The 72,089-nt window shown below is 47.9% G+C and overlaps 3 protein-coding genes across 5 annotated transcripts in view; 2 read left to right on the top strand and 1 right to left on the bottom strand.

The window, feature by feature from the left end:
* Positions 1-25,762: 25,762 nt before the first annotated feature.
* On the bottom strand, positions 25,763-30,989 carry TIPRL (TOR signaling pathway regulator). Its single transcript, XM_044270117.1, has 2 exons — positions 30,903-30,989; positions 25,763-27,067 (listed from the first exon to the last, which is right to left on the bottom strand). Exon 2 carries the CDS (start codon positions 27,046-27,048, stop codon positions 26,224-26,226), a length of 825 nt encoding a protein of 274 aa, XP_044126052.1. The 5' UTR covers positions 27,049-27,067; positions 30,903-30,989; the 3' UTR covers positions 25,763-26,223.
* A 185-nt stretch (positions 30,990-31,174) lies between these two features.
* CNEP1R1 (CTD nuclear envelope phosphatase 1 regulatory subunit 1) lies at positions 31,175-50,447 on the top strand. Of its 3 annotated transcripts, none has more exons than XM_044269750.1 (7): positions 31,175-31,252; positions 32,889-32,960; positions 33,192-33,265; positions 37,876-37,932; positions 44,850-44,959; positions 46,863-46,917; positions 48,696-50,447. In XM_044269750.1, the coding sequence occupies exons 1-7, from the start codon at positions 31,228-31,230 to the stop codon at positions 48,735-48,737; spliced, it is 435 nt and encodes a 144-aa protein (XP_044125685.1). In that variant the 5' UTR covers positions 31,175-31,227; the 3' UTR covers positions 48,738-50,447. The 3 variants fall into 3 exon arrangements, with proteins under 3 accessions (XP_044125685.1, XP_044125686.1, XP_044125687.1); XM_044269752.1 differs by having other exon boundaries at positions 31,223-31,252; positions 32,889-32,996; XM_044269751.1 differs by lacking the exon at positions 37,876-37,932.
* A 14,342-nt stretch (positions 50,448-64,789) lies between these two features.
* HEATR3 (HEAT repeat containing 3) overlaps positions 64,790-72,089 on the top strand; it is a 24,724-nt gene continuing 17,424 nt past the window's right edge. Inside the window, 7 exon segments of the mRNA XM_044269706.1 lie at positions 64,790-64,930; positions 67,225-67,397; positions 67,950-68,037; positions 70,289-70,369; positions 70,371-70,402; positions 71,525-71,634; positions 71,735-71,875. Of these exon segments, the coding sequence (XP_044125641.1) occupies positions 64,796-64,930; positions 67,225-67,397; positions 67,950-68,037; positions 70,289-70,369; positions 70,371-70,402; positions 71,525-71,634; positions 71,735-71,875 (760 nt within the window). The 5' untranslated portion in view covers positions 64,790-64,795.

Here is a 72,089-nt window from a genome sequence, read left to right on the forward strand (position 1 = left end):
CTATTACCGTATTTACTGACCATAAAAATCTGGCCTACCTGGAGTCAGCCAAGCGTCTGAACCCGAGACAGGCCAGATGGTCTTTGTTCCTTTCTAGGTTTAATTTTGTTGTCACGTTCCGCCCTGGAGTTAAGAATGTGAAGGCAGATGCCCTGTCACGTTGTTTTCCGGGAGGTGGGAATTTTGAAGACCCGGGTCCCATTTTGACTGAAGGTGTGGTGGTCTCTGCTCTTTTTCCTGAATTGGAGGCAGAGGTGCAGGCAGCCCAGTCAGAGGCTCCTGATCTTTGTCCTCCTGGGAGGTTGTTTGTGCCTCTCGCTTTAAGACACAAGATTTTTAAAGAACACCACGATACGGTCCTTGCTGGGCACCCGGGGGTAAGAGCCACACTGGATCTCATCGCTCGGAGATTCTGGTGGCCTGCGCTTCGTAAGTCGGTTGAGGGTTTTGTGGCAGCCTGCGAGACTTGCGCTCGTGCCAAAGTCCCTCATTCACGGCCATCAGGTCCTCTCCTTCCCTTACCCATTCCTTCCCGTCCTTGGACACATCTGTCCATGGACTTCATAACGGACCTGCCTCGTTCCTCGGGGAAGACTGTGATTCTGGTCGTGGTGGACCGTTTTAGCAAAATGGTGCATTTCATCCCTTTTCCTGGTTTGCCCAATGCTAAGACGCTGGCGCAGGCATTTATTGATCACATTGTCAAATTGCATGGTATTCCTTCAGACATAGTCTCTGATAGGGGCACGCAGTTTGTTTCCAGATTCTGGAAGGCTTTCTGTTCTCGCTTGGGGGTTCGGTTGTCATTTTCTTCTGCTTTCCACCCGCAGTCGAATGGCCAGACAGAGCGCGTCAATCAGAATCTGGAGACATATCTGCGCTGTTTTGTGGCGGAGAATCAAGAGGATTGGTGTTCTTTTTTGTCCCTTGCTGAGTTTGCTTTAAATAACCGTCGTCAGGAGTCCTCTGATAAGTCACCATTTTTTGGTGCATATGGGTTTCATCCGCAGTTTGGGACTTTCTCGGGAGAGGGGTCTTCTGGTTTACCTGATGAGGACAGATTCTCCTCGTCTTTGTCATCTATTTGGCAAAAGATTCAGGATAATCTAAAGAGCATGAGTGAGAGATATAAGCGTGTGGCAGATAAGAGACGTGTGCCTGGTCCGGACCTGAATGTTGGTGATCTGGTGTGGTTGTCTACCAAGAATATCAAATTGAAGGTTCCCTCCTGGAAGTTGGGTCCTAGGTTTATTGGGCCTTACAAAATCCTGTCTGTCATCAATCCTGTTGCATACCGTCTTGATCTTCCACAGACTTGGAAGATCCATAATGTTTTTCATAAGTCCTTATTGAAACCTTATGTTCAACCCATTGTACCCTCGCCTTTGCCTCCTCCTCCGATTATGGTTGATGGGAATCTTGAATTTCAGGTCTCTAGGATTGTGGATTCTCGTCTTGTCCGCGGTTCTCTTCAGTACCTTGTTCATTGGGAGGGGTATGGTCCTGAGGAGAGGATGTGGGTCCCAGTGACGGACATTAAGGCCTCTCGTCTCATCAAGGCTTTCCATAGGTCCCATCCTGAGAAGGTGGGTTCTGAGTGTCCGGAGTCCACTCGTAGAGGGAGGGGTACTGTCACAACCAGACAGCTAAGAAGCTCTGACAGAGGCCTTTCAGAACCTCCTCCTTGAGTTTCTTTGTTGTGGTATTCAGTTCCTCATCTCATTAGCCTCTCTCAGCTGTCATGTGTTGGACTAATTGCTTCCCTTTAAATTCCTCCCCAGAATGCTTTTCTGGGCGGCTTATACTTCTTCCTGGAGTGTGTGTGCATGCTGATCTTGTTCTCCTTTCTGCTACAAAGTTAAGTGTTGAACATTTATCTGTTATTTTCTGTTTGCTGGATCCCAGGTGACCCTGACTCCCTCTGTGTCTTGTGTAGGGGGCTGGTGGTCGTGTCCCCTCACTATTGTAGGGTGCTCAGGGGTTATATAGTCAAGGTACGTGGATATGCAAACCTCCACCATTCGGATCTTTGCATAGGCTGAGCAGCCAGGGAAAGTGTCAGGTCTTCTGCAGGGGTCTCCCTTTGGTTCCTTAGCTGTTGGATCCAGCGAGTCATTTATGCATGTTGCTTTGCCTTGTTTCCTGTACACCGTCCGTGACAATCACATGGCAGTTGCTTCAATGCATTTAGGGTTGTGGTCCTGGTCAAGACAATCTCCTGAACTCCAAACTGAATATCAGAATGGGAAAGAAAGGTGATTTAAGCAATTTTGAGCGTGGCATGGTTGTTGGTGCCAGACGGGCCGGTCTGAGTATTTCACAATCTGCTCAGTTACTGGGATTTTCACGCACAACCATTTCTAGAGTTTACAAAGAATGGTGTGAAAAGGGAAAAACATCCAGTATGCGGCAGTCCTGTGGGCGAAAATGCCTTGTTGATGCTAGAGGTCAGAGGAGAATGGGCTGACTGATTCAAGCTGATAGAAGAGCAACGTTGACTGAAATAACCACTCGTTACAACTGAGGTATGCAGCAAAGCATTTGTGAAGCCACAACACGCACAACCTTGAGGCGGGTGGGCTACAACAGCAGAAGACCCCACCGGGTACTACTCATCTCCACTACAAATAGGAAAATGAGGCTACAATTTGCACGAGCTCACCAAAATTGGACTGTTGAAGACTGGAAAAATGTTGCCTGGTCTTAAGAGTCTCGATTTCTGTTGAGACATTCAAATGGTAGAGTCAGAATTTGGCGTAAACAGAATGAGAACATGTATCCATCATGCCTTGTTACCACTGTGCAGGCTGGTGGTGGTGGTGTAATGGTGTGGGGGATGTTTTCTGGGCACACTTTAGGCCCCTTAGTGCCAATTGGCCATCGTTTAAATGCCACGGGCTACCTGAGCATTGTTTCTGACCATGTCCATCCCTTCATGACCACCATGTACCCATCCTCTGATGGCTACTTTCAGCAGGATAATGCACCATGTCACAAAGCTTGAATCATTTCAAATTGGTTTCTTGAACATGACAATGAGTTCACTGTACTAAAATGGCCCCCACAGTCACCAGATCTCAATCCAATAGAGCATCTTTGGGATGTGGTGAAATGGGAGCTTCGTGCCCTGGATGTGCATCCCTCAACTGCAAGATGCTATCCTATCAATATGGGCAAACATTTCTAAAGAATGCAATCAGCACCTTGTTGAATCAATGCCACGTAGAATTAAGGCAGTTCTGAAGGCAAAAGGGGGTCCAACACTGTATTAGTATGGTGTTCCTAATAATTCTTTAGGTGAGTGTACGTTAACCGAGAGTGCAGTTGATATGCAGAGTCTAAGGGGAGTCAGCTCTAAAGTCTGTTCTCATCATTGGGATTTTCTCCTATGGTGTGCTTTCTTTCTTTGTTTCTTTCTTTCCTGTTGCTGTTCTCTCCCTTCATGTGTGTGTGGTTTATGATCACAAACTTATCAGTTAGACACACCTTCCTCACTTGGAGTTTTCCAATCATTGTCAGCTAGGCGTGTACATATGATAATGACTGTGATGTCACTGTATTACCCAAAATGCATTTCTGCTGTTGGTGTAATGTTACTCATTTACCCCTAGGTGAAACTATTACTTAAGCTATTAGTATAATCCTGGTAAGGGTTAAATATCCAAGTATGACTTTATATCACATTCTATACACATAACCTATGGAACCTTAAATTAGAGCTGAGGGATTAATTTTGACACAAAACTAACTAAAACACAGACTTTTGTGGGGCGGAGCCTGACGGAGCATGGTGTAGGACGCACGTCTCGGAGCTCCTGCGAGTATCCTGCACATCCAGCCTGACTGCATCATTCTACAGCCGTCTGCTTACTTACATATCTGCCTCCAGACCTACAGAGGTAAGATACCAGCACCGCGGCCGCCAGCATGCCCAAAAAAATTAAAATTCCGCCGAAATCAGAGCGGGAGGCGCGAATCCAAGATGGAGGTCAGCGCGCCTGTATCAGCGCGCCACGAGATTGCAGCATGCCTAGGAAAATACGGTATGCACGTAAATCCCAGAGAAGCATGCAGGAAAGGTGGGGGGACGCAGAGGGGGCTCACTTTGCTTCAGGGGGCAATGAAAGCTCATCAGATAAGGAACAACATGTGCAAGAGCCACAAATACCCCACAGTCAACATGTCCGTGGCAAACATAAGGCACAAGATCAAGAGGAGGAGGTTGCAGAGCCTATATTAAAAGATATAATAGCAGCCATAGCAAGTTGTAATTCCACCCTCAAGAGCCTTAACATTCAATTTGGGAGCCTTAAAAGGGATATAATACGCCATGACCTCCATAAAGTTGCGGAACGTACTCTGAATTAGAGGAGGTTGCTACACCACTGCAAAAGACAGCCAAAGTTACCGCGAAAGATAATAGTGCATTATATGCTAAAACAGATGACCTAGAAAACGGGTCACGCCGGAACAATATTAGGCTGATTGGGGTGCCAGAAAAAGCAGAAGGCTTAGGCTACTTTCACACTAGCGTTTGGGGCTCCGCTTGTGAGTTCCGTTTAAAGGCTCTCACAAGCGGCCCCGAACGTCCAGCCCTAATGCATTCTGAGTGGATGCGGATCCGCTCAGAATGCATCAGTATGGCTCCGTCTGTCCTCCGCTCCGCTCAGCAGGCGGACACCTGAACGGTGCTTGCAGCGTTCGGGTGTCCGCCTGGCTGTGCGGAGGCAAACGGATCCGTCCAGACTTACAATGGAAGTCAATGGGGACGGATCCGTTTGAATTTGACACTATATGGCTCAATTTTCAAACGGATCCGTCCCCGTTTGCATTACCATGAAGAAGAAAAAAAAAAAAAAAATTTTTTTTGTTCATGGTAATGCAAACGGATCCGTTCTGAACGGATCTAAGCGTTTGCATTATAGGTGCGGATCCGTCTGTGCAGATACCAGACGGATCCGCTCTGAACGCAAGTGTGAAAGTAGCCTTAAATGCTACAGATTTAATTGAAAAATAGTTAGCCGACAAGTTTAAAGATAAAGGCCTTTCCTCTCTGTATGCAATTAGGAGAGCTCACCGTGTTCCCACAAGACCGTTACCACCTGGTCGCCCACCTCGTCCGATGCTTGCAAAAATATTACATTATAAGGACAGAGACACTATACTAAAGCAGTCCCGGGACCATCCGGAGCGTATAATCAACGGGACAAAGATCTCTCTTTTTCCGGATTATTCATCCGAAGTACAGAATAAAATCCGACTTCGTGGATTACAAGTACAATATTCTATGATGTTTCCACCAAGCTGCGGGTGGTAGCCTTAGGATATACAACGTTTTTTGAAGACCCGGATTCGGCACTGCAACGGCTAGACAAGAATGAACGGCAGCTTAGGAACCAGAGTTTGGACACTTGAAGCGGTCAACGGTGGTGAGGATCTTAAATAACCCTACAGTCGGGGACTAAAATCTCCTGAAGGGTACTAAATATGGACTACCCGAGCACGTTGTTGGGAACGTCCTAATACAGGAGCATGAGTAATAAAGGTTATCTGCACTGTGGGGCGAGTCCATTACTCGCCAATGTTCTGGACTGGAGTATATTGCAGAAAAAGTTGGGCTAGGTCTTTTTTGTTAGCCCTATGTTATGGAAGTAATACTGACTATTCTGATTATATTTTAGTTTCTTTAAGGGGGGGTGGTCACTTTCCAGTATTGACTTGCTAGTAAGGATGGTGATACGCTAGAGTAGGAGGCGGGTATGTTTGTGTGGCAGAGGTTTATATAAACTTAAAAGATGCAATGGCGCCAGTGACCAAGGTGATTAGTTGGAATGTGCGGGGAATGGCGGAGGTAACCAAAAGACATAGCATTTTTCAATATTTCATGCGATACCAGCCAGCTATTTGTTGTCTACAGGAGACACATATGACCAAATCGAGAGTGCAGATGCTTCAGAAATCTTGGATTGGTTACTCTGTGCACTCGGTCTTCTCTGCACATTCCAGGGGAGTTAGCATACTGATTAATAAAAATGTGTGCTTTGAATACCTGAGGGAATCAGTGGTCTCAGAGGGTCGGTTTGTATGTGTTTACTGTGTACTCAATGGACTGAGAATGGTGCTGGTGACAATATATATTCCTCCGCCATACACCTTGACACTTCGGAGACTGGTGCTGGAGTTTATGGCGGAATATTCGGATATCCCGTATTTGATTATTGGGAATTTTAATAACGTAGTGTATAAGTCCCTGGATAAATGTAGGGTGACGACGGGAGTGGAAACTGAAGTTGAAACCTCCTTCGGTAGACTGTTAAGGGAGGTGGGACTTATGGATGTATGGAGGGAAGCTCACCCCAGGGAGAAAAAATATTCCTGCTGTTCATCCACGTATATGTCTCTATCTAGGATAGATTTAGGGTTGGTAAACTCACACATGTACCCGCTAGTGAACAAGTCTGAGTATTTAGCTAGAACACTGTCAGATCATTCGCCACTATGTATTGAATTGGACATGTCTGGAAATGCCAGACCGGGGCCTAGAGTATGGCGTCTTAACGCATTTGGGCTGACACTAATGGGAGAGATGGAGGAGGTGAAAACTGCACTGACTGGATATTTTGAACTAAACCGAAATACGGCCTCTATCCATTCGGTATGGGAGGCCTCGAAAGCTTACTTGAGAGGGATTTTAATTAAATCCATTAGTAGGATTAAGGCCTCTTTCACACTACAGTTTTTTTTTCCGTTTTGCGGGCCGTTTTTTGCGTTCTGTATACGGTCTGTATACGAAACCATTAATTTTAATGGTTCCGCAAAAAAAACGGAATGTACTCCGTATGCATTCCGTTTCCGTATTTCCGTTGAAAGATAGAACATGTGCTATTATTGCCCGCAAATCACGTTCCGTGGCTCCATTCAAGTCAATGGGTCCGCAAAAAAAACGGAACACATACGAGAATGCATCCGTATATCTTCGTATCCGTTCTGTTTTTTGCAGAACCATCTATTGAAAATGTTATGCCCAGCCCAATTCTTTCTATGTAATTACTGTATACTGTATATGCCATACTGAAAAACGGAACAGAAAAACGGTACGGAAATGGAAACAAAAAAACGGAACAACGGATCCATGAAAAACAGACCCCAAAACACTGAAATAGCCATATGGTAGTGTGAAAGAGGCCTAAATCTAAGGCTCCATTCACACGTCCGCAACCTGTTTTGCGGATACACGGAGCCACGGATCCGCAAAACACGGAAAGCAGCAATGTGCGTTCCGCATTTTGCGGACCGCACATTGCCGACACTAGAATATGCCTGTTCTTGTCCGCAATTGCCCATAAAAGGTAGGAACTAGTGTTAGGGACCACTCATAGAGGCGACCTTGACGTGGTGAGTGGCTTATTACGCTTTGGCCAAAATGTACACCAATGCCTTATTCAACATCCAGCATAAAGGCAGGGCAGAGTGCTGGTTGCAGTGTGCGATTGCATTTTGTGTTTTTGCGTTTGTATCTGTATTTCGCCATAGCAATCTGCACCTGCTAGGGGTTGTGCGGGCTGAATCCCCCATATTTTTTCTTTGAAGAATAGGACATGTTCTATTTTTTGGCGGAAACGGAAGCACGGATGCGGAAGTGCGGATCCGCAAATGTGGATGCGGACAGCACATTCCGGCCCCATTGAAAATGAATGGGTCTGCACCCGTTCCGCAAATTTGCGGAACGGATGCGGATCCATTTTGCGGACGTGTGAATGGACCCTAAGTCTAGGGAAATGGACGCCCTAGTGCATGCTGAAATGCAAATAGCGGAAGCAGCTTTTACTCAAACTCCAACCGTAGAAAATGGCGCTAGAATGCGTGGTGCTCAGGAAGCGCTGCAATGTTATTTATTGTAGGTAGCAGAGAGGAAACGTCTCTTTTATAAACAGAAATTCTTTGACGAGGGGGAGAAAGTGGGGCATATGCTCTCTGTGTTATCTAAGGCGCAACAAGGTACGACATGTATTACAGGGTTAACAGACTCGGGGGGGCAAATTAGACAGGACACCGGTAGCATATTGGGAATGTTGGGAAATTTTTATTCGTCGCAAACGTCATGCTCCGAATCAGATATTGTAGAATTTTTGCGAGAGACTGATATCCCGCGATTGTCATCTCAGGCATGTTCTCTTTTAGATGCCCCATTAAAATTGGAAGAGCTAGCGGGTTAGATGGATTACCTGGTGAAACATACAAGAAATGCTCGGAAATGTTATTGCCGGAATTGTTGAAGGTTTTTAACTATTCCTTGGAAATGGGCTGTCCACTGTCCACTGTAGCCGTTGCTATTCGCATTAGCGATAGAACCATTAGCAGCTGCGGTACGTAGATCCTCCGAGATTCGGGGGTTATGCTATGGCACAGTACAAAATAAAGTAGCGATGTATGCAGACGACACTGTTGTTTCTGGGTGATACATCTATGTCCTTGCCTGAGGTGATGTCTCTTATTGGCAGATTTGGTCAATTGTCTGGTCTGACAATTAATTGGCATAAATCGTCACTAATGCTTATAGATGGTCAACCAAAATCACAAGTGATATGTGACAGAAATATCCCATGTGTAGAGGAGTTTAAATATTTGGGTATTAATATTTCCCCCAGAATCAAAGACTTTGAGGAATTAAATCTTACCCCACTTTTAGCTAAATTTCGCAACAAATGTAAAGCCTGGTGTAAGCTATATCTATCAGTGGTGGGCAGGACAAACCTTCTCAAAATGATATTAATGCCACAACTTCTATATATTCTCCATAATGCCCCGATCTTACTCCCGATGGACAGTCTTGACAAAATCAATCCAATATTTAGAGAGTTAATATGGCGTAAGGGGCAGGCCAGAATAAAACTTGAGACGCTGCAGCACTATAAAACTTAAGGAGGTCTTGCAGTTCCTAACCCTTGGGTATATTACCTTGCGGCTCAAAGTCAACATTTCAAGGGATGGCTCTAGACCTGGGGTCCTCAGATATGACTAGTCAGATTTTTCAGTCATACCTGAAAGGAAGGGACTTAATGATGTTATTGGAGGGGTTGGATGTGAAATCAGTGAGATCGGAAATTCTCTTAAGGCGTACAATGTACTTGGTATGGGAAAAAATAGAACGATTGAGAGGGGTCACTGAGATCACTGAGTATACCATGGGGATGGATCATGTGATGAGCGCAGTGACGTCACCACAGGTCCTTTTCCTGTGCACAGCAAAGATGAAGACAGGAGAGATGCCGGCTGCGCAAACAAGTGGATTAAGGTGAGTTACATTATTATTTATTTATTTTTTAACCCCCTCCAGCCCTATTGTACTATGCATTCTGTATTAAGAATTGTCATGGTCTTACCTTCTCACTGTTCTCCTTCGTTTGACATGTGCTGGCGGCCATCTTGGTTTCTGGGTTTCTTGTAGCCTCCCACCCTGCGGCTTCTCCTTCCCACTGGGAGGAGCTGGATGCCTAGCTCATATATATAGGAGGTCTGTGGCTTCAGTTCCTTGCTTGGTCCTCCTGTGTTCACATGCTTCTAAGACTGCTGCTGCTTCTGGTTCCTGATCCTGGCCTCGTCTGACTACCCCGTTGGTTCCTGATCCTGGCTTCGTCTGACTACCCTGCTGGTTCCTGATCCAGGCTTCGTCTGACTACCCTTCTGGTTCCTGACCTCTGTCTACGCAAGACCCTGCTTCGGTTTAGCCATCCGTTTGGACTTTTGCTTACAGCTTGATTTTCAATAAAGCCTTCTTATTTCCACTTATCTCTTGTTGTACGTCTGGTTCATGGTTCCATGACATTAGGACCAAGCCATGAATTTTGACGGTACAGGGCCATCCTCGCTACCTACGCTGGTTGCCAGACTTGATCAGCAGGATCACCTGTTGGGTCGGTTCGCTGTGGCGTTGCAAACCCTGCTTGAACGCACGGCTCATTTCGCTTCCGTTGCCGATGGGTCGGTTGTCGCTCCTGGGCCCGCTCCTACTGCCGCTCCGGTTGTTGCGCCAGAGTCTACCCCGACACCTGTTGCTGCGCCTGCGGTGTCTCGGCGCTTTGGGGGAGAGCCAACTCAGTGCCGAGGTTTCCTTAACCAGGTGGGCATTTATTTCGAGTTGCTGCCACATGCCTTTCCTACTGAGAGATCAAAGGTGGGCTTCTTGATCTCGCTGCTCTCGGACAAGGCCTTGGCCTGGGCCAGCCCTTTATGGGAGAACAACAATCCGGTGGTTGCCGAGTTTTCCGGTTTTGTTGCTTCTCTTCGGAAGGTATTCGATGTGCCGGCTCGTGCTGCCTCTGCTGCGAAGCTCCTTATGTCCATCAGACAGGGTTCACGATCCGTAGCTGAATACGCCATTGAGTTTCGTACCCTGGCAGCAGAGGTGGGCTGGAATAATGAGGCTCTGGTCGCTGCTTTCTCTCATGGTCTCTCGGATGCCTTGAAGGATGAGGTTGCAGCTAAGGACCTACCAGTGGAGCTCGAGTCTCTTATTTCTTTCCTGATTTTGATTGACACCAGACTCAGGGAGAGACCTTCCTTTAAGGAGAGCCTGCGGAGGTCTTCTAACAGATTGGCGCCTACGTTTGCTGTCCCACCCGTGCCTCCCTCTCCTCCCACGCCTCCTGGGGATGACTTGTCTGGGGGTGAACCCATGCAGCTGGGGTTTGCTCGCCTGTCCGAGGGGGAGAGGGTACTCCGGAGACGCGAGGGCCGATGCATGTACTGTGGTCTCGGTGGGCATTTTCGGTTGGCATGTCCGAACCGTCCGGGAAACGCTCGCACCTGAGATCCTGTCGGGGGCAGATCTTGGGTGGAGTCTCCTCGTCCCCGGTTTCCCGTGTTGACAAACCACTGATCACTGTTGTCCTCTCCTGGGTCGGGGGCTCGGTGACGACCCAGGCGTTGGTGGACTCTGGTGCTGGTGGTTTGTTCATTGATAGTGTGTTCGCTGCCGCCAATTCCATTCCTCTGCAGCCTCGAGGTTCCCCACTGGCTCTTGAGGCGATAGACGGCAGACCCCTTCTGCTGCCACACATGACTCATGAGACCCTTCCAGTGGGGATAGCCATTGGTGCCGTTCACAGAGAGTCGGTCTGTCTCCAGGTGATTTCGTCTCCACACTACTCGGTGGTCTTGGGGTACCCCTGGCTCCAGAAGCATAATCCGACTTTCGATTGGAGATCGGCCGAGATCCTCTCGTGGTCACCGCAGTGTGGGGATAGTTGCATCCATGGGCCTGTCAAGTTGCTGTGTACTTCCTCGGACTCTCTGTTGCCTCCTGAATACGAAGAGTACCGGGATGTATTCGATAAGGTGCGCGCGGTTGCCCTACCTCCGCACCGCCCATACGATTGTGCCATAGAGTTACAATCTGGTGCCGTTCCTCCTCGTGGCAAAGTCTATCCACTGTCGGTAGCGGAGAATGAGGCCATGGAGGAGTACGTGAGGGAGGCGCTTTCACGCGGACACATTCGCAAATCCTCGTCCCCGGCAGGGGCTGGATTTTTCTTTGTGAAAAAGAAGGGCGGTGAGTTGAGGCCTTGCATCGATTACAGGGGTCTCAATCGCATCACGATCAAGAACGCTTACCCGATACCCTTGATTTCCGAGCTGTTCGATCGCCTCAAAGGGGCCACGGTCTTTACCAAACTCGACCTGAGGGCGGCATATAACCTGGTAAGGATCAAGGCGGGCGATGAGTGGAAGACCGCGTTTAACACCAGGACCGGTCATTATGAATCCTTGGTTATGCCCTTTGGGTTGTGCAATGCGCCCGCAGTCTTCCAGGAATTCATCAACGATGTTTTCCGTGACCTGTTGCAGCAGTGTGTGGTGGTCTATTTGGATGACATCTTGGTATATTCTGAATCCATGGAGGCCCACATTATGGATGTCAGACGAGTGTTGCAACGGTTACGAGAGAACAGGCTGTTCGGTAAGCTTGAGAAATGCGAATTTCACCGATCCCAGGTAACCTTCTTAGGTTACATCATTTCCGCTGAGGGGTTCTCCATGGACCCTGAGAAGGTTTCGGCTGTCTTACAGTGGCCCCAGCCCAGTGGTCTCCGTGCCCTGCAGCGCTTTTTGGGCTTCGCCAATTATTATCGGAAGTTCATCAGGGACTTTTCTATGCTAGCCAAGCCTCTCACGGATCTGACCAGGAAGGGCAGTAATTTCCAGGTCTGGCCGCTCGAGGCCATCCGAGCTTTTGAGGCTCTAAAGTCCGCCTTTGTGTCGGCTCCGATTCTGTCGCATCCCAACCCTGGGTTGCCCTTTGTCCTCGAGGTGGACGCGTCTGAGACGGGAGTAGGCGCCCTTCTGTCTCAGCGTAGAACACCAGAGGGTCCTCTGCTTCCTTGTGGGTTTTACTCCCGGAAACTGTCTTCCGCGGAGTGCAACTATCAGATTGGTGACAGGGAGTTATTGGCCATCGTGCAGGCCCTTAAAGAATGGAGGCACTTGCTCGAGGGTTCGGTGGTTCCGGTTCTCATCCTGACGGACCACAAGAATCTGACCTACCTTTCTGAGGCCAAGAGATTGACACCACGTCAGGCCAGATGGGCTCTGTTCTTGTCACGTTTTAATTACGTGGTCTCCTACCTACCCGGTTCCAAGAACATCAGAGCGGATGCCTTATCACGGCAGTACTCCGAGCTGTCCGGGGAGGAGTCGATTCCGACTTCGGTCATACCTCCGAATCAGATCCTGGCCGCCATTCGCACCAGCCTGACCTCTCCCCTGGGTGAGCAGATTTTGGCGGCTCAATCTGGTGCTCCCTCTGGGAGACCCAACGGCAGGTGTTTTGTGCCTGAGGAGTTGCGCACTCGGTTGTTGCGAACCTACCATAACTCCAAGGCCGCGGGGCATCCTGGAAAGAATCAGCTGTCCTGGGCTGTTTCACGTCTGTTCTGGTGGCCTTCTCTACGTTCCGACATCGCCGCATATGTAGCGGCATGCTCCGTTTGTGCCCAGAGTAAGTCCCCTCGGCACCTTCCGTTGGGCCTTTTGCAACCCATAGCCACCGGGGAGCGCCCATGGTCACACCTGGGGATGGATTTCATTGTGGACCTCCCTGCATCCCGAGGCCATACGGTCATTCTCATGATTGTGGATCGGTTTTCCAAAATGTGCCACTGTGTTCCTCTCAAGAAGTTACCCTCTGCACAAGAGTTGGCCACGATTTTCGCCAGGGAGGTCTTCCGGTTGCACGGTTTGCCCAAGGAGATTGTGTCGGATCGGGGGAGTCAGTTTGTGTCCAGGTTCTGGCGCGCCTTTTGCTCCCAGTTGGGGATTCATCTCTCTTTCTCCTCGGCCTACCACCCTCAGTCCAATGGGGCCGCAGAACGATCCAATCAGGCCTTGGAGCAATTCCTTCGTTGCTATGTCTCCGATCACCAAGACAATTGGGTTGACCTCCTGCCTTGGGCTGAGTTTGCCAGGAACACGGCGGTGAACTCTTCTCTGGGACGTCTCCCTTCATGGCCAATTATGGGTTCCAACCTGCCGTGTTACCGGAGGTATTCTCTCCCCAGGATATTCCGGCTGTGGAGGATCACCTTTCCGTCCTACGTGCTTCTTGGGTACAGATCCAGAGGTCCCTTGAGGTTTCTGCGCAGCGCCAGAGACTCCAGGCTGATCGCAGACGAGCGCCCGCTCCTTCCTACCAGGTCGGAGACCGTGTATGGTTGTCCACCCGCAACCTCAACCTTCGAGTGCCCACTCCCAAGCTGGCGCCTCGCTTTGTTGGTCCCTTCCGAGTGCTTCGCAGGGTAAACCCGGTAGCCTATGCCCTTGCGCTTCCTCCTGGCATGCGGATCTCCAACGTGTTTCATGTCTCCCTGTTGAAGCCATTGGTGTGTAATCGTTTCACTTCCTCGGTTCCTCGGCCCCGTCCGGTCCAAGTGGGCCATCGTGAGGAATATGAGGTGAGCAATATCCTGGACTCACGCCTGGTCCGCGGTCGGTTGCAGTTTTTGGTCCATTGGCGTGGTTATGGTCCAGAGGAGCGTTCCTGGGTTCCCTCCGCAGATGCTCCGAGCCTTCCACGCACGCTTCCCTCAGAAACCGTTCCTTACTCCGCGGAGGAGGGGCCCTTGAGGGGGAGGTACTGTCATGGTCTTACCTTCTCACTGTTCTCCTCCGTTTGACATGTGCTGGCGGCCATCTTGGTTTCTGGGTTTCTTGTAGCCTCCCACCCTGCGGCTTCTCCTTCCCACTGGGAGGAGCTGGATGCCTAGCTCATATATATAGGAGGTCTGTGGCTTCAGTTCCTTGCTTGGTCCTCCTGTGTTCACATGCTTCTAAGACTGCTGCTGCTTCTGGTTCCTGATCCTGGCCTCGTCTGACTACCCCGTTGGTTCCTGATCCTGGCTTCGTCTGACTACCCTGCTGGTTCCTGATCCAGGCTTTGTCTGACTACCCTTCTGGTTCCTGACCTCTGTCTACGCAAGACCCTGCTTCGGTTTAGCCATCCGTTTGGACTTTTGCTTACAGCTTGATTTTCAATAAAGCCTTCTTATTTCCACTTATCTCTTGTTGTACGTCTGGTTCATGGTTCCATGACAAGAATGCTATTGTTTTCCCTAATAACCATGTTATAAAGGAAAATAATAAAGATCGGGTCCCCATCCCGATCATCTTCTAGCAACCATGCGTGAAAATCGCACCGCATCCGCACTTGCTTGCGGATGCTTGAGATTTTCACGCAGCCCCATTCACTTCTATGGGCACTGCATTGCGTGAAAAACGCACAAAGTAGAGCATGCTGCGATTTTCACGCAATGCACAAGTGATGCGTGAAAATCACCGCTCATGTGCACAGCCCCATTGAAATGAATGGGTCTGGATTCAGTGCGGGTGCAATGCGTTCAACTCACACATTGGACCCGCGCGGAAAACTCGCTCGTGTGAAAGGGGCAATGTGCGGATTTGAATGCATACTGGGACGAGGTGATCGCTGCTGTACAGAAAGCTTATTCAGTGTGTGTACCACGGGATCCTAAAGTGTGCATTCTGGGATATGTGTCAGATTTGGGGACCGAACAATTGCTTACAGTGGCTATAGGTCACCTGCTATATGTAGCTAGGAAACTAATTGCTGAGCAGTGGATACAAGCTACACCTTCCACATTTGGAGAATTTAAATGTATGCTTGTCTATGAAAAGGCTGTTTTTCAAAAAAAGAGGATGTCCTCTCAAATATGAGAAGTTATGGGAGCCTTGGCAGACATATGTGCGTTCAAATAGTAATGTGGACAAGGGGCGGAGCCTGACTGAGCGCCAAGACGGATGCCTGAGCTGTAGCTCCCGTCACACAGACCGGCTCCCAGCTAGTTATTAAGCTTTAAAACCCATCAAAATGGTGAAGATCGGCAGAGACTGACCCAGAGACCACCCCAGATCCCAGTGGGGTTAAGAAGACCCAAGTAGAGATGCCTCTATGCCCCTAATAAAGGCCAAGCTAAGTGGATTGCGAACACCCTTAACAAACTTAAACAACTAGCAGAAGGTGTCGTTCTGGTGGGAGGCGACCTAAACATTGCCATCAATCCTCTCCTGGATTCGTCCACTGGTAGCTCAATTCATTTCCAGAAATCCCTGAGCAACATTCATAAGTCTCTTAGTGACATGCGCTTGTTAGACTCATGGAGACTCCTCCTCCTCAAAGGACTACTCATTCCAGTCACTGGCCCACTCCTCATTTCAAAGATTAGACTACATACTAATTCCGACCAATCTAGCATGTGCACTTAAGAGTGTAGATATAGGTGCTATAACAGTGTTGGATCATGCACCGATTTCTGCTACAATCTCCTTCAAGGAGTTACCCGAGCGGGAGTGGGTCTGAAGACTGAATGAAACATTGCTAGACAGACCAGCAGATCTTTCAGCTATTTCCCAAAAACTAACCAATTATTTTATAGAAAACCCTCCAGGGGATACATCGGTCTCAAACACTTGGGAGGCCCATAAGGCCTTCATACGAGGTGAACTTATTAGCCTTGGAGCTAGATTGAAAAGGGAGCGCCCAAAAATATTAGACTCACTCTTAGTGAAAATTTTCAATATTGAGAAGATCCAAAAAAGGTCCCAGTATAAACAGGCACATGCAGATCTGATGTCCCTGCGCCAACAACTTAAAGATCATTTAAATGTCCAATATGCCAAACAATACCAATACGACAAATACAAGTTTTATGCTTATGGGGATAGGGGCAACAAAATGATGTCTCACCTTATTAAAAAACAGAGAGATTCAAGGTATATTCACACCATTACAACCAGCTTGGGCCAAAAGACTGCGGAAACTAAAGAAATTGCACGTGAGTTTGTGTCCTTTTACAGCAAACTATATAACTTACCCGATAATACAGTAGCTGGGGGAGAATCACCTAAGTCGACCGCAATAGATAGATTTCTTTCCAAAATTAAACTACCTACTCTCTCCGAGGAAGCTAAAGCTCAATTAATGTCACCAATCTTGGAGGAAGAAATTTCGGGTACCCTGAAGTCTATGCCTTTGGGGGAGGCCCCAGACCCAGATGGCCTCCCTATAGGGTACTACAAAAAATTCTTCCCAATCATGATCCCCAGATTGACAGCCTGGTGTAACGCACTCCTTTTAGGCGAGACGCTTCCTAAACAGGCTCTAAATGCAACGATCACCATCTTACCTAAGGACGGGAAGACCCCAGCCTATGTGCCTCATACCGCCCTATATCCCTTATAAACGCGGACGTTAAGATATGGGCAAAAGTGTTAGCTAGTAGACTAAGCCCTCTAATCCCTGGCCTAGTTCATCCTGAACAGACTGGGTTTGTTAAAGGTAGAGAAGGTAATCACAACTCTATGCGACTTATACATGCTGTGCAGCACGCAGTGTCAAAAAAAGTTCCCCTGGTCTTACTCAGTACTGACGCTGAGAAGACCTTTGACAGAGTGTGCTGGGCCTATCTCCAGTCTGTCCTAAGTCAGTTTGGTATACCGAGCCAATTTACGCGAGCAATCATGTCCCTTTACAAACACCCCAGTGCCAGGATTAGGGTTAATGGTACACTGTCTGCCCCTTTTGAGATTTCGAATGGGACTAGGCAGGGGTGCCCCCTGTCCCCTACATTGTTTATAATAATTATGGAAACGTTACTCCAAGCCATAAGAGAGCACAAACAAATCCAAGGTTTACAAGTGGGAGGAGTTTGTCATCAAAATGCAGCATTTGCGGATGACCTGCTGATCCTGATCACCAACCCGGATACAGCATTCCCTCACGCATTAGAGTTATTCAGAGAATTTGGGTTTGCATCTAATTTTAAGGTGAACTACTCTAAATCAGAGGCCTTCAATATTTCAGTAAACTGAAAAGGACCAGGGACATTTCAGATCTGTATGGAGCTAACTATACCCCTTTGATTGGCGACATCAAGAAGATGCTGTCCTCCCTCTCCATCCTATGTGTCTCCTGGATGGGTAGGAAGAATCTGCTGAACTCTTATGTGATGCCCAAACTTCTGTACCTCATGCAAATGGTTCCTATTTTCCTAACTCAAAAGTTCTTCCGTATGGTGAGATCCATCTTCTCTTCTTTCCTATGGCAAGCAAAGAGACCTTGAATATCCTACACACATATGACCCTCCCTCGCTCTCTTAGAGGCTTTATGATGCCAGATGCCCAGATGTTCTACAAGGCGATTCAATTGAGGAGGTGGATCTGTGTATGGAGGGCCATCCACCGTTGGGTTATGACATTGAAAAGGTCTCGTTGAATGACCAGCAGTGGGCGGGATTGTGGGGAATTTCACCGTCACACTCAGCATTTACTGGTCTTACGAAAGGCATATACTCAGTAATGTGTTCCTTACAGGGAGGGACCCGGGTCCTGTCAGATCCCCCTATCTACTGACCAACTCACCTGATCGCTTATTATGTTTTACCATACAGGGTTAGTGTTCCCGACTTCTGGTCCAGTTTTAGGGGTAAATCCCTTAAAGACCTCCTCTTGGAGGTGGGTTTGTGGGGCAATATCCCGGTCTGATGCTCTGGGGCATTGCCCACAGGAAATTTCCTGGATGTTCATGAATTAACGCCAAAAATTGAAATTGGAAAACGTACAACTATGCCACTCACTTCCTGCCTACGCCGCCTCACCCTTGTGGGGCTGTGTGGATGGGGACTGGGTGGTCCTCCTGACCGGGTGGTAACCCTAGGGGTATCAGTCTTCCCTATCACATTGTTATGCAGCTGCGGGTTCTGGGTACGAGAAATGGACCTTATTCATTCTTTTATTGCAGTCCCCAGGACTGGTCTCTTACATCCATGTGAGAAATGCAGTCTGTTAAATTGATTGTGTATGTTGAGCTATATGTCTCTACCTTATTGTAATATCTGACTTGCTGAATAATTGACAGTAAATGAATGTCTGAAGATGTACCCTATGTTCATTCTGACAAAACTTTAAATAAAAAGATTAAAAAAATAAAAATAAAAATGCAATGCACTATAGCAGTGATGGCTAACCTTGGCACTCCAGCTGTGGTAAAACTACAACTCCCAAGATGCCCCCCTTGCTTGGCTGCTCTCAGAACTCTGTAGAAATAAATGTAGCATGCTGGGAGTCGTAGTTTCACCACAGCTGGAGTGCCAAGGTTAGCCATCACTGCACTATAGGGATAGTGCATTGTATTTTAATAGTGATCAAAATGTCTGTTATACTCCCCTTATGGGACTATTAAAGGGGTTGTCCGGAATTGGGGACATTGGTTTAATTGTTTAACAAGGACATAAAAATCTCCTACATGACTGTCAACATTTAAAAAAAAAAATTGTTATGTGGACTAGAGAAGAAGCTAATACCGGAAAGGGGGGAAGTTATGGGCATTGGGTTAAAGTATTTCATGCCAACACTTAGTAATACAACAATACTCATGTGAAACATCATTCATGTTGGGAATGTAAGTTTATTTTATGAAGTATAAATGATTTTTGTCATGTATATTTACATATTGAAATAACAATAAAAATAAAAAAATTATCAGATAAAAAAAACAGCAACACAGACTTTTGGGCACCATTTAGACTTTTCCCATACCCTCAGATTTATGTTACAGATAATAGTATAATGGACATTATACTCTCACAGATATCTGTGCCTCCTCTGCTACTCCAATGGGTGATAGATGGTCAGTTAAAATAACACATCTTACCCTAGACAGAGACTCATTAACAAAGTCCACACTTTAAATTTGTGCTTTAGGAGTATATGCGTTCCTAGTAAGAAATATATATATATACACGTATGATAACAGATACATATATGTCCTTAATAATACGTAACAATATAAAACAATACATAGGTCCTATTGATTTTCTTATACAAAACTAAGGTTGATTATATGTGTATATAGATATTACAGATATTCTGCTTCATTTATAGATACCAAACTGTAGAGGTAATTAGTACCAGCTGCGTCCAGAGAATATCCTTATCTAAGTCATAAATCCAAAAAGGAGACAAGAATGACTTTTCTCAGACTGGATAATGTACTGTGTGCTTTCCATGAAACTCTTTCGGCCTACTTTAAAATACATACACATAACAATATGGCCTCTTATAGGTCTAATCAAATCCACTATAATTATGATATTTAGATAAATGTTTCATACACTTATGAAAAAGTACAATACATGTGCCTCACATGGCCTCCATGAGGCCCTATGCACACTACCGTATCCGTTCGGAAGTACGCAAATTGCTAATCCACAAAATGCGGATGCAGTCCATGTTGCATCCACATTTTTTGGTCACCCATCGACTTCAGTGGATCCACATTTTGAGGACAAGGGTAGGAAATGTTCTCTATTTTTGCCGAACAGACATACGAATGCGGAAAGCACATGGATGATCTGTGTCCTTCTGCATCCCTATGTCCATTCTGCAAAAAGATAGAACATGTCCGCAAAAGGCAGACTACGAACCCATTGAAAACCATGGGTTCGCAATTAAAATGTGGATGCACAAGGAATGCATCCGTATTTTGCAGATCCGCGATTTGCGGACTGAAAAACTGATACGGTCGTGTACATCAGGCCTAAACGGCATGATTTAATTTTACACTATTGATTGCATGTTTATGTTTGTTCGGTTTTGTTCACAAATGCATTTCATTGCGAATTTTGGTGATGATTTTGAAGCAGATTTATCTTCGGAAAATTTACTTAAAGGGAACCTGTCACCTGGATTTTGGGTATAGAGCTGAGGACATGGGTTGCTAGATCACCACTAGCACATCCGCAAAACCCAGTCCCCATAGCTCCGTGTGTTTTTATTGTGTAAAAAAAACGATTTGATACATATGCAAATGAACATAAAAGAGTCATATCTTACTTGTTTGACCAAAGAAGAGTCATATTTTCAAGCTCTGACTCATCTCAGGTTAATTTGCATATGTATGAAATCTGTTTTTATACACAATAAAAGCCCACCGAGCTATGGGGACTGGGTATTGCGGATGTGCTAGCGGCCATCTAGCAACCCATGTCCTCAGCTCTGTACCCAAAATCCCGGTGACAGGTTCCCTTTAAGGAGTAATCTTACCCTTTGGCTTTCTTCACACGAGCGATACGGATTGTCAGGAAACGTTCAGGAAAAACTGATGGTTTTTCACACAAGTTGAATAAGTTTTCTCTGCAATTACGTTCAGTGTGTGTGTTTTCTGTGCGGATTGCATGCGTTTTTTACGAGCGTGAAATAAAACTGAAGAATAACGATGCATGAAAAACAGGTCAGGATTCAGTCTGGATGCTATGCGTTCACTACACGGATTACATCTGGATGGAAACTCGCTCATGTGAAAGAGCCCCCTATAGTTCTGAGATGACAAATTCTTCTGTCTTCAGAGCTGAAATCTCTCTGCATTCATTTCTAGCTAAGGTACATTTACATGGGGTGGGAGATATGCGATATAAATTTGTGCCACGATATGGATTTTGTGCATATCACCGGACCGCGATATGACCACGGAGCGGTAGTGAAGATCGGTTACCATGGCAGCCAGGAGTCACGCTACTGAAGTCCTGGCTGCTATGGTATGTTAGTGAGCAGCATTATACTCACGTGCGCCGTGCACTCCTTCTGTCTGTGCGGTGCATTGCTAATGCTTATAGCACAGACCTATAAGAAGAAGGAGCGCCCGGCGGCCACGGCGCACGTGAGTATAATGCTGCTCACTAACATACCATGGCAGCCAGGACTTCAGTAGCGTCCTGGCTGCCATGGTAACCGATCGGAGCCCCAGCATTACAATGATGGGGTGGGGGACCCTGTGGCCACTGCCACCAATGATTAATACTGGGGAGGGAGGGGGGGTGGGTTTGAGTTACCAGAGGGGGCTGATAAAACGGAGAGGCTGGGGGGCACATGAGAGGCTGGCTGCCATGGTCAGCTCCCTGCTGTTGTGTGCACAAAGCACAGGGCAGCAGGGACAGTGTAAAGTCCTATTCACCCTAATAGATCTCTATTAGGGTGAATATGACAAGGGTTCTAGCCCTTAAAGAGGCTAATAGTTATTAAATAAAAAGTAAAAAAAAAATGTTTAAACCCCCCCAAATATAGAAAACAATATATCGCGATATATATCGCACATGCTTAAAATTATATCACAATATAGATTTTAGGCCATATCGCCCACCCCTACATTTACGCAGCTGTTGCTGCAACTGAAAATCAGTTTTGGTCACGCGAATGGGGTTGTATTCCTTCAAGCCTCACTCAGATGAATGGGACAGTTAGAGGAATAGTCGCAACAAATCTGCCATGTGTTAATATACCCTTAGGCCACATTCACATTTCCGTGTCTGATTAACGTCTGTGAAAAAAAATCTGTACGTGTTTCAAGCGTGAAAATTACTGTGTGTCTGTTTTTTGCCCTCGGTGTGTTATCTGTATTGCACGAACACTGCTCAGCTGAAAGTTCATTTCCAGAGCATCTCCTATCAGTGGTCAGTGAAAAACGAACCAAAGATGGAGGCAACTCGGATGTCCTCTGTGTTGTGTCCGTGTTTTTTCACGGACCCCTAGACTATAATGGGTGTGTTTGGTCCACATCAAGAACCAAAGTAGTGCATGTTTCCATGAGTTTTTCCCACTGACGGTCTGACGAGTGTGGGGGCTCCCTGAAACAGCAGGACTTGGACCTCCGCCGATGTGATAATGATGACCTACCCTGAAGATAGGTAATCCATTAGCCATTCCTGGAAAACCCCTTTAACCACGGTTTTATTTTCCATAGTTTTACAGCTGTGGATTTTGCCGTTTTATTCCACCCTGGAATTTGTGCTGCAGGTTTAACCATCTGCATTGCAAAAGGTGAAATCCGCAGTAGACATCCACAGCATAAATTGACGTGCTGCAGATTTAAAATCCATACCGCAGGTCAAATTACACTCAGTTTTTTTTTTTTTTTGCGCAGGGTGTGGATGAGATTTCTTGAAGGGCATCTGTCAGTAGATTTGTACCTATGACACTGGCTGACCTGTTACATGCGCGCTTGGCAGCTGAAGACATTTGGTCCCATGTTCATATGTGTCCACATTGCTGAGAAAAGTGATGTTTTAATATATGCAAATGAGCCTCTAGGAGCAACGGGGGCGTTACCATTACACCTAGAGGCTCTGCTCTCTCTGCAACTGCAGCGCCCTCTGCACTTTGATTGACAGGGCCAGACAGTGTAAAGTTATCGCACCTGGCCCTGTCAAAGTGTAGGGGGTTGTGAATTTACAGAGAGAGCGCAGAGTCTCTAGGTGTAAGGCTACATTCACACGTCTGTGGAACACTGTCCGTGAGATACCGGACTGGCATCCTGCTTGGTGCAGGAGTGCACGCCGTCATTGGTTGCTATGACGCCGTGCGCTTTGTGCTGCCGCCACTGTACAGTAATACACTCGTATGATCTATACGAGTGTATTACTGTACTGCGGTGTTGGCACAAAGCGCATGGCATAATAGAAACCAATGACGCCGTGCGCTCCAGCACCAAGCAGGATGCCAGTCCAGTATCTCACGGACCGCGTTCCTAGGACGTGTGAATGAAGCCTAACGGCAACGCTCCTGTTGCTCCTAGAGGCTCATCTGCATACATTAAAGCCGTCACATCTGCTGACAGAAGCCCTTTAAAGAGGTTTTCCAGGCTTTTAATATTGATGACCTATTATATCAGATCGGTGGAGGTCTGACGCCCAGCACCCTCGCCAAGCAGCTGTATGAAGAGTAGGCACTCGCCACGCGTGCCGTCCTCTGTCTCTCTTCCTGCTATGTCTATGGCAGGAGACGGCGCGTGCCTTCTCATACAGCTGATTGGCGGGGTCCGAATATTGAGGACCTATCCTGAGGGAAGGTCATCATTGTTAAAAGCCCGGACAACCCCTTTAATATCTCATCCACTTTGTAGGTATTGTAGAACGCTGCGGATGTGCCGTACTGTAATCCGCAGAGTATCTGTCCCATGTGCGTTCACCTTTACTGTTCTTCAAACAGATGAGATATCTGGGAAACTTTAGGCCATTCACATGTGGCGTTTTATTTTCACATTTCACACCGAAATTCAGCAACAAAGTACACTACAATGCACGTCAGTGGGATTCATAAAAGCCAAGTCACAGGCAGCAGAAATAAATACATGTGGATTTCTCAAAATGGATTCTTCTACGCCAATGTTGAAATCAGAACGTAATACATTCTGTGTGAACGCGTTACAGTGTTCGAAAGTCATGGACAGCTTTACAGAGTTTTCTCATCTAAACATTCGTGGCATATTGCTAGGATATGCCACAAATGACAGGTAAGTGCGGGTTCCCCTTGAGACCCCAAAGTGAAGGGAGACCAACTGCCACCCTCCATTCACTACTATAGAAGTTTCAGAAAACAGCTGAGCGCTGGCTCGGCTATTTCCGGCAGTCCCATAGAGGTGAATACAGTGGTGGCTGCGCTTGCGCAGCATGCTCTTCATTCACTGCTATGGGACCTCTAAAAATACAGTAGCTGTCGATGCTCGATCAGCTATTTTCAGAAGTCCCATGGAAGTGAATAGACAGCATGTCGCACATTTGTGTTCTCACTCACTTTGGGGGCCTGTTCTGGAAACAGTTGCAGGTCCCGGATCCTATCTGATATTTGTGGCCTGTTCGAGCGATATTCCACTCGTTTTACTCATAATTTTTTCAATAGGTCTGTATTAAAAAAGAAATAAAAAAATATTTAAAAAAACGCATTTCAATCGTTTTGGTTCTGCAGCCTCACTTTCAATGTATCTGCAGACCACTTCCTTCTGCTTTACAGTGAATCCATCAGGGAGCTGCACTGACGGCTCGATCTTTAGCCCTCACCTATACTTTCCTAACAGCTCATCATCGCTAAATTACCATGAGCTTGATAAAGATTTAGCTTGAAGGGGTTTTCGGAGATGTTCATACTGATGACCTATCCTCTGGGGAAAAAAACATGAGCTGTCAGGAGTCACAGCGCTACAGATGGAGCCAACAGAGCAGCTCCCTGTAAAGCAGGAAGAAATGGTCTGCAGATACACTGACAATTTAATAAAGACTAATTGAAAAAATATATAATTTTAGGCCAAAATGAGCAAGGGCAAGTTCACATCACTGTTTGGCTTTCTGTTCTTCTGATTAGGGATGAGTGAACTTGCGGTTTGCAAGTTTGGGTTGGGCGTTTGTGTTATGTGACAATTCCGTTACCACGGACCATAACAGAATTCTATGACGGCATGCACCACGGAAGCCTTTAAGAGGCATTCCATCACAATAGAAGTTTATGGGCACCAAAACGGATCCATTATGTTACCCACAGACTTCTATTATGACGGAATGCCTCTTAAAGGCTTTCGTGGTGCATGCCGTCATAGAATTCTGTTATGGTCCGTGGTAACTGAATTGTCACATAACCTGAACCAGAACGCCGAACCCGCAAATTCGCTCATCCCTACTTCTGATCCATCAGAAGAACAGAAAAAAACTAGAAAAAAAAAAAAAGAAAAAAAAGTTTTTTTTAAGCATCAGTTTCGATCAGTTACCCTGGGTTCACACCTGAGCGTTTCTGAGACGCGCGTATTTAGCAATAGTAAACGCGCGTTTGTGTGATTGACTGCAGTGTTGTCCAATGAGTCTAGGGCCAAAACGCGCGACAAACTCCCAAAAAAAAGCTCAAGAACTTGTTTATGCGTCGGGCGTTTTACAGCGCGTTCAAACGCGCTGTAAAACACTCAAGTGTGAACCAGGGCCATAGGGAAGCATTGGTTCTCACGTGTTGAGCGTTTTACAGCGCGTTTGAACGCGCTGTAAAACGCTCAGGTGTGAACTTAGGGTAAGTGTCACTTCCTTCAGAGATCAGTCATTTTTAATGGGAGAAAGGAGTTCTGCACTGATCTCTGACGGAAGTGACACAAAGTGATGCTCAAAATACCGGATCCGTTTTTTACTTTATTTTTCTGTTCATCTGACGGATGAGTAGAACGGAAAGCTAAACGGTGATGTGAACGCAGCCTAAAATGAAATAAAAAATTGCCTCAAAAGGTGTTCATAGCCTTTAGACCTGTCCTGGACTAGACACTAGACATGAAAAACTTTATAAAACAAGTTTTTTTTTAAATACATTTAATTAAAACTAATGAAGGGAATGCTAGGGTTATAGATAACATATCATAATACATGGTGAATAATTAGACAAGTCATACAGTGTCATTTTACTCCATTTTTTTATTAAATTACCTTTACGGAACGTTAGAGGGGTAGTAGATCCTATGGAATCTAGCAAGGCCGATCAGTCCATACTTTCTAATATATCGGAGCAGACACTGATAGGAGGACCTAGGTTTTGAGTGCAAGTCAGCAAAAATGTCATACCTTTTGAAAGATATGATGGATGGTCGAGCATAGGAATACAGTGCTTCACCGTCATCACACGGCTTACTGACGTGCCTCTAAGTGTCTTTTGGGTCAGAAAGCTTTGTTTCACAGAATACTGCCATGATCAATGGATTACTCAAGAAAATACACAACGAGACAAACTAAGGCATCTTATCTTGGTGACAGACACGTAAAACATGTAGAAACTGTATTTACGTGAGCATCATGTGGTGACGTTTAGGGGGCGAGGATCTTCACCTTCGCACTGTGAGTGCCAGCTTGTGTCTTCTCTTACGGTGCGGGTCGGCTTACTGGAGCAGAAGCGTCAATCATCCCTGTCTGTGCTACTGTCGGAAATTCTAACTTTTCGTAAATGGTTTCGGTAATGGGCAGGTACTGAGAGATTTCATTTGGCTCGGTGTAGAGCGGAGAGGGCACATGACTTAGGTTGCTGATTTGACTTTCCCTGGATGTGTACTCTCTCAGCATGAAGGTCTTGTCGGACTCGTGGTAAAGACGAGTGTCGCTCATTCGGATGAGAACCCCATCCACCCTGAGGAAGAACCGGAGGAGAATAAAGAAGCTAGAAGGCATGACTCTGATCTTCACACTCAAGCTGGACACGCCATGATCATGGAGTTCATCTTCGAACAGTAGGACTTCCTCAAAAAACATGATCTGCTCTCTCGCCTTCAGCTTTTCCGTATTGATACGGTCGGTTGTGGAGACGACATTGAACGTCAGGTCGTTACCCAGCAAGGTTCCCTTGTAATCGGTCGTATAGGTCCAGTCATAAGGCCTCACAATCTCCTTGCTGTGCTCATTTTCTGACCGACTTTCCTGCCACTCTTCCGCACAAGCCACTTTGACGATTCCCTGGTTCTTGTTCACTCTTTTGAGGGCATCAGTGGCCGTGAACTCAATGCCAAAGCCAGAGGAGTGCTGAACTCTTAAGACATTGCCCCCAAACATCATCTCGGGAAGACAGGGCATGTTCATATCTTCTGCCAATTTCTCCACATCGGCTGACTTCATAATGTGCGTTTTGATGGCTGTGACCTTCCATGGTCCGAAATTGAAGTCTTGATTACTACTCTTGAAACCGTGAATCATCATTGTTGGAGCCGGTCAAGATCTGAAGACAGAGAACGGGGTTACAGTTAGTAGAAGCCAATGAATAAGGATAATGCGTTAGTTATGAACCCGAACAAGGACATGGTTGTACAGCGGCCGGTGACTTGAACACAGTCCTGTAACGTGTATGGATAGTAGGAACAAGAGTATGTTCAAATATTAAAGGGTTTGTCTGAGATAATTAAAGGGGTCATCCAGAAAAAGATGGCGACCTATCCTCAGAATAGGTCATCATTATCACATCATTGGGGGTCCAAGTTCCAGCACCCCTGCCAATCACCTGTATCAGGGAGCCGCTGCTTCCGGCAGCTTTCCAAGCACGGCGCCATGCATTGTGTAGTGGTGGTGCTAGGTATTGCAGCTGAGCTCCACTGACTTGAATGGAGCTGTGTTGCAACTAGGCCACATAGGACTGATGTACGGTGAGGTCACTGGCCTAGAAAGAGGCATAGCATCTGGCCTGAATCCTGACCCATTCATTTCAATATCAATACATAGTGTCCTATAATAACAGATTTCGCCATAAATTGCTCAGTTACAAATATTCAAAACCATATGTATAATGGTTTCGGCTCAGTTGCTCTTTGTTTATATTGGGTTGGAGACCAATTTAAGGGCTCTTTCACATCTGCGTTATTGTCTTCCGGCATAGAGTTCCGTCGTCGGGGCTCTATGCCGGAAGAATACTGATCAGGATTATCCTAATGCATTCTGAATGGACAGTCCGTCCTTCAGGATGCATCAGGATGTCTTCAGTTCCGGAACGGAACGTTTTTTGGCCGCAGCAAATAGCGCAGCATGCTGCGCTTTTTGCTCCGGCCAAAAATCCGGAACACTTGCCGCAAGGCCGGATCCGGAGTGAATGCCCATTGAAAGGCATTGATCCGGACTTAAGCTAAACGTCGTTTCGGCGCACTGCCGGATGCGACGTTTAGCTTTTTCTCAATGGTTACCATGGCTGCCGGGACGCAAAAGTCCTGGCAGCCATGGTAAAGTGTAGTGGGGAGCAGGGAGCAGCATACTTACCATCCGTGCGGCTCCCGGGGCGCTTCAGAGTGACGTCAGGGCGCCCCAAGCGCATGGATGACGTGATCGCATGATCCATGCGCATGGGGCGCTCTGACATCATTCTGGAGCGCCCCGGGAGCCGCACGGACTGTAAGTATACCGCTCCCCGCTCCTACTATGGCAACCAGGACTTTAATAGCGTCCTGGCTGCCATAGTAACACTGAAAGCATTTTGAAGACGGATCCGTCTTCAAATGCTTTCAGTACACTTGCGTTTTTCCGGATCCGGCGTGTAATTCCGGCAAGTGGAGTACACGCTGGATCCGGACAACGCAAGTGTGAAAGAGGCCTAATGTGTCGTTTTTCACAGATCATTTCCGCATTCAGGAAAAATCACAGCATGTTCTATATTCTAACTTTTTCACGCAGCCCTGGTTCTATAGAAGTGAATGGGGCTTCACTGATTGAATCCGGGACAATAGCCCCGCGGGCGGCCCGACGTGCACAGCATCATTGTACTCTATGATGCTGTGCGCACGATCAATGCCGCTGTGGGACATATGGCCCACTCACGGACCGCATATCTCGGAGTGCATACGGTCGTGTGCAAGAGGCCCTAATTTCAGCGCCAGTTTGTGTCACTTCTGCCAGAGAGAAGTTATTTCTTACAGGACTTTTTCTTCCATCAAATAGAACTGATCTCTGATGGAAATGACACAAACCAATGTTATTTTTAGTACAAATTGATGCTGACTGATCATAACCGATGCTCTAAATAACTGATCCGTCTTTTTTTTTTTTGAGCATCAGTTTGTGTCATTTCCATTAGAGATCAGTTATTTTTGAAGGGAGAAAACGTGTTTTGCGGTCCGCAAACACAGGTATCTGCAAAATGCGGACCGCACATGGCCAGCCTTATAATAGAAATGCCTTTTCTTGCCCGCGATTGCGGACAAGAATAGGACATGCTCTATCTTTTTTTGCAGGGGAATGGAACGGGAAGTACGGATGCGGAGAGCACACGCCCGAAGTCATTATACTGCGTTGCCCTCAGTATTGACATCATTGTGCAGGCAACAGGCTCCCTTCAAAATGTGAAAATCCGCTGCAGATTCCCCAGCAGAGACCCTCTGGCTTCTGCCGCAGTTTTTCAATTTGAATGCAGCGCATCCGCCTACAGTTTTCAGGCAATTTAATGTAGCCAATAGGCGATCAGTCCCCCGCCACAGCTTCCAGCACCGTCCGTGTGGATACCACACCAAAGAAGGGCATGTCCGTTCTTAAAGGGATTATTCTGTCACCTAGATTTTGCCTATAGAGCTGCGGACATGCGCTGCTAGATCGCTGCTAGCACGTCCGCCATATACATTCCCCATAGCTCTGAGTGCCTTTATTTAGGCAAAAAAAAACATTTTATATATATGTAAATGAGGCAAGTAAGGAGCCCAAGGGGCTGTTACTAAGGTTTCTGGAGCCCAGCCTCGCCCACTGTGAAGGACAGTGGCGTACATAGAGACGTGAGGGCCCCTTAGCAAAGATCAAACCAGGCCCCCCACAGGACAGAGAGGTTTCTGCCTAAACCCTTTTCAATGACCCTTGGACCGTTTTTCCACTGCTTTATTTGCTAAAAGTTGTTCCTTTAGATTTAGGCTGGGTTCACACCTGAGCGTTTCTCAAACGCGCGTTTTACGCGCGTTTTTTGTAATAGTAAACACGCGTTTGTGTGATTGACTGCAGTGTCCTATGGCCACAAACGCGCGTCAAAACGCCCAAAAGAAGCTCAAGTACTTGATTATGCGTCAGGCGTTTTACAGCGCGATCATACGCGCTGTAAAACGCCCAGGTGAGAACCATTCCCATAGGGAAGCATTGGTTTTCATGTGTTGAGCGTTTTACAGCGCGTTTGAAGGCGCTGTAAAACGCTCAGGTGTGAACCCAGCCTTAGAGGGTAGAATCCTGACCAAGTTTTCACCTCCAGTAGAAGAGTAGATAATCTGGGCCCCCTCTTGCCCTGGGCCCCATAGCAGTCGCATGGTCTGCCGCTATGGTAGTTACGCCCCTGGTGAAGGAGCCCAGCACCGCTCGCATCCTCCGAACCTCCTCCTTGCTCCCCGACGTCACAAAGTTAGAGCGCGGAGTTCTAGCAGCTAGCGCATGCGCAGTTCGTTCCCCAAGGCTGATGCCAGCACAGGGAAGGAACACTATGCGGCGCTCTAGGTTTGTGACGTCGGGGGAGCAAGGAGGAGATCCGGAGGATGCGGGCGGTGCTGGGCTCCTTCACGGTGGGAGGTGCTGGGCTCCGGAAACCTCAGTAACAGCCCCTTGGGCTCCTTACTTGCCTTATTTACACACATTATATATATATATATATATATATATATATATATATATATATATATAATATATCTTTGTTTTTTTGCCTAAATAAAAGCACACAGAGCTATGGGGACTGTGTATTGCGGATGTGCTAGCGGCCATCTAGCAACCCATGTCCTCAGCTCTATAGGCAAAATCCTGGTGACAGAATCCCTACAAGCAGCAGTGTGAACAGCGCCATAGGCTCCCATGACAAAACCCGGATGGAATCCGCTAAAATAAGTATTGTAATACCCTACTAATTAACCAGGTGCAACGAATGAGCCAGATTCTGCTGAGAGGGATGGGTACAGAAGTGCCCTCCAGGCTGAGAAGTCATACTAGCGGTGACTCAGCATGCGACTTTACAACCGCAAGGTGAGCACAGCACCAGGTGACTGCCGCACGCACACAACAATAATCCTACAACAATCCCCAATCACGGCCTGCACAACAGCATCCCCCATACTGACCATCAGCAATGCCGTCCTCCTCTCCAGCCAGATACCCCGCCCCTCCGCATGCCTTCCGGCCAATCACGAGTTTCCTCTCGAAGACTGACAGCTGCGTTGTCCAATCACAGGCGACGCCTATGATGGGAGCGCCCGGTTGGACTACGCGCCGAGCGTGTGACGTCATGACGATGAACCCATACTGCGTCTGCGTGAGGCTGCACGGGGGCGGGGCACAGTGCAGCCAATCAGATTGAAAGGGCTCGTGAGCGTTGACCAATCACTGAGGACGTTACATGAGGGTTTCATAAAGGGGCGGAGAAAACAGGAAGTGACTGAGCCAGACATGAACTCTCTGGAGCAGGCAGAAGGTGCGGCATAGTGGGGTTCAGGGGCTGGGGGGGTGTTATGTATGTGTCCTGTGTCTTACTGGGGGCGAGAGGAAAGCTGCAGGGGTGCATGTTACCGTGGAGAAACACACGTGGTCATTAGTTTTGGTTCAAGAAGGGTTAATGTTGCTTTCAAATTCCTCATTTCTTTCTTTCTGCTTAATTTGCATATAATTATAAGTATTTTCACCAGAGAGGTGGTCACTATGTGATCCAAGTGGTATGTGGCCCCCTACTCCAATAAATATCAAAGTACATCCACCCATTCAAAGTAGAGGAGACCCCTTGGGTTCCTGTACCACCGGTGGAAAGCACGTCAGTATAAAGCTGGCCATACACAGGAGATAACGATCGTATGAATGAATAATCCCACCAGCAACGGGTCAGACCTAACTGGCCAACCATGGAGTACATTTTTAAAGGGTTTGTCTGCGATTTTGATATTGGTGGTCTGTCCTTAGGATGGGTCATCAGTATCAGATTGGTGGGGGGCTCCCCTGACGATCAGCAGTTTGGAGAGAGCGTGGCGCACCAGTGATTGGTCACATGGTCTAGGCGCTGCTCAGCCCCATAGAAGTGAATGGGACGGAACACGATACCAAGCACAGCCGCGATATAATGTACAGCACTGTGCTTGGTGAGTATCGCTGCCTCCTCAAACAGGTGTCAGACCCCCGCTGATCTCATATTGCTGACCTATCCTGAGGATAAGGGCTCACGCACATGACCGTTGTGTGGTTCCGCATCTGCAGCTTGAATCCTATACTTCAATGGGGCTGCAAAAGTTGTCACTGACCTGATGGTCATTGCTGGTAGTTAGAACGTTGTAAGTTGTGCTAGTCATACAGTGCCTTGCAAAAGTATTCACCCCCCTTGACGTTTTTCGTATTTTTGTGCCTCACAACCTGGAATTAAAGGGGTTCTGCACTTTCATTTAACTGATGATCTATCCTCTGGATAGATCATCAGCTTCTGATCGGCGGGGGTCCGACACCCGGGACCCCCGCCGATCAGCTGTTTGAGAAGGCAGCGGCGCTCCAGCAGCGCCGCGGCCTTCTCACTGTTTATTGCCGGGCCGCTGGCCCACTGACGTCACGACTAGTATCAACTAGCGTGGGCGGGGCTAAGCGCCATTCAAGTGAACAGAGCTCAGATATTTGAAGAGAAAGCAGCGCTAGTATGAGCACTGCCTTCTCTTCACTGTTTAGCTGCTTGCCGTCGCAACTGCAGCAGTAACCAGTATAATTAAGACTACGGCGCCCCCATTCATTTAATTGGAATGACTCCTTCCTATTCAAGTGAATAGGACGGCGGAGCTGTAAGTACACCTGCTCACCACAGCAATTGTGATGACGAGCAGGTAAACAGTGAAGAGAAGGCAGCGCTCGTATAAGCGGAGGTCTCGGGAGTCGGACCCCCGCCGATCTGATATTGACCTATTCCAAGGATGTCATTAATATGAAAAAACGGATAACCCCTTTAATGAGTACTATGGTATATTGTTTGCAGTACACATATGAATGGGATTTTCTTATTGTATTGTACCTGTAACTTGACATTTTTAGGCTTTTTTTTTGTGATATGCAGTTATGTACATGCAACTCTGTTCTCTATCTAGATCTAAAGGCATTTGAGCGGAGGCTTACGGAATATGTTTCATGTTTACAACCCGCCACTGGACGTTGGAGAAGTAAGTTGGGTTAGGGTCACACCATGCAGTTGAAAGGTACTTTTTATTATTATTTTATTTGCAAATTTGCCATTAAACAGAAAAGAACAGGAATACAAAAAGTTTGGCCATTTTGTGAACAGTTGTAGCATAGGCACATATGTATGAGCATAAGCTGTTGTAATAAATACATATTTTTTAAATGAATAAATACTAATGTTTAGTGATATTTTGAATCTTCTCTTTTAATAGTGATTCTCATCGTAGTATCGGTTTGTACTGCAACTGGTGCCTGGAACTGGCTAATAGATCCAGAGACGCAAAAGGTATTTTCTTTTCATTTTGTTTTCCTTTTAAGGACATTTATCATCTATCCAAAGGATAAGTAATAAATGTATGATCACTCGGGTGCCCACCCACCTCTGTGGATATTAGGTAGATGTCCCTAGTGAGAAAGCCACAGTGAATTTTTCTGTATTGGAAATCTACAATGGAATCCATGGAAGAAATCTGAGGCTGGCCCAGAGATGTCTTCTGCAGATTTGCAGAAGTACATGCTGCGGATTCACACGCAGATTTAGCCCATTTACACTGTCATTTTTAAAGGCTATGTACACCTTTTTGAGGGCAATTTTTTATTATTGCATTGTACTCCTTTTTGAGCTAATTTTTTTTATTTTTTATTGGTCTTTATTAAAAATATTGAACCCCTGTTTCTGTGCAGCCTTGAGTTTCTCTAATAGCAGGCTCTGAATTTTCACTCTATTTTGTCAGGCAGCTCAGCTGATGGCTCTTCATCTCTGACCTCCTTATAGCTCAATTCTTTCTCATCTTATTTAAGCCACATTTATATCACTAAGTGTTTAGGACCTTTTAGTAATTTAACCCCTTCGCTACCAGTGCCGTACATGTATGGCGCTGGAGCGAAGTGCAAACATGGCACCGGCTCGCAGGGGTCATGGCCGGAGAGTCCTCGTCGTTTCAAACAGCAGAGACCTGCGGCTAATGGCCTTGACCGGCAATAATGCCGAACAGTCATTAGGGCTCTTTCAAACGAGCGGATCCCGTGTGAAAGAGAGCCAATCCCTGTTCCAGACAGCAGAGACACGGAGCAGTGACATGATTGATAATGCTCCGTGCCTCTCTGTGACATTTTTGCTACAAAATCACAGTGACAACTTTATCTCACTGTGATTTTTATTTATTTAATTTTTTAATAAAAAGATTACAGAGAAGCACGGAGCATTATCAATTATGTTAATGCTCCATGTCTCTGCTGTCCGGAGCGGGGCTTGACTCTTTCACGCATCGGATTACCCGCACAGGATCCACTGAAAGAGTCATTAAAGGGACTCTGTCACCAGTTTCTGACCCCCACTTTTAAAAATATGGTTCTGTGCATGGAGCCCTTGTGATTCCTATTGTGTTGTTATAAGCTAAATCTGCAGGCTCATTTAGTTAAAAAAACGTTTTATCTAACCTGTCAGTCATCTTGTTAAGGTGCCCAGGGCGTTGCTCATGGCTTGAAGATGCCGCCTGCCGCCGCCGCCGTTCGTGCCCAGCTCCTCCTCTGCTCTCATCAGCGCCGCCTGAAAATACTTAGATACGCCTCCGGCTCTCCCTCGTTCCCCCCTCCTTCTTTTCTAAGATCCCGCGCGTGCGCACAGGCCTGTGCCTGATGCGCCCGTGCGGACTTTTCTGTTCAGCCTCATTGAGCGAAGTGCGCATGCGCGGGCACTTCGCTCAACCTCCCGATAACGCGAACACTGCCGCACGCGCGGGATCTTAGAAAAGAAGGAGGGGGGAGTGAGGGAGAGCCGGAGGCGTATCTAAGTATTTTCAGGCGGCGCTGATGAGAGCAGAGGAGGAGCTGGGCACGAACGGCGGCGGGCGGCATCTTCAAGCCATGAGCAACGCCCTGGGCACCTTAACAAGATGACTGACAGGTTAAATAAAAAGTTTTTTTAACTAAATGAGCCTGCAGATTTAGCTTATAACACCACAATAGGAATCACAAGGGCTCCATGCACAGAACCATATTTTTAAAAGTGGGGGTCAGAAACTGGTGACAGAATCCCTTTAAAGCCTTTTAGATGTCATTATCAAGTGAGGATGCCAGTAATTGATTTCAATACGCTGGGTCTCTCTGAAGAGACCCAGGGTAGTGAAGCTGCATTTCTAATTTTGGCCAGCAGGTAGCAGGCCAACATAAGAAATGAGCCCCTACACAGCTCAATAGATATACCGTGTTTTTCGCTTGATAAGACGCACCCCAGGTTTAAGAGGAGGAAAATAAGAAAAGAAAAAAAATTTCATCGGACCTCATATCAGATCCTCAGATGAGACCCCCAAAAATATCAGGACAATGTCAGGTACAAGACTGGAAATTACATGGTGGTCATGGTCAGGTACTAGTCTGGTAATGCCAACCGAAAAATATATACCTACAACCATCGAATAAATACTTATTCAGGCATAAACCAACCTTTGGCAATACATTAAATACAAAACCTACATGGACAAATGCCAGACCGCTGGTATTCATTAATTCTTTATTACAAAAAACATTATAATATAATGACATACATGATTAAAAGAGAAACAGTGCAGGAGATAAAAAAGCAGCATCACTGGAGGAGGCATACAGTGGACAAAGTCCCTATCCCTTCAACATGATTAGTCACAAAAATGCATATATGGAAGTTCATCAAAACAGGACAGTAGGACATTTACCCATACTGCGTCTCCTCCAGGATGGCGCCAACCCCAACGCGCGTTTCGGCGTACCTTTTCATTTTGTTTTCCTATTAAGGACATTTATCATCTATCCAAAGGATAAGTAATAAATGTATGATCACCCAGACAAAGGTACGCCGAAACGCGCGTTGGGGTTGGCGCCATCCTGGAGGAGACGCAGTATGGGTAAATGTCCTATTGTCCTGTTTTGATGAACTTCCATATATGCATTTTTGTGAATAATCATGTTGAAGGGATAGGGACTTTGTCCACTGTATGCCTCCTCCAGTGATGCTGCTTTTTTATCTCCTGCACTGTTTCTCTTTTAATCATGTATGTCATTATATTATAATGTTTTTTGTAATAAAGAATTAATGAATACCAGCGGTCTGGCATTTGTCTATGTAGATTTTGTAGTCTGGTAATGGTATGGTGGTCAGTGTCCGGTATTAGACTAGTAATAAGGATTGGTGCCGCTGCATCATGTCAGGCGGAATAGATGCAGTACTGTGTGACCACGGTCGGTGCTGTGCAGGGTCACACCCCAGAGTACTCAGCGCTGGAGCCGGAGGATCCTCCTACCAGTGACACAGCCCGGAAATAGGAAAGACCTGTGTTTGTGCCTCCTGTGTGACATGGGACTGGTACCGGCGGCATATAGACAGATGGGTGCGGGGACTGAGCAGAGACAGGCGGCTGGCAGAGCTGCAGGCAGACGTTACTGGTGAGTGACATGGCTGTCATTGCGCTTGTGTACAGACTGTCAATGTGCCATCTCTACACTGACCGTTACTGCTGCCTGCTGTAGACGACTTGTGCCAGCCTGGCACTGAGCTTTCTCTGAGGTACTGCCATATACATAGTGAGCTAAGGGGGCACAGCTGGAGACACCTGTTCCACAGACCTGTTCTCCCAATGTATCTGACTGCATGTGCCTGCACGCAGTCTTGTACCTGACTGCGTGCAGCGTCAGGTCCTAGTGCGCACACTACGTCTTGACGCTGTACGCGGTCGGGACAGTGCAGCGCCGGCCCCAGGGAGGGTGAGTATTACAAGCTCTTGCAGCCCTTCACTCCCTACACCCGGCACCTAAAGCATACTAGTGAGCGCTTCTACACTCGCCTACAGAATTATTAGGAACACCATACTAATACGGTGTTGGACCCCCTTTTGCCTTCAGAACTGCCTTAAAGGGGTTGTCCGGGTTCAGAGCTGAACCCGGACATAACCTTATTTTCACCCCGGCAGCCCTCCTGAGCCTGGCATCGGAGCATCTCATGCTCCGATGCGCTCCCGTGCCCTGCGCTAGATCGCGCAGGGCACAGGCTCTTGTGTTTTCAATAACACACTGCCGGGCGGAAACTTCCGCCCAGCAGTGTGTTCGGTGACGTCACCGGCTCTGAGGGGCGGGCTTTAGCTCTGCCCTAGCCGTTTTACTGGCTAGGGCAGAGCCAAATCCCGCCCATCAGTGCCGGTGACGTCACCGGGCTGCCTGTCAGCCCCATAGAGAGCCCGGTATGTCACCGGAACTCAGAAAAATGCCTTTGCCCTGCGCGATTTAGCGCAGGGCAAAGGAGAGCATCGGAGCATGAACTGCTCCGATGCTCATGTCAGGGGGGCTGCCGGGGTGAAAATGGAGGGATGTCCAGGTTCAGCTCTGAACCTGGACAACCCCTTTAATTCTACGTGGCATTGATTCAACAAGGTGCTGATAGCATTCTTTAGAAATGCTGGCCCATATTGATAGGATAGCATCTTGCAGTTGATGGAGATTTGAGGGATGCACATCCAGGGCACGAAGCTCCCGTTCCACCACATCCCAAAGATGCTCTATTGGGTTGAGATCTGGTGACTGTGGGGGCCATTTTAGTACAGTGAACTCATTGTCATGCTCAAGAAACCAATTTGAAATGATTCTAGCTTTGTGACATGGTGCATTATCCTGCTGGAAGTAGCCATCAGAGGATGGGTACATGGTGGTCATGAAGGGATGGACATGGTCAGAAACAATGCTCAGGTAGCCCCTGGCATTTAAACGATGGCCAATTGGCACTAAGGGGCCTAAAGTGTGCCCAGAAAACATCCCCCACACCATTACACCACCACCACCAGCCTGCACAGTGGTAACAAGGCATGATGGATACATGTTCTCATTCTGTTTACACCAAATTCGGACTCTACCATTTGAATGTCTCAACAGAAATCGAGACTCATCAGACCAGGCAACATTTTTCCAGTCTTCAACAGTCCAATTTTGGTGAGCTCGTGCAAATTGTAGCCTCTTTTTCCTATTTGTAGTGGAGATGAGTGGTACCCGGTGGGGTCTTCTGCTGTTGTAGCCCATCCGCCTCAAGGTTGTGTGTGTTGTGGCTTCACAAATGCTTTGCTGCATACCTCGGTTGTAACGAGTGGTTATTTCAGTCAACGTTGCTCTTCTATCAGCTTGAATCAGTCGGCCCATTCTCCTCTGACCTCCAGCATCACCATGGCATTTTCGCCCACAGGACTGCCGCATACTGGATGTTTTTCCCTTTTCACACCATTCTTTGTAAACCCTAGAAATGGTTGTGCGTGAAAATCCCAGTAACTGAGCAGATTGTGAAATACTCAGTCCGGCCCGTCTGGCACCAACAACCATGCCACGCTCAAAATTGCCTAAATCACCTTTCTTTCCCATTCTGACATTCAGTTTGGAGTTCAGGAGATTGTCTTGACCAGGACCACAACCCTACATGTATTGAAGCAACTGCCATGTGATTGGTTGACTAGATAATCGCATTAATGAGAAATAGAACAGGTGTTCCTAATACCGTATATGCCGGCGTATAAGACGACCCCCAACTTTTACACTGAAAATATAGAGTTTGGGATATACTCGCCGTATAAGACTACCCCTTTTTCAACACACAGCAGTACATTACTGCATCCCACCGCCATCCCTGATTCCCACCACCATCCCTGGGTACCACTGCCATCCCTGATTCCCACCACCATCCCTGGGTACCACTGCCATCCCTGGGTACCACTGCCATCCCTGATTCCCACCACCATCCCTGGGTACCACTGCCATCCCTGATTCCCACCACCATCCCTGGGTACCACCGCCATCCCTGCATCCCACCACCATCCCTGCATCCCACCACCATCCCTGAATCCCACCGCCATCCCTGCATCCCACCACCATCCCTAGGTATCACCACCATCCCTGCATCCCACCCAGGGCCGGCGTCATAACCCGGCATCCCCGGGCAAGTGCCGGGGCCCAATGCTCCTGGGGGGGCCCACTGAGCTGCTATGAGCACTTCCATCAATACAGATGGGAGCTCTCACTGCTGTCACTTCACTTACGCAGTACCCCTCTGGTGGGGCCCTCTGAGCTGCAGAGACTCAGACACGCCCCCTCTACACAGGACACGCCCCCTCTACACAGGACACACGCTGCCTGAGGAGAGAGACCGAGGGCTGGAGCTGGAGCTGAAGACAGTCTGTGAGTGAGTCTGCAGTCTGCACTGTGAATGTCTCTTGGGACAGAAGGGGGGGTCTCTTCGATCGGCTGCTGCTTCATTCTATTTAGTTGTGTTACTGTTTCATTAAGCAGTTTGCCCCCATGACACCTGCCCCCCCCCCCCCCCATATCCTGTCCTATCTCATCCTCATGGGGCCCCTGCTGTCTCCTTTCCTCCCTCATGTATCCAGAGCTCCTGTTTCACCCTCCTATCTCCTGTTGCTGCCCTGCACAGACCTCCTGCCACTACTTGTATGAATCCCCCTCAGAGCCCCTTCCCCCTACTTGCTGTGTCCACCCCTCCTGTCCATCCAGGGCCCCTGTCTCACTCCTCTGCCTCTCATTATGGTGGCATCTGAACAGCATTCACCATAAGGACCTTCTAACGTCACAGGGTCATGTGACTGTGCCCCCCACCCCGTACTGTGCCCCTTTATACCCTGCATTGTGCCCTCTTACCACACCCTGTCCAGTGTCCATAGTCATTCCCTGTACTGTGCCCTCTTATACCCTTTTATCCGGTCACTGTATGGTGGTTTTATCATTGTATGGCGGTGTTATCACTATATGGCTGTGGTATCCAATAGCTGGATGGCCATAACTGTATCCCTTTCCCTGCCCACGCCATCCTTTTTTAGACCTGGCATGAGCGGGAAAAGATACAGATTGCGGTGCTAAGGACCTTTGTGCCACAATCTGTGTCAGAAATACGCCTAAGTCTAGTTTCACACTAGCGTTCGGCTGTCCGCTCGTGAGCTCCGTTTGAAGGGGCTCACGAGCGGACCCGAACGGATCCGTCCAGCCCTGATGCAGTCTGAATGGATGCGGATCCGCTCAGACTGCATCAGTCTGGCGGCGTTCAGCCTCCGCTCCGCTCTCCTCCGCACGGACAGGCGGACAGCTGAACGCTGCTTGCAGCGTTCGGGTGTCCGCCTGGCCGTGCGGAGGCATGCGGATCCGTCCAGACTTACAATGTAAGTCAATGGGGACGGATCCGTTTGAAGATGCCACAATATGGCTCAATCTTCAAGCGGATCCGTCCCCCATTGACTTTCAATGTAAAAGTCTGGACGGATCTGCTCAGGCTAATTTCACACTTAGCTTTTTTTTTGCCAATTTAATGCAGACGGATCCGTTCTGAACGGAGCCTCCGTCTGCATTAATATGATCGGATCCGTTCAGAACGGATCCGATCGAACGCTAGTGTGAAAGTAGCCTAAGGCTACTTTCACACCTGCGTTTAGGTGCGGATTCGTCTGGTATCTGCACAGACGGATCCGCACCTATAATGCAAACGCTTACATCCGTTCAGAACGTATACGTTTGCATGATAATGCAAACGGATCCGTTTAGACTTTACATTGAAAGTCAATGGGGGACGGATCCGTTTGAAAATTGAGCCATATTGTGTCACCTTCAAACGGATCCGTCCCCATTGACTTACATTGTAAGTCTGGATGGATCCGCTTGCCTCCGCACGGCCAGGCGGACACCCGAACGCTGCAAGCAGCGTTCAGGTGTCCGCCTGCTGAGCGGAGCGGAGGACAGACTGTGCCAGACTGATGCATTCTGAGCGGATCCGCATCCACTCAGAATGCATTAGGGCTGGACGAATCCGTTCGGGGCCGCTTGTGAGAGCCTTCAAACGGAACTCACAAGCGGAGCCCCGAACGCAAGTGTGAAAGTAGCCTAACAGACGTATTTCTATGTAATAAATGACCCCCTAATTGTATTATTATTTGGGGGTAGGGCTAATATCTTTATATTATATGGATTCTAGTGTATTATATTGTGCACTGTATTTCCCAGTAGAAAATGATCCTTGGGAAGCACAGTCCTCATCCCTGACCAGCAGGACCAGGTAGCGCTCTGTCAGTACATGGCGGCCTCCCCTCTCCGCCACGCTGCTCTGCTGTGTACTGGGGCTTATTCTGACACTAGAGCTGGGTTCACATCCCATTTGTGCCATCCATTTAATGTATACCAAAAATGTATGCGTTACCAGATGCCTCAGACTGATGCCGTACAGTGGCGTCCGGTCACCATACAGTTCCATTGTAAAAAACCATATACGTTAACGTATGCATTTTTTACTTGACTCTGCAGGATACAAAAACGTGGAGCGCTGCACATTTGTATACATCAAACCGATAGGAAAACGTGATGTGAACACACATTGGGGAGGAGGGGGGCGTACTAAAATTTGCTGTGGGGCCCAGTCAATTCTAGCTACATCACTGCACATCTCCTTCTCTGCTCCAGGCCTGGCTCACTGCTGCAGCGGGCCGCCGGAGAGAAAGAGCGCAGGGAGCTGCGGTTAGTGATGGACAGGACGACCAGCTCCCCTGCAATGATAGGTATGTGAGGGGGCCACTGGGGGGTCATTCATCATACTGTGAGGGCCCCTTACACAGTATAATGACTCCCAGTGCCCCCCATTTAGTATAACGATCCCCATTGACCCTCCATTTAGCATAATGACCACCAGAGCCCCTATTAAATATAATGACCCCTCGTTCCCCCTCCATACAGTATAACCCCCAGTGTGGGGGCGACTGGGGGTCATTATTCTGCATGGAGTGTCGCTGTGGGGTCATTATACTGTGAGGGCCCTTTACATAGTATAATGACCCTCAGTGTCCCCCATTTAGTATAATGACCCCCAGAGCCCCCTCCATACAGTATTCCCCCAGTGTGGGGGCTACTGGGGGTCATTATTCTGAATGGGGGCGACTGGGGGTTATTATTCTGAATGCAGGGCCACAGGTGGTCATAATACGGGGGGGGGGGGGGGAATTGGGGGTTCATTATACTGTGTGAAGGGCCACTAGTAGTCATTATACTGTGTGAAGGGCCACTAGTAGTCATTATACTGTGTGAAGGGCCACTAGTAGTCATTATACTGTATAGGGGTCACTGGGGGTCATTATACAGTGTGGGAGCCACAGGGGGACATGTCAATGTAAAAAAATGCCTCACGGGGGCCCACTGGGATTTATCGCCCAAGGGCCCACATGAACCTGGAGCCGGCCCTGATCCCACCACCTTCCTTGTCCTCCCTCCCAGACCCTAAACATGTGCCACCTATACCCTGAACATGTTTTTGTTATGTTATTCTTCATATTCACATTCACATATGCACATCTGCGCCGCACTTGGATACGCCGCACGGAGATCTCGCACATGCACAGGAGCGAGATGCGAGCAGCCGTGAGGATCCTGTGTATCCACGCTCGCCGCATGAAATCTCGCACATGCGTAGGAGCGAGATGCGAGCGGCCAGGATGATGGCGGTACAAGGAGCATACAAGATACAGAGCAGGGGGAGGCATACAAGGTACAGAGCAGGGGGCGGTATACAAGGTACATCGCAGGGGGGGCATATGCCGTGGGTTACATCGCAGCTCTCAGCTGCTGGGGATACAAGGCAATAGCCCGGGCTCTCTCTGTTGATAATTCGGGCGTCCTGGCACTGCAGCGCCCGGCGTATAAGACGACCCCCGACTTTTGAGAAGATTTTCATGTGTTAAAAAGTAGTCTTATACGCAGGAATATACAGTAATTCTTTAGGTGAGTGTATAATGGAAGCGCTCACTATTATTCACTTTATAAAACGTACAGCCATTGTGTGTCTTACAAAGCGAAAAATACTGTAACTTAAAAAGTTATGGGGGTCAGAATATGGTAATGTAAAAAAAATATATATTTTTTTTTACACTATATAGACATAAAAAAATAAAAAAAAATATACATATGTGGTATAGTTGTAATCAGACTGACCCAGAGAATGAAGGGCAAAGCTCAGTTTTGCCACAATGGGAACGTTGTGGGAACAAAACCCGTAACACGGTGGAGGAATTGTATTTTTTTTTTCCAATTCCACCCCATTTTGGATTTTTTTCCCGCTACATTTTATGCCATATTAAATCGTGGCATTAGAAAGTACAACTTGTCCTGCAAAAAATAAGCCATACCGCTACGTGAACAGAAAAATAAAAAAAGTGTTAAAGGGGGTCATTTATTAAAGCCCCTGCGCTGGTGGTGGATTGCTGAAGTTGTGTAGAGGCCCTGGCCTCTCCATAACTTAGGCGCATCAAGTGCTGCCTCTAAACCAGCTTCCTAGCTGTCTTATGTTTAGACCATTTTATGTGCCTAAAACAGGTGTAAAAAATGATGAATGAGACGGGCCTGCCGGTGTTCTGTCAGAATGCTATACCCTCGTCACTTCCGGTGACGCAGCTGCACGGCAGTGACGAGAATCGGCTGGAGGAGGCGGTGTGCGGTGCTGCGCAAGCGCAGATCCATGGGTAAGTGAATATTATAGCCCCTGCCGCGGGAGAAGCACCCACTTAATGCACATGCGCAAAGCCGGCCAGGACACACTGCGCCTGTGCCCGGAGCCACAGCTGGGTAGAAGAGGATGCGCACGTGCAGCTATATACTCCCGTCAGCCACACACATCGCACTCAGGGGTAGGGAGATCTGATGGAACATTTTGCACTGACAAATATACCTACCCCTGAGTGCGCACGCGCTGTGTAATCCTGATGTGTGTGGCTGACGGGAGTATATAGCCACACGTGCACACCCTCTCCTACCCAGTCGTGGCTTCAGGTGCAGTGTGTGCTGGCCGGTTTTGCGCATGCGCATTAAGTTGGCGCTTCTCCCACAATGATGCTCTAATTTTGACTTACCCGTGGATCTGCGCTTGCGCAGCACCGCACACCCCCTCCTCCAGCTGATTCGCGTCACCAGAAGTGACGAGGGTACAGTATTCTGACAGAACACCGGCCCGTCCCCTTTCCCACCCACACTATGCCATCTTTTTAAGACCTGGCGTGAGCGGGGAAAAGTTGCAGATAGCGCCTAATATAGGCATATTTCAGGTTAACAAATGACCCCCAAGGTTTATTAGATGACAGCACAAAGTGAAAGTCCGATTCACACATCTAGACAAACAGTTAACTCTTTGTGACAGAATGGCTCAATATTGTTTGATAAAGACCAATTGAAAATAATCTTTATTCGAAAATGAGCAAAATGCAAAAAATTGCCTCCGAAGGAAATTTCAATATAACATACAGAAAATTGAATGTTTCACATGTAATATTACTTCATATCACGAACGTTGATAACAAAAAACTGGAAAACAGAAACAATACCAATTACTAAAAATATTATAGAGATGGTGTCAAGAAGTTGTATCAATGAAAAATCGTATGCAATATGTATGGACAGGTATACATATGGCATTTAAAGGGAACCTGTCACCGGTATTTTGTGTATAGAGTTGAGGCCATGGGTTGCTAGATGGCCGCTAGCACATCCGCAATACCCAGTCCCCATAGCTCTGTGTGCTTTTATTGCGTCAAAAAACCGATTTGATACATATGCAAATTAACCTGAGAAGAGTCCTGTCCCTGACTCCTCTCACATACAGGACTCATCTCAGGTTAATTTGCATATGTATCAAATCGGTTTTTTGACGCAATAAAAGCACACAGAGCTATGGGGACTGGGTATTGCGGATGTGCTAGCGGCCATCTAGCAACCCATGTCCTCAGCTCTATACACAAAATCCTGGTGATAGGTTCCCTTTAAGTAGAAGAATCATATTTTGAAGGAATTTCTAATCAGACTGATGGCTTTTTCTCATTGTTATTTTACAGGTTTCCTTCTTCACATCATTATGGAATCATCCCTTCTTTACAATTAGCTGCATTACATTAATAGGACTGTTTTTTGCTGGTATACACAAAAGGGTAGTGGCCCCGTCAATGTATCCTTTTTGATGGTCTTTCACTAAAGTATTTTGGTTCATCTCACAGCCGGCTTAATGGGGTTGTCTATTTCTTCTACACAGTGGAGTCACATTATTATGACCACCAGCTAATATCTAGAGCAGGGGTGCACAACCTGCGGCCCTCGATATCCTTCTGTGTGGCCCCCAACCATCTGGTGACAGACATGTATGTCTGTCTTGTGGCTGCTCACATGCATTTTTCATGTATTCTCCCATTAGATGTGAATCCTGGAGGCGTAACCAGAAATTTATTGCATATTGTACATACAGTATATACTATAAATACAGTATATCAGTTGGTAATACCCCTTTAACTTTTATTTTTCGGCCCTTGGGAATTCTTTAGTCTGACAATGTGGCCCCCAACCAGAAAAGGTTGTGTACCCCTGATCCAGAGTAACCACCGTGTGCAGCAAAGACTGATCTAGACAGGCCAGGAGCGACTCAATGAGGTCCTGGTCGGTTGTGACCGGTATCTGTAGTGCCTCCCGCAGCTGCTGGAGGGTGGGTGGGGGAGGATCCATAGACCAAACGCAACAACCGAGGTGCTCAATTGGCTTCAAGCCTGGGGAATTAGGGAGCCAGGGTAGTACTTGGAAGTCTTGGTCATGGTCTTCCAACAAATGTCGTACATCTCTATCCGTGTGACAAGATCCCATCTGCCCCAGGGAGGGTGTACCTGATCTGCAAGGATGAATTCATACTCGCATTGGTTGAGAGTGCCTTCCACATGGATGAGTGGACACGGAGAACACCACAAAAACATTCCCAGACCATAACGCTGCCACCACCAGCTTGTGTTCTTCCAGCAACGGTTGTAGGGTTTGTTCTCGGATGTTTCTCTGCTGACATGCCGACGTGTGATGAAGCAGAAATCGTGACTGATTGCAGAAGGCATGCCTCATTCCGGCATTGCCGTGAAAATTGAAGCCATTGCTGCTGACGTAACTTCATTAGAAGAGGTTAAGGGACCATCTGTCTGCTTTGCGTCCCATACTCGGGGTTCACTGAACTGTTTTAGACACACGTCTGATAGCCGCCTAGTTCATTCTGGTCGTGAGCTGCTCCTCTGTAGGGTGTCGGTCCAGCCTTGTGCACCTTCATAGCCAACACTCACCGCTCACATCAATAGCATATGGTGCTCCGCAGTCACATTTGTCCACTCACCATACACTTTCACCACAGCAGCACGCAAACGGTTCACAAACTGCGCAGTGTCAGAAATAGTCACCCTTGGCCCGAAAGCCAATAATCTTCCCTTATTGCCCATTTTAACCCATATCGCACACCTTCTATAGACCGCTCACCACAAGTCAGTTCATTCATGTGCCTCCGACTTTGAAAGTAGGAAGCGATCATAATAATATGACTCGCTCAACTTTGTATATGCTGAGGATAGGCCATCAATATCTGATCAGCGGAGGTCTGACAACCTCCAACCCTCATGGTCAGCTGTTGGGGAGTAGTTCTGGGGCTGGAGCTACACGGCTCTGTCCATTTTGTAGGGGATGGAGCTGGTAACTGCAGTGCCCATTGAAGTGAATGGGAGCAGCGCTATAGTAACTAGCGCCTTCCACTACACCGTAGACAGAGCTGTGTAGTTCTTGCGATGGATCTACTCCTGAACGGCAGAGGTCAAATAATGATGGTCTATCCTGCTGGACCAGAGGGAGACATGGGAGCCACAGAAGTCAGAAAAGAAGAATGAGCTGGCAGTGGAAGTAAGAGACGGTAGAGTAAGGATGCTTCTGACACTTTATATTGGTTGTGGGAGGTTGGAAAAAAAAAATCAAAGTGGGAAGACCCCTTTAAGTATATATACATTGTGTTTTATAATCTAATTCTGCATACAATCTATATTTCTTATCCAATTCTTCAGAATAGCAGCAAGATGTCGAACTGTACTAGCAGAATATAACATGTCATGCGATGATGTACGTATTATACACTTTCCATCATGCCGCTGTAGATTATTGTGTTGGCCTTGATTTATTGGTATTTTTCTGAGTTATATTTCCCATTACAACTTATCGCCTATCAACAGGATATTGGATGTCTCTGATCAGCGCGTTCCAACCGCTGGGACCCGCTGATTTGCTAAAATGGAGGCCCTTGCTGCTCCATTCAACCCTATGGTACTGGAGGAGATGGCAGAATAGAACCGCTCAGCTGTTTTTGGCAGCCCCGTAGAGTTGAATGAAGGGGACAGCGTGCATGTGATCGGCCGGGGGCCCCAGCGTTCATGCCTCCACTAATTAAGCACTTATCACCTAAAGCCTTATTCACACGTCCGTGTCCATGCTCAAATATGTGAAAAGGAGGTCAGTGATGACTCCGTGAAGGATCAGTGTCCATTTTTTTGCTGTCCATGTGTCATCCGTGTTTCACGGATGCTGTGGAGCTGAAAAATAATTTTCAAAGCTCTTCCTAAAGGGGTTGTCCGGGTTCAGAGCTGAACCTGGGCATCCCTCCATTTTCACCCCGGCAGCCCCCCTGACATGAGCATCGGAGCAGTTAATGCTCCGATGCTCTCCTTTTGCTCTGTGCTAAATCGCGCAGAGCAAAGGCTTTTTTTGGAGATCCGGTAACGTACCGGGCTCTCCATGGGGCTGCCAGGAAGCCCGGTGACTTCACCGGCACTCATGGGCGGGACTTAGCGCTGCTCTAGCCAGTAAAATGGCTAGGGCAGCACTAAAGCCCGCCCCTCAGAGCCGGTGACTTCACCGAACACACTGCCCGGCGGAAGCTTTCGCCCGGCAGTGTGTTGTAAACAAGAGGCCCTGCGCGATTTAGCGCAGGGCAAGGGAGCGCATCGGAGCATGAGATGCTCCGATGCTAGCCTCAGGGGGGTGGCTAAAACCACAGACTGTGGGAAAACACGAATGTGTGAATACACACATTATAATGAATGGGTACGTGTGATGTCCGTGGAGAAAACGTACAGCAAATGTATGTGGAACACTGATGTGTGAATGAGGCTTCATCCTGTGGATAGGGGATAAGTTAGTGTAATTGGACAACCCCTTTAAAAGGCATCTGTCAGCAGCTTTGTCCCTATGACACCGGCTGACCTGTTACACGTGCACTTGGCAGCTAAAGACTTCTGTGTTGGTCCCATGTCCATATGTGCCCGCATTGCTGAGAAACATGATGTTTTATTATATGCAAATGATCGTCTAGGAGCAACTGGGGCGTCTTCATTACACCTAGAGGCTCAGCTCTCTGCAACGGTGATACCCTCACCACTTTGACAGGACTAGGTGTGATGTTTTCACTGCCTGTCCCTGTCAATCAAACTGCAGGGGGGCGCGGCAGTTGCAGAGAGAGCTGAGCCTCTAGGTGTAATGGTAACACCCCCGTTGCTCCTAGAGGCTCATTTGCATATATTAAAACATCATGTTTCTCAGCAGTGCGGGCACATAGGAACATGGGACCAACACAGATGTCTTCAGCTGCCAAGCGCTCATGTAACAGGTCAGCCAGTGTCATAGGTACCCTTTAAGGTTTCTTCCTGGGGTGGGGGGGTTGTCTTTGGTCTTGTGGCCATTTAGTAAGTGCAGGAGTATCCATGTTACCACTATATTTCCTGTAAAGTATGCCCTGAAAGAAAAAGAAAAACGTCCAGGAACCTGTCGCCTTACTGATGGCCGAGATCATTTCTTCTGTACATTTACGGCAAAACATTTTGAAATTATTTTTATTTTTTTTGCAGACGGGAAAATTAATTTTAAAGCCAAGACCCCACATCCAGTGAGCTCTGCTGTCACCTGGTGAAGCTTGGTTTTTCATCTCTCCTGGCAATACGGTCTCTCTTTTGGAGATGGTTATTGATGACAGATCGATGATTCACAAAGTCAAAACTCTTTGAACTTTGGGACATTCATCCAAGAGGAAATTCAATGATTGTACAGTCTGAGCTTTGGAACTGTTATTACAGGAAAAAGTCACCTGAAGTGTCATATCCTTGTCTAGGTATGTGTATCAAGAAGGAGGGTTTGCACACCCCCAGGGTGCAGTGTCGTCTCCCCCCATCCTATACAATACTAAAATTTTAACTGATCTTTTGTGTGTTTTGTGAGGTGACGTAACAGTTGGAGCTAAGATTCACAAATAAAAGTTTCAATGAAATATTTGCTATTCTGGATCATAGCCTTAGGTAATGTTATTTGACAGCCCCCTCCCCCATACATGCATGCTTAGCTCAGCAGGCCATATGTTGGAGATGAGTGGCCGATCATGCCACCAACGTGCAGTTTTCAGCATGGCAGATTACATTTTCAGCAGACGTTGGCCATCACGCTAGTTTTACAGTCGGACAGAATGGCCAAAATCTGCCGTCCCAGCCGACTTTAGTCTTATGTGTATGGCGAACTCAAGGAGCTGTCAGGCACCTACGGCGGTGGCTTATCTCGCTGAAGAACAAAAGGATCTGGCATATTCAGATTTAACATCCGGACCTGATATTCCCCGCCGTCAGGAGAAAGTCAGGGCACCCTCGTACACATTAGATGATTGGCTGGTCCTGCCAAAATCTATCAATTGTGTATAAGCAGCTTAAAGGGGTATTCCCATCACAGACAATGGGGGCATATCGCTAGGATATGCCCCCATTGTCTGATAGGTGACCTCGGGGACCCGCACCTATACCAAGAACGGAGCCCCGAACATGGTGGAGGATGCACTGCGCATCCGTAGCCACGTTCCATTCATTTCTACGGGGCCGCAATAAATATCTGAGCGCTGGAGGTGGGACCCGCACCTACACCGAGAACGGAGCGGGGAAGGTGGCGGAGGGCGCACAGTGCATGCGCAGCCGCCCTCCATTCATTTCTATGAATGGCTATTTCAGTCTGCCTCAGAAATGAATGGGAGCGGTAACCGTGCGAGCGCAGTGCGCTCCCATTCACTTGGAGGTTGCCGGACCCCGGGGTCCTCCAGCCACCACCGTTCCCGGCGTAGGTGTGTGTCCCACACCTATCAGACAATGGGGGGCATATCCTAGCGATATGCCCCCATTGTCTGTGATGGGAATACCCCTTTAACAAACCAAGCACCCATGTGTCCAGGGCAGATTTTTATCCAATGTTAAATATAAGAAAAAAAATATGAAGGTTTCTATTAAATGACTGCAAGCAGAGATCTGAGGAGTGGATATTGGAAGTATTTTTTTTTTATTATATCGTTTTCCATCTTGCAAAGAGCTGCCCTTTATTTTCTATATCTGGAATACTCCTCTCTAATGTGACCTCAAAGTATCTGCACCATCATAGACTCTTAAACGTTGGGACTGAACACTCGCCCGAGCCTTCGTCTGATATTTCACTGGTTTCCAAAAAACCTTCTCGGACATGTTTTTATACCTTCAGTTATCTATTATTCTGTTTCATACTGAAATAATATGCTTTCATGTCAAATACTTTTCTCACCGGTCCTGCAATGATGAAGCTATTAAACTATTTAACGTGAATTTTGACTGTTGTGGTTTTTTTTTGTTTGTTCTTTTTTGTCATGTTTAAGTTGGGGAAGGGGAAAAATTGTATATCAAATATTTAATGGGCTGGGTAATAGCTTTTGACAAACAGAATTACGGGGCAGGCACACAACCGTATTTTTGGTCCGCATGCAGTTTTTTGAGGATCAGATGTGCACCCATTCATTTCACTGGGGCAGCAAAAGATGCGGGCAGCACACCGTGTGGACCCTTCTTTCTCAATACTTCTGCATTTTTTATTTTATTTTTTGTCATCCTGCTTTTTGAGAATTGACCACAGATTGTCAATGGAATTGAGATCTGGGGAGTTTCCTGGCCATGGACCCAAAATTTTATGTTTTGTTCACGGAACCACTTGCTTCTCTTACTATCAGGGGATAAACTGACACCGGCCTATTCAGATCCTTCAACTGAGCTTGGAGGGCATGTCTCAATTGCAGATATCTGAAAAAGTGTGACCTCAAAACACCCACTTTGGTCTGCAGCTGTGAGAAGGAGAACAGTATACCCTTTTCATATAGATCTTTCAAACAGCACACCCCATATCCTCTCCAAATCACCTCCCATTCACTCTGCATCAGGTGCGGAAACATCGGGTTGTTCCACAATGGTATATCCTCTGGTAGGTCCTTATATTGCTGCAACTTTGCAGCTCCCCATACCTGGTGCGCCAATTTATGAATCGGTAGGAGCGAGCCCGACACCGAAGATCGGCCCTCAAGTACAGGCCACAGGGTGGGAAGCTGCAAAAATTCCCGCAAATAGTATTCAGAACTAGGAAGTACGTCCCGGGTCACCCATGGCACCAGATATCGCAACTGACCAGCAAGGAAATATAGATGCAAGTCTGGCAGAGCTGCTCCACCCTGATCCCAACTCCTCTGTAGAGACCTGACGGCTAATTTTCTCCTATTCCTACCCCAGATAAATGTCGCCATAAGGGAGTGTAGCTTATCAAAGAATAACAATCCTATCTTTGACAGTAACGTTCTATATTTTTGCAGATGCCATCGAACGGACATATGGGTGTGGAGTGCTGTCCACATCTTTTTCGCCCCCTTTGAAGTGAAAAGGTCCGCCTCTGACCCACAAAAAATGCGGATTGGACGTGGACAAAAATTCATTAGTGTGTGAGCCCCCATAGTGAGGGATCAGTAATCACAGACTAAATAGGGCATGCCTCCCTGGTGCCACCATGTACTCGGGGAGGGACACTTGTTAAGCATGTTGCGCCAGAATTATGGCTTAAAATGCACCAAAAAGAATGTTATTTTGATTTGCACCAAATATATCAACTGTTTTCTCCACAATTTTCACCGTAAATAATGCATCACCCCAGAACTGAGTTATAAATGTCAGAGTGGGCAGGGCCATCAAATTGGCGCATATTAAGCCTCATTTATCATCCTCTTAGGTCCGCATCTGAGCCGCAGTTTTTGCTGCATCCGGATCCGAAAAACGGTCGTATGCATGAGACCTAAACAACAGGGATTTTCTAGGCCCATGTTGGTAAGTGAGTTGGGCCGTGGAACTGCCACCTGAGGCCAGGGTCCTCCCTCCTATATTTTTTGAAAAGTGGCAAGGGTGTCGGAGAAGTCGCAAAATTGTGACTTTTCTACGCTAACCCCCCCCCCCAAAAAAAAAATATAAATCCTCTGGATAGGTCATCAGTATAGGATTGGTGTGGGTCTAACACCCCGCCGATCGGCTATTTGAGAAGGCAACTGCTCTCACAGTAGTACCATGGCTCTGCTCGCCAAGCACAGCGCTGTACATTTTATAGTGGCTTGCACGTAGGCCACGTGACCGATGGCCTAGATCTGTGATGGTTAACCTCCGCCACTCCAGCCATGTTAAAACTACGACTCCCAAGATGTACACTTGCTTGGCTGTTCTCAGAACTCCAAATAAATGAATGGAGCATGCTGGGAGTCGTAGTTTCACCACGGCTGGAGTGCCGGAGGTTAGCCATCACTGGCCTAGGTGCACCTAGGCCACGTGACCGATGAATGTCACATCACACAGCATAGACAAAGCAGTGAGAAGGACACAGCTTTACTGCCTTCTCAAAAGCTGAAGGGGGTGGGGGGTGGGTGTCCCAGGTGTCGGACCCCCACTGATCAGATACTGATGACCTATCCAGAGGAAAAAAATCTCGGAAAACCCTTTTAATTAACATAAAATTGCGTGTCATGGCAAAGGCCACTTGGTAATTGTCTTTTCTGATCTTTTGAGATCACTGAGTATTAAAGGCGTATTCCCAACTCAGACAATGGGGGCATATCGCTAGGACCCGCACCTACAACGAGAACGAAGTGGGGAGCGCTGTGGCTGGAGGACCCTGGATTTCCCAGGGTCCGTCCACCACCAAGCGCTGCTCCCATAGAAGTGAATGGGAGCGCACCCCATGCTCCCACTCGTTTCTCTGGGGCAGACTGCAATAGCCGAGCCAGAGCGCGACTATTTTCGGCGGCCCCATAGAAACGAATGGAGGGCGGCTGCGCATGCGCAGTACACCCTCGGTTCATTTCCCGGCTCTGTTCTCATTGTAGGTGTGGGACAGGCACCTATCGTGTTTACCCGAAAATAAGCCCTAGCGCTATTTTGCAGGGTTTTTGGAGTAGGCTTAAAATATAAGCCTTACACCAAAAATAAGCCCTAGATACAGCCGTAGTTTATTTTATATAAAGGGAAGGTGGGGGAAATGTGCGGGCTGCAGCAGTTCAGGAGCGCTCACTAATGGCTCCTGAGGGTGGGCAGCGCAGGCTTCAGTGAAGCCGCCAGCCCGTGCTCCCTACATCTCTCCCATGCCGTATCTGCTCTCCCTGGTACCGTAGATTGCTGCCTAGGTCCCTTGGGTAAGGACAGCTCAGGGGCAATATACGGTACCAGAATGAAAAATGTGTGGCAAATATGACTATAATCCCCCTCATCCATAGGAATGCACCCATGTACTGCAGTATATGGGTGCATTCCTATGGATGAGGGGGGTTATAGTCATATTAAATATAAACACTGTCCAGGGACTGTTCTGCAATTGGCATGTGTCTATATAAAATATGTTCATGGAGCCAAAATAAGCCCTAACCCTTTTTTCGGACCCTGTCTTATTTTGGGGAAACACAGTGTCAGACAATGGGGGCATATCCTAGCGATGGGAAAAACCCTTTAATGCATATTGATATTATATTATTATAATTTAAATGTAATCAAGACATAAAAAGTCGAATTATGCTTTTATTTATTTATTTATTTTACTAAAAAATCAGGTAGGAACCATTTCTATTCTCCAGTTTCTACGCTTGTAAGCTGCAGGCGTCTCACGGACCATCACTTTTGTGAGTTCCTAAAGCTCCACTGGGCAATCAACCAACACCGTTCCCTTCCCGGGATAATTCAGGCTTTCCTCCTGGGTGACTAGTGTGTTATATTGTGGGATCTTTTTGGCCTAGGGTTCCGGCGCGCCGTGATTGAGGTGTGAACCACGAGAAACAGTGGTGAACGCTCTGACAACCGAGGTGCTAGTCCCATATGCAACGGTTTAACTCCAGAGAATTGTTGAGATCAATTCTCCGGGCGCTGGGAAGAATATAAATGAGCGCCTCCACATCCCTAGGAATAAGGCAACGCTCTGCAGCACAGAATGTGAAAATAGATTTCCGTCCCTCCATGAGGCGTTGGTCAAGCGAGGGGCGTCTTGGGACGGAGGGAAAAGAGGTGAGCCCGTTGTGGTGTGATCTGGGGGGTGGGTTGTGAATTCTCATTTTAATTGCTTTGCTGTAGATGCAGGAACCACTTGAGGCACCGCTGTCATCTTCACACTATCCCTGCCTTTCTAATGACTATTTCATTCCGTAGTCCTATAATTACAGGACCATCAATGTAGCTTACTGTACAAGACGTAATAATTGGGGTTGCAATTTTTTATTGTTTTATGCAAAAAAGAAAAAAAAAACATGATATAAAGGCTCTGTGCACATGGTGTTACAGCCTTGTAGTTGCTGCTCCCAGTGTATACATTAAAGGGGTCGCTGTAATTTTGTAATGTATTTCTTTTACCTTTATTGCTCCCATCTCCCGTTTTAAGATGTGGTCACATGACCATGTCCATCCAGCTCTTTCTTATTTCCTGTGATGATCTGTCCATGGGCGGGGCAGTGATAGGGGCGTGTCTATGTAACTAGCTGGGTGGGAGGAGCTCTAAACTAGCTGGGCGTTGTTAGGGGCGGTACTGGAGCTGTGGCAGAAAAAGGAGCAGTGCATCATGGGTTCGGTTGGATACAGGAACAGGAAGTGCTACTTACGGGATGGGAACCAACCAGAGGGATTGCTTTACATAGTGAAAATGGGCCACAGATGAGTACAAATTAAAAAAAAAAGCATGGGGAAGATGTGCATGAGGAAAGCATCTACATGCGAAAATCTGTTAAAACTAGTATTGCCAGAAAATCCCCTTAAAGGGAAACTGTCATCAACTTTATGCCAACCTCACTGAGGGCAGCATAAAATAGTGACAGAAATGCTGATGTCAGTGAGGTGTCACTCATCAACTAAAAGTAAGTGGTTGCCGAGAACCAGCATCATAATCATTGCAGCCCAGGGCCTTGAAAAGAGTCCAATCTACCTGAGAAGAGTCACGGTTATCCATCATCTCCTGCTCTCCCGTCCATCTGCTGATGATTGGCAGTTCTCTCCCAGAAAGAGAGAAAACTAGGTAGAAGACTGTCAGCCATCAGCAGGAGAGCAGGAATAACCAGGACTCTTCTCAGGTGTCCGGGACTCTTTTCCAGGCCCAGTCTGCAAGGATTCTGATGTTGGTTCTCTGCAACCACTTACTTTTAACTTATAAATGTCAGACAGCTAAAATCAACTCACCTGTGTCTACTTTATTCTGCTGTTAGTATGGGCCTCATAAAGTTGATGACAGGTTCCCTTTAAAGGACATCTGTCAGCAGATTTGTACCTATGACACTGACTGACCTGTTGCATGTGCGCTTGGCAGCTGAAGACATCTGTGTTGGTCCATGTTCATATGCGCCCGCACTGCTGAGAAAAATTATGCTTTAATACAGGGGTGGCCAACCTTACAGACACAAAGAGCCAGAAAAAAGAAATTGTATGACTGCCAGGAGCCACAAGCTAAATATTTACACAAATATGCGTGCACACGACAGTATTACTGCAATTGAGTTATCAAACATTTAAAAGTGCATTTAAACCACCTTTCCTACCTGTAGTGTAGACGGCTTCAGTGAGACTTCTGGCAATCTTAGTTTTTCACAATGTGTTTCAAGATTTCTCAGATGACACCCTTATGCTCAGATGACCGCCCCATGCTCAGATGACCGCCCCATGCACAGATGACCGCCCCATGCACAGATGACACCCCATGCACAGATGACACCCCATGCTCAGATGACCGCCCCATGCTCGGATGACGCCCATGCTCAGATAACCGCCCCATGCTCAGATGACTGTCCTATGCTCAGATGACCGCCCCATGCTCAGATGACCGCCCCATGCACAGATGACCGCCCCATGCTCAGATGACCGTCTTATGCTCAGATGACCGCCCCATGCTCAGATGACCGCCCCATGCTCAGATGACCGCCCCATGCACAGATGACCGCCCCATTCTCAGATGACCGCCCCATGCACAGATGACACCCCATGCACAGATGACACCCCATGCACAGATGACCGCCCATGCTCAGATAACCGCCCCATGCTCAGATGACACCCTTAGGCCTCATGCACACGACCGTTGTGTGCATCCGTGGCCGTTGTGCCGTTTTCCGTTTTTTTTCACGGACCCATTGACTTTCAATGGGTCCGTGGAAAAATCGGAAAATGCACCGTTTGGCAGCCGCATCCGTGAGCCGTGTTTCCTGGCCGTGAAAAAAATATGACCTGTCCTATTTTTTTCACGGCCAACGGTTCACGGGCCCATTCAAGTCAATGGGTCCGTGAAAGAACACGGATGCACACAAGATTGGCATCCGTGTCCGTGATCCGTGGCCGTAGGTTGCTTTCATACAGACGGATCTGAAGATCCGTCTGCATAAAAGCTTTTTCTGATCTAAGTTTTCACTTCGTGAAAACTCATTTCCGACAGTATATTCTAACACAGAAGCGTTCCCATGGTGATGGGGACGCTTCTAGTTAGAATACACTGCAAACTTTGTACAAGACTGCCCCCTGCTGCCTGGCAGCACCCGATCTCTTACAGGGGGATATGATAGTACAATTAACCCCATCATATCCCCCTGTAAGAGATCAGGGCTGCCAGGCAGCAGGGGGCAGACCCCCCCCCCCCCTCCCCAGTTTGAATATCATTGTGCGGCCCCCCCCCCTGTTGTTAACTCGTTGGTGGCCAGTGTGCGCACCCCCCTCCCTCCCTCCCTCTATTGTTTTAATACATTGGGGCCAGTGTGCGCGCGCCCCCCCAACCCCCCCTCCCTCCCTCTATTGTTTTAATACATTGGGGCCAGTGTGCGCGCGCCCCCCCAACCCCCCCTCCCTCCCTCCCTCCCTCTATTGTTTTAATACATTGGGGCCAGTGTGCGCGCGCCCCCCCAACCCCCCCTCCCTCCCTCTATTGTTTTAATACATTGGGGCCAGTGTGCGCGCGCCCCCCCAACCCCCCCCCCCTCCCTCCCTCCCTCTATTGTAATCATCATCGGTGGCAGCGGAGTGGAAGATTTTCATACTTACCTGGCTGCTGGCTGCTGCGATGTCTGCGTCCGGCCGGGAGCTCCTCCTACTGGTAAGTGACAGCAATGCGCCGCACAGACCTGTCACTTACCAGTAGGAGGAGCTCCCGGCCGGACACAGAGATCGCAGCAGCCAGCAGCCAGGTAAGTATGAAAATCTTCTACTCCGCTGCCACCGATGATGATTACAATAGAGGGAGGGAGGGAGGGGGGGGGGGGGGTTGGGGGGGCGCGCGCACACTGGCCCCAATGTATTAAAACAATAGAGGGAGGGAGGGAGGGGGGGTTGGGGGGGCGCGCGCACACTGGCCCCAATGTATTAAAACAATAGAGGGAGGGAGGGGGGGTTGGGGGGGCGCGCGCACACTGGCCCCAATGTATTAAAACAATAGAGGGAGGGAGGGAGGGGGGTGCGCACACTGGCCACCAACGAGTTAACAACAGGGGAGGGGGGGCCCACTGGCCACCAATGAGTTAAAAACAGGGGGGGGGGGGTCTGCCCCCTGCTGCCTGGCAGCACCTGCCAGGCAGCAGGGGACAGTCATGTACACAGTTTTTTTGTATATTCTAACCTGAAGCGTCCCCATCACCATGGGAACGCCTCTGTGTTAGAATATACTGTCGGAAATGAGTTTCACGATGTAGCTCATATCCGACAGTATATTCTAACATAGAGGCGTTCCCATGGTGATGGGGACGCTTCAGGTTAGAATATACAAAAAAACTGTTATATTCTACAAGTTAAAATATACCATCGGATTGGAGAAAACTCCAATCCGATGGTATAACAGAACTCCAGACTTTACATTGAAAGTCAATGGGGACGGATCCGTTTGAAATGGCACCATATTGTGTCAACATCAAACGGATCCGTCCCCATTGACTTGCATTGTAATTCAGGACGGATCCGTTTGGCTCCGCACGGCCAGGCGGACACCAAAATGACTTTTTTTTCATGTCCGTGGATCCTCCAAAAATCAAGGAAGACCCACGGACGGAAAAACGGTCACGGATCACGGACCAACGGAACCCCGTTTTGCGGACCGTGAAAAAAAACGTCCGTGTGCATGAGGCCTTATGCTCAGATGACCGCCCCATGCTTAGATGACCGCCCCATGCTTAGATGACCGCCCCATGCTCAGATGACACCCTTATGCTCAGATGACCGCCCCATGCTCAGATGACCGCCCCATGCTCAGATGACCGCCCCATGCTCAGATGACGCCCATGCTCAGATAACCGCCCCATGCTCAGATGACCGCCCCATGCTCAGATGACCACCTTATGCTCAGATGACCACCCCATACCCAGATTTTTGGTGTCTTATGTGAGCACTGGGGAGGCTAATTTTGTGGGTCTAACGAGGATTTGGGGGTCTTTTCTGAGCTCATACTACCCCCATGTCAGATAAGACCCCCATGATCAGTACTTTAATAAAATAAAACTGTATAGGAGACGGCTTATCCTACCTCTGCTGCCGCTGCTCTGAACACTGTGGCGCCCTCTCCACAGTGACCAGACGTGCAAAGCGTCAGGTCAGAGCGCGGTCCTCCACGTATCAAGTGGGAAGGGGGGTGCACTGCGCCACCAATGACAATTAACCTTTAATACAGATACAGGAGGCGGGTGCCGGCAGAATCACATAGCCGACACCTGGCCTCTATGACGGCGCTGCGATCCCCGGCAGTTAACCCCTTAGGTGCGGCACCTAAGGGGTTAACTGATGCGGATCTCAGCTACCTCTCATAGAGGTCGGGTGCGGGGCTATATGATTCTGCCGGCACCCGCCTCCTGTATTTGAATAAATGAGTGAGTTACCTTCATTGGTGGCAGTGGCCACAGCCCGCCCCTCCTCTTCCTCTCTGCATTCTCATTGGTGGCAGTGGCAGCGGCAGCAGCACAGGGGGAGGGGGGATGACTGCTTTCTTCTTCCTTCTCCCCTGTGCTGCTAATATTTCGATACCTGCGACATCCCTGGCCCGCTCCCCTGCGCGCTGCATATGTAGAGGAGAGCGCGCTCCTCTGAGAGTGAAGGAGCGAGAAGCTGCATGCAGCTCGCGAGCCGAGGGTTGGCCACCCCTGCTTTAATATATGCTTTAATCATTTATTATATGCAAATGAGCCTCTAGCAGCAACGGGGGCGTTGCCATTACACATAGAGGCTCTGCTCTCTCTGCAACTGCTGCGTCTTCTGCACTTTGATGGTTAAAAGGGACAATAATAGCATTCTGAATACAGAATGCATAGTAAAAAAAAGCGCTGGAGGGGTTAAAAAAAAATAAAAAAATTTTAACTCACCTTAGTCCACTTGCTCGCGTAGCTGACATCTCCTTCTGGCTTCTTTCTTTGCTGTGTGCAGCAACAGGACCTGTGGTGACGTCATTCCGGTCATCACATGATCCATCACCATGGTAAAAGATCATGTGATGACTGTGACGTCACCAAAGGTCCTTGTTGCTACACAAAGCTAAGATGAAGACAGGAGATGCCGGCTACGCGAACAAGTGGACTAAGGTGAGTTTAAAAAAAAATTAACCCCTCCAGCGCTATTTTACTTTGCATTCTGTATTCAGAATGCTATTATTTTCCCTTATAACCATGTTATAAGGGAAAATAATAATGATCTGGTCTCCATCCCGATCGTCTCCTAGCAACCATGCGTGAAAATCGCACCGCATCCGCACTTGCTTGCAGATGCTTGCGATTTTCACGCAACCCCATTCACTTCTATGGGGCCTGCGTTGCGTGAAAAACGCACAAAGAGGAACATGCTGAAAATCACCGCTCATGTGAACAGCCCCATAGAAATGAATGGGTCAGGATTCAGTGCGGGTGCAATGCGTGCACTTCACGCATCGCACCCGCGCGGAATACTCGCCCGTGTGAAGGGGGCCTAAGTGTAACGTTAAGGTTCAAATAGCCTAAGGCTAATGGATTCCCGTTGCTGGACATTTAAAACATAACGTTTATTTCATTTTATTAAGACTGGTGTCGGAAAAGGGGAGCTGCAATCCAGCTTTTAGTTTAAGTGTGGCTGAAACTCAGTGATTGCACTTAGTGCACTGCAGACACCTCGTGCAAAACACACAAGCGGCAGGGTGGCATACTAGAGCACAAACAAAGTGACCTGCTGCCTCCCCGAGTGTGACGTTACGTATATAAGATACAGATTTAAGATCCCAGCTAGCAGGACAAATAGCTGAAAAGCGGAGATCTGAGAAAAATCTGTTGAAATAACTGCCCTTGTTCTCCTGGGCGTCTCCTTCTCCCAGGCTGTGAGCTCTGCGCTGCGATTGGCCAGCGCTACAGCCTAGGAGAAGGAGACGCCCAGGAGAACAAGGGCAGTCTCCTCCTACTATAACCAAGTCCCCTAAGTCTCTGCCTACTATAACCAGGTGACCGAACATACCGGAGGACATAACGGGAGAACGGAGCGGTGCCCAGGGATAATAGTAAGTGCAGTGACATCCCTGGGCACCGCTGTATATGTCATGATACTTAGTTCACAATGTTTGGACCGATGAAAGGTCCTCTTTAATATTTAACTCCCGGGTCCAAAAAGCAAATTTCTAAGTGTAACGGCAACGCCCCCGTTGCTCCTAGAGGCTCATTTGCATATAGTAAAAAATAATTTTTCACAGCAATGCGGTCACATATGAACATGGGACCAACACAGATCCCTTCAGCTGCCAAGCGCACATGTAACAGGTCAGCCGGTGTCATAGGGACAAAGCTGCTGACAGATGCCCTTTAAAGTATTCATCGGGCTCAGTTCACCTGACAGATGCCACTGACTAGGGTGTCCCTTTGGCCCCCTTTGGGATTGGATAAATCACTATATGGATTTTGTTTTTACTGTATAGAAAGGCATGTGGGAGACATCTCACAAAAAGTACCTAAAAAAAAGCCTGAAACAACAGAGTGGGCTTGCACGTGGGGCCTACCATACATCTGAATTTTCAGACCAAATAAATCCAGCCTTACAGATCACTTTTTTTGGCCGACTTCAGTCGACCATCATAAACGATCATTCACATATCACTTCTAAACGATCATTGGCTGAAATGTCGTATATGACCGTATGTCCGGTCCGCATCCGATCTGCATTTTTTGCGGACCCATTCATTTCAATGGGGCCACAAAAGATGCAGAAGGGTGTGTGCATGAGCCCTTATGTGTGTGGACAGAGCCCTAGATCCACAATAACCTGTAAGCCCATATGGCCCACTGCACACATTGCAGAAAGTAAAAAACAAAACAAAAAAAAAAAAACGTAGATGGGCTCTGTAGAAATATTAAGAATGGCGTGATGACAGACCGTAAGCATTTCGCTGTCTAGAAAATATAGAAGCGGTTTGTGTGCCTTCCGCATTTTTTTTGGAAGCACATTGAATTTAGCGGAATGGACATACAGATGCAGAAAGCACATGGAAGTCATTTGTGTACTTTCCGTATCTGTACTCAAAATGCGGTGCGGACTCATTGAAATGAATGGGTCCACAAAAAAAAAATGTGGATGCAACACAGACGGTATCCGTAATCTGTGGATCTGCGTGTGCATGAGGCCTGATAACTCTGAGTAGGCTCCACTCCTGGTTTTGGCTCACAATCACTGACTGAGTGCTCATGCACACGACCGCGCTGTGTTTTGTGGTTCACAAATTGCTAATCCGCAAAACACAGATGCCGGCCGTGTGCGTTCCGCAATTTGCGGAACGGAAAGCAAGGCCCATGATAGAAATGCCTATTCTTGTCCGCAAAACAGACAAGAATAGGACATGTTCTAACTTTTTTGTTGGGCTGCAGAACGGAGCGACGCATGCGGACAGCACACGGATCTTTTGCAGCCCCATGGAGGTGAACAGGTCCGCATCTGAGACGCAAACAACGGTCGTGTGCATGAGCTCTAAATCACACGTGTGGACTGGGCCTCTCTCTATCATTTTCCCACTAACCCCTGGACGAACACATTATACGTGTGCTGTCCGTGCAAAATGCGCATAGTACAGGTCCTTAAAAAACGGAAATGTGAGCCAGGCCTCAGACTTTTAAAGACGATCGTGATTAAAAAACGCTCCTGAAATACTAGACCAGCCACCGTTTACTGACAATTTTTTGCGGTCTGACAAAAATACGGATGACGTTCGTGTGTATTTGGTATTTTGCGGAACGGAACAGCTGGCCCCTAATAGAACAGTACTATCCTTGTCCGTAATGCGGACAATAATAGGACATGTTCTATTTTTTGGGGAACAGACATGCGGACATATGGAAACGAAATGCAGATGGAGTGACCCCATCTACCCCTATTAGCTATGTTAGGCTCCATTCACACGTCAGCAAAATGGTTCCGCATCCGTTCTGCAATTTTGCGGAACGGGTGCGGACCCATTCATTCTCTATGGGGACGGAATGGATGCGGACAGCACACAGTGTGCTGTCTGCATCCGCAATTGCGGAGCGCGGCCCCGATCTTCGGGTCCGCAGCTCCGCAAAAGATAGAACATGTCTTATTCTTGTCCGAATAGGCATTTCTATGGGGGTGCCGGGCTGGTGTGTTGCGGACCCGCAATTTGCGGGTCCGCAACACATCATGGACGTGTGAATGGAGCCAAAGGGTGGCTTCACACTAGTTATTCTTTTCCGGTATAGAGTTCCATCCTAGGGGCTCAATACCGGAAAATAACTGATCAGTTTTATCCTAATGCATTCTGAATGGAGAGCTATCCGTTCAGGATGCATCAGTTCAGTCCCTCTTACGTTTTTTGGACGGAGAAAATACCGCAGCATGCTGCAGTTTTATCTCCGGCCAAAAATACTGAACACTTGCCGGAATCTGCATTAATTTACATTGAAGTGTATTAGTGCCGGATCCGGCATTAAGTGTTCCGGCAAAACGGGTCCAGCTTTCCAGTCTGCGCATTCACAGACCATTAAACATGCAAAAAAAATTAATACCGGATCTGTTTTTCCGGATGACACCGGAGAGACGGATCGGGTATTTCAATGCATTTGTAAGATGGATCCGCATCCGAAATCTGTCTGACAAATGCCATCAGTTTGCTTCCGGATTGTCGGATCCAGATGGCAGTTACGGCGACGGAACTGCCTGCCGGAATCCTCTGCCGCAAGTGTCAAAGTACCCTTAGGGATTCCATTATAACATGGTTATAACGGAAAATAATGGATTAGGCTCCATTCACACGTCCGCAATTTTCCTTACGGTCCGTTTTTTGGCGGATCCCTGTTTCCGTAAAAACCTTCAGTTTTTTACAAAAGTGCATCCACATCTGTTCCGTGTTTCCGCAGAAATAAAAAAGGAAGGAGGAATATATGCTGCTAGGGTAATGCGGATGATATGCGGATGACATTTAGTGTCTTTCCGCATGTCATCCGCTTTTTTGCGGACCCATTGAGTACAATGGGGCCGCGGACCGCAATTTGCGGCCAAAAGTAGGACTTGCTTCATTTTTTTTTGCGGAACCGCATCATGGAAGTGCTGATGCGGACAGCAATTACTCCCCCATTGAAATAAATGGATCTGCACCTGTTCCGAAAAATTGCGGAACAGATGCGGAAGGAAAATTGTGGATGTGTGAATGGAGCCTTAGGGTACTTTCACACTTGCGTTGTTTGATTCCGGCAGGCAGTTCCGTTGCCTGAACTGACTGCCTGATCAGGCAAACTGTATGCAAACTGATGTCATTTTTTCTGACTGATCAGGCATTTTTCAGACTGATCAGGATCCTGATCAGTCAGAAAAATGCCTGATCAGTCAGAAAAATGCATTGCAATACCGGATCCGTTTTTCCGGTGTCATCAGGCAAAACGGATCCGTTTTGTTTTGTTTTTTTCATTTTTAAAGGTCTGCGCATGCGCAGACCGGAAGGACGGATCCGGCATTCCGGTATTTTGAATGCCAGATCCGGCACTAATACATTCCTATGGAAAAAAATGCCGGATCCGGCATTCAGGCAAGTCTTCAGTTTTTTTCGCCGGAGATAAAACCGTAGCATGGTACGGTTTTCTCTTTTGCCTGATCAGTCAAAACGACTAAACTGAAGACATCCTGATGCAAACTGAACGGATTACTCTCCATTCAGAATGCATGGGGATATGCCTGATCAGTTATTTTCCGGTACAGAGCCCCTGTGACGGAACTCTATGCCGGAAAAGAAAAACGCAAGTGTGAAAGTACTCTTAGGACGTATCCGTTCTTCTGCCCATAGACTTGTATTTATGACGCAATGCAAAACGGAAGCCCGTATATAAGGCATGCAGTTTGCTTTCCGTCCTAATAGAAGTCTATGGGAATCAAAACGGATCCGCCTGGGTCCCGTTATGCAAGACGGAAAACAAAGTCCTGTCAACATGCTTTCCCATAGACTTCTATTAGGACAGAAAACCAGCTGAATGCCTTTTAAAGGCTTCCGTTTTGCATTCTGTTATATCTATTTGTTATAACCTAATCCCTAAAACGCTAGTGTGAACCCACCCTTAAAAGACAATAACAATAAAGTTTGTTTAAGAAAAAAAAAAAAAGTTCTAGATGTCTGTACATGCGCCGCGTTGTCAATAAAGTTCATTGAATTTCCCCCCCCCTATTGAATGATCATGGGGAAGAGCCGGGCTCGCAGATTCAAGCCGGTGGGGTTCACTCCTACTGCAGCCGTCAAACCCGCAGAGGGGCCCGGAGACCCGGACAGCGCGGACTCGTCACACGCCGAGGACCTTCTTCATAAAGTGAGCGGCTCCACGTGTCCACGTGCGGGAGAACGGCTGACCGGGGGCGGCAGTGTAGTCACGTGTCCCGGGGACCTAGGACTTTACATGTATGCCCTGTGCACATGTGTCACCCACTGACAGTGCACGTGTGCTTGTCTTCTTAAAGCTACCTATAAAGTTTTAACAGAAAAAAAAGTGGGTGGAGCTGTCAGAGTAAAATAGGGGCAGGTGATAGCGGAGAATTGCTGTGCCCTGTCCCTTTAAATGTTGGTCTTTGCCTCTTAGAGGGTCCTCTGGTTAGGACTGGCTCAGTGTGTAGGGATTTCTGCACTGTGGGCTTCCAGGTCAAGGCAGGCAGGTGTCCGCATGTGGATGGGCCAATCTGTGGCACTTAAAGGGGTTGTCCCCTTAAGACCACTTATCCCCCTATCCCAGGGATCAGCAACCTCCGGCACGCCAGCTGTTCTGAAACTACAACTCCCAGAATCTTCCTTTGACTTCTAGGAGAGAAAGTGTGTGTGATTGGAGTTGTAGTTTCACAACAGCTGGAGTGCCGAAGGTTGCTGATCCCTTTCACGGGGGCCGATGGGCGGGGGTCCCCTTTTAAATGCTGTGGCAGACACACTGCACTCAGCTCCGTGGGTCTGCAGGAGATGGCGGAGTACAGGCTGTTGTCTCTGGAGCCCCACAGAGCTGAGTGGAGAGGCAACATACTAGAGTGTCCGCTGCTCCATTCAAACGGGGGAGCAGGGACCCCATTCTCGCGGTCTGCAGGGGCCCCGGCGGATGGCCCCCCACCGATCAGACACATCCCCCCCTATCCTGTGGATAAGTTGTCTTAAAGGCGTGCTCCAGGACTTTCAATAGGGCATCAGTATGAGATGGTGGGGGTGGTCTGACTCCTAGGACCCCGCCGCTCAGCTGTTTGTGGAAGCCGCAGCGTGACCCCCTCACAACTTACCAAGTAGACCGCTGTTCTTGATTGGGACTGCCCTGCGCCTAGGCCACGTGACCGATGAGTGCGATATCACTGGTCTAGGGAGAGGCTGTGGCTCCAAGTGTCATGGTCTCTCCAAACAGCGGGGGTGCAGGGAGTCGGACCCCCGCCAATCAGATAACGATGATCTATCCTGAGGATAAGGACATCAAAATCCCAGAGAACCCCCTGGGACATCCCCTATAAAGAGCCCTTGTCAGCAGAGTCAGCCCTGTTAAACCAGGCACACTTCCTGGTAGGGTTGATGCTGCTGACGACAATGTCTTGTGAAAATCAGTTGTGCAGAAGAGAACTTCAGTGCACCGAGGGGCTCGGCCAGCTGTGGAAAGCGAAGGTGCGCTGAAACTCTCATTTGCATAAGGCTACATGCACACGACCATATGTGTTTTGTGGTCCACAAATTGCAGATCCGCAAAAAAAAAAAGGACATCCGTATGCCATCCTTTTTTTTTTTTTTTTTTTTTTTTTTTTTTTTTTGCGGATCCTTTGTAACAATATCTAAAACAGACAAGAGTAGGACATGTTCCATTATTTTTTTTTTTGGCGGGGCTACGGAACGGACATGCTGATAAGGACAGCACGCGGTGTGCTGTCTGCATTTTTTGTGGACTCATTGAAATGAATGGGTCCCCAGCCTATCCGCAAAAAAAAAAAACGGAACGGACACGGAAACAAACAACGTTCGTGTGCATGTAGCCTAAGAAACTGGTCCTTTTTTTAAATTATTTTTATTTTTTCCCCTGGATGCCACAGCTGATTTTCGCAAGACAGGTATCATTGTCAGCAGGATCGTCCCTTCCAGGAAGTGTCTGGTTTAATGGGGTTGATCCTGCCTGTCGAGCTACAAATCCACTTCAGAAGTCCGAGGCTCAGCTTTGTATTTCTGCTGCTCTTCAGATTTTTCCTTGAAGTGTATTTATGCTGTGAACACCCCCTGATTAGTCAGGATCGCAGATCCCCCCGCTAATAGATTCCAGTCCAGTAGTAGGATCTGCAGATCACTATGGGTAAATGGAATTGCTCAAAGGCTGGTACTTCAAGGGTCCAGGAATTTGATATCCATGTCCTAGTCATCAGAACGGTCCGGCACCCCCGCCCATCGGCTGTTCAGGAGCAGCTCTGTGCACTGCAGAACAGCGGGGGTTGTCAGGTGTCAGATCCACACTGATCAGTTAGTGACAAGCAGTGGACAAGCCCTTTAAATCTTCCCTGTATCTCCCAGATGTATTGCACGTCGCTAGTTCATAAGCCTCGTCGCCTCCTGCTCTCGGCAGTGCGCTCTATGACCTGAGTACTGAATCTTCTGGCTTTCCAGTTGCAGAGCCCTAGTCCTGAAGTCCGAGAATTTGCTTGCGCCAGCATCTCGAAGCTTGTCCAGCAGAAGCAAGTCATCCCAGCCTTCCTCCAAAGAGATGTCGTTCGTTGCCTGGGGCCGCTTTTGCTCGATAAGTGCATGTCCGTGCGCGAGACCGCTGCCGGCGCTTTACGGTAAGGAATGCTATGTGTGAAGCTTTCTGTCTTTTACCAAAAAGCGGGTTTGCAGAATTTTGCTATAGGGTTTGTGCCGCCATAATACAGAATAGATAAGTGCCTGATCACTAAGGGTCTTGAATCCCTCTGGGTCTCTGAGACCCCAAATCAATGGAGCCGTAGCCGTTTATCTTCTGTGGGACTGCCTGAGACAGCAATCAGAGAGGTATGTAACGGGACCGCTTGTGTGTGACTGTCGCTGAGTGCACTCAGAGACCCCTGTTCTTGTGATCGGTGTGGGTCCCAGCATGTATAGGTGCCAAGATGGTATGGGGAGACAACCCCCTTAAAGATGGGGCACCATCAATGATCAGCAAGAAGATGGTGCCCCCATGCTTGTCTGGATCTGGTTTTTGTCCATTCCTCTTTGGTCTTGCATGTATTCTCTGTACGCCCGTGAACTTTGGGAATTTCTAGGGAGAGGCCCACCCTGTCCACTGCCACAGTGTTGTCCCTGAGCTTTGGTCATGGGGACTATTGTAAGATCTGTCCTTCTTAATGCATTTTCAGGAACCTGAGCACTTGTGGAGGCTTCGAAGTATGTGATGACATGGTGACCAGAGACATCATGACCCCCTTAGTGGCTCTTTTAAGGGAGGTATGTCTTTCATTGGCGCAGTTTGTTGTGTGAATTTACCTGTGGCCTTCAAAGGGGTTGTCTAGCTTTCCAACACTTTTGGGCAGCCCCCCTCCCCGCTGGACCTATTGAGGGAAGCATACTTGCCTGCTCCCCTTCACTTCACCGCTGCTATCGCCACACTTCGGCCCCAGCTTGTTAACTTCGGGAACGGATGAGGATCGCTTGTGCTACTGGAGCCAATGACTGGTTGCAGCAGTAATGTGCCACTTTTGGGGACACATCACCACTGCGGCCAGTCATTGGCGGCAGCAGCACATGTGACCCCTGTTCCAAACATTTACATGCCGGGACTGGAGCAGGGTGGACTGAAGGAGCTAGAACCGAGCGGTGGGAAACGGGTAAATATCCTTCCCCGACGGGTTCTGCAGGGAGCAGGGGCTGATCAACCTCTTTAATGCTGTGGGTTCACTTTTCAAATCTCTGCTTTATTGTGTTATAACTTAAACCTCATGCTGATTGGTGGGGGTCAGACTCCTGCGCCATCGCTGATCCGCTGCGGTGCTTGGTCGAGCGCCTCAGTCTGTGGCACGGTCACGATGCCACGTTGAGATTGAGCTGCAATACCAATAAGTCACTATACAGCGCTGTGCTTGGGTCACAATGACTTACCTGGCTCCTTGGCACCTGCGTCGCATCCGCCTCTGTATCCCTCAGTCGCATGGATCAGAACATCCGGGGAAGGGATGGGGAGGGGGCAGCCAATAGCAGGCTGCGACGGGAACGAGCTTCCCTTGCATCGCCGGTGACGCTAGGAAGGCCCGTCGCCCGTTGCGTCCTGCTATTGGCTGCCCCACCCCGTTACTGGATGTTTTGATTTGCACGACGGGGAGATGCAGCGCCGGCCATGCGGGGATCGGAAGCGACGCGGGTGCCGGGCAGTGGTGTAAGTATAATCCGTATGAGGTGCCCGAGCATTTTGGGGTGCATAATAAGGGTTCGATAACCCCTTTAAAGTAAACTCTTCTATCCAAAATGTAAAAGCCTTTAAAAACGTGATGGAGAGAGATCAGGCCCAATTTCAAATTACTTGGGACTAGGGTTGTTTCGACACCCAAATTTTGATTAGATTTTGATACCATGAAAAGGTATTGCGATACTCATACCATTCGATACCACGCGAAAAAAAAAAACGCTAAAAAAGCTGCGTGCATTCCGCATTTTATAGAACTTCCAGACCATAATCGAACAGTCCGATCCTATTTTTTTTGGGGGGGACAAGGTGACTAAAAAATGGCGAATCGCACTTTTTTTTTTTTTTTTTTTTTTCTGTTACGGCGTTAACCGCATAGGAGATATTCTTTTATATTTTAAAATTTCGCACTCTTTTGGGCATGGCGATATGTAATATGTTTATATATTTTATATGTGAAATTGGGAAAGGGGGTGATTTAAATTTAATATGTTGGTGTTAGTTTTTTGTTATATTTTTTTTATTTTCATTTTTCTACTTTTTATTTAATAATTTCCCCCCCCCCCCCCCTTAGGGGCTACAACCTGGGATCTTTTCATCCCTTGTCCTATTCACCCTGATAGAGCTCTATTAGGGTGAGTAGGACTTTACACTCTCCCTGCTGCCCTGTGCATCGGAGCCCCAGGATTACACTGCTGGGGCTCCGATCAGAAGCTGCCACTAATGAGGAGGAGGGGAGGGGACCCTGTGGCCACTGCCACCAATGATTATAATACTGGGGGGGAGGGGGGCGCACTGCTCCACCAATAATGATAACTCGCCCATTAATACAGATACAGGAGGTGGGTGCTAGCGGCAGAATCGCATAGCCGGCACCCGACCTCTATGACAGGGCGCTGCGATCCGCGGCACCTGAGTGGTTAACTACCACGGATCACAGCGCCCTGTCATAGAGGTCGGGTGCCGGCTATGTGATTCTGCCGCCAGCACCCACCTCCTGTATCTGTATTAATGGGTGAGTTATCATCATTGGTGGCGCAGTGGCCACAGCCCCTCCCCTCCTCCGCCCCCCTCTCTTCTTATTGGCAGCAGCGGCACAGGGGGGAGGGAGAGACTCTGCTGCTGAGGAGAACATGGCGCGCGCTGAGAGCAGCGTGCGCCATGTTCTCTGATACTAGGCTGCAGACAAGCACTAACCATGTTGAAGAGTCCATCCCCAATTTCCACTGAAATGTAGTAATTTATAGATTCTGGAAAACGAATGACCTTTTTATGTCTTCTGGTGGTGTTCTGGCGCAGTGCTCCACCCTTTTAGATGCAACCTCAGAGCCAGCAGCAAACAGTAAAGACTTGACCAAAACACAAGTAGAAGAAATTGCTAAACCAAACCGTTAATATTCTGTGGAATGTCTGGTAAGTGGATCTGCCTCTTCAGTACTGATAACGTGGAGATAAGGAGCACACAATCGGTGGGAGTAAAGGTGGCCATACACAGAAGATAATATTGCCAAGATGGCCGATTTCAGCCATTTTGGCCGACTGTTGTTTGAAAAACTAGTGCGATGGCCGGCTGCAATGTATAATGTATAGCTAGCTTAAAGCTGGCCATACACATAAGATATAACAGCTGTCTCTCCCTATCTCCCCCCCCCCCCCCCCTGAGATCTGACAGCTGTCCTCCGCCCCCCTACACCTGAGATCTGACAGCTGTCCTCCGCCCCCCTACACCTGAGATCTGAGTCTCCCTCCGCCCCCCCCCTACACCTGAGATCTGAGTCTCCCTCCGCCCCCCCCCCCTACACCTGAGATCTGAGTCTCCCTCCGCCCCCCCCCCCTACACCTGAGATCTGAGTCTCCCTCCGCCCCCCCCCCCTACACCTGAGATCTGAGTCTCCCTCCGCCCCCCCCCCCTACACCTGAGATCTGAGTCTCCCTCCGCCCCCCCCCTACACCTGAGATCTGAGTCTCCCTCCGCCCCCCCCCTACACCTGAGATCTGACAGCTGTCTCTCCCTGCAATATACGGGTACCCAGAGGCACGCAACGCTGCAGTATATGTTGCTCTATTCCCCTATGCTGGTACCAAATATGTGCAACTTTGCTGTGCTCCGAAAGTCTGCCGACATCCCATTTTGCACCACCACAAATGATAAAACCCCAGTGATACTATCAACACTTATCCCCCATACACAGGTCCCTGCAGCAATCATGAAAACTGAGGTCCTACCTCGCATGAGAACGGAGCAGTTATCCCCCTGTGACCACTGCTCCATTCACTTCTATGGGACTTCCAAGTACAGTGCTCAGCAGTATCTCCAACAGTCCCATCACTGGAATAGTGGTCATGTGTGCTTCCTCCTAGGGATCTCCCAGGACCTCTGTTATCTCCATTTTTGGATCTTGGCAGTCTGACCTCTACAGATCAGACACTTCCTTCTGAGACGTCTTGTTTTTGAGAAATCCCCTTTAAATACACTGCATGACTACTTGCTTTGCCGGCAATAACTGTGTGATCGGTTTATGCTTCTCTTCTCAGTGAAAGCAACAGTAAGGCATTGAGTATCTTTAACAAAGAAAGCTGTGTACAGATTGTTATCCAGTGCTTAAGCAAGTTCCCATTCAACTTGGAATTGGCCGTGTCCGCAGGTAGGTTTCTCCAGCATCCTTGACGGAGCCCCCGATTCTCCAGACTGTAGATCTTTCTATTCCGCTGATCTTCGTCTTACTGAAAAACTTTTCTCTGCAGCTTACTGCCTGCAGACGGTCACAGAAGATAATCCAGAACTTCTGGCCTCTTTTGATGCCTCTGCTTTGAAAACATTGGAGAATGTGCTGATGACCACTGCTACCACCATGGAGATGAGACTTCTGCAGACATTAGTTGCAGGTTAAAAATTGGGAGGAAAAAGGGGGTGTATTTTAACTTTTTTATTTTTTCTCTCCATGGTTTCTTGTTGAAGATGTCTGCAATCTGGGGTTGTGCAGGATTTTACAGGTGGTGGGCTATCCTCAGGATAGGTCATCAATGTCTGATCAGCAGGAGTCCGAGGAGGACCTCCACCGATCAGCTGTTTCAGAGTAGCTCCGTTGCTGGAACTACA

This window comes from Bufo gargarizans, chromosome 10, assembly GCF_014858855.1.
Source record: "Bufo gargarizans isolate SCDJY-AF-19 chromosome 10, ASM1485885v1, whole genome shotgun sequence".
NCBI classification, from domain to species: domain Eukaryota; kingdom Metazoa; phylum Chordata; class Amphibia; order Anura; family Bufonidae; genus Bufo; species Bufo gargarizans.

Bases quoted from the DNA above. Each gene is read 5' to 3' on its own strand.
- TIPRL (XM_044270117.1), bottom strand. From the start codon at position 27,048: ATGATGATTCACGGTTTCAAGAGTAGTAATCAAGACTTCAATTTCGGA.
- CNEP1R1 (XM_044269750.1), top strand. From the start codon at position 31,228: ATGAACTCTCTGGAGCAGGCAGAAG. The intron at 32,961-33,191 runs GTAAGTTGGGTT...CTCTTTTAATAG, and splicing joins CGCCACTGGACGTTGGAGAA to TGATTCTCATCGTAGTATCG. The intron at 37,933-44,849 runs GTGAGCTCGTGC...GTTATTTTACAG, and splicing joins TCTTCAACAGTCCAATTTTG to GTTTCCTTCTTCACATCATT.